This window comes from Thalassophryne amazonica, chromosome 2, assembly GCF_902500255.1.
Source record: "Thalassophryne amazonica chromosome 2, fThaAma1.1, whole genome shotgun sequence".
NCBI classification, from domain to species: domain Eukaryota; kingdom Metazoa; phylum Chordata; class Actinopteri; order Batrachoidiformes; family Batrachoididae; genus Thalassophryne; species Thalassophryne amazonica.
The window spans coordinates 82,337,695-82,409,783 of record NC_047104.1 but is presented as its reverse complement, the minus strand read 5'-3'; the positions used below and the strand labels follow the sequence as shown (position 1 = coordinate 82,409,783).

General features: G+C 41.9%; 1 protein-coding gene and 1 long non-coding RNA gene across 2 annotated transcripts; one reads left to right on the top strand and one right to left on the bottom strand.

Moving 5' to 3' along the window:
• Window positions 1–42,480: 42,480 nt before the first annotated feature.
• On the bottom strand, window positions 42,481–48,461 carry LOC117526506. Its single transcript, XR_004565313.1, has 3 exons — window positions 48,449–48,461; window positions 47,369–47,376; window positions 42,481–42,639 (listed from the first exon to the last, which is right to left on the bottom strand). It is a non-coding gene; the product is annotated as an uncharacterized LOC117526506 (long non-coding RNA).
• A 2,270-nt stretch (window positions 48,462–50,731) lies between these two features.
• On the top strand, window positions 50,732–71,830 carry LOC117503819 (globoside alpha-1,3-N-acetylgalactosaminyltransferase 1-like). Its single transcript, XM_034163078.1, has 5 exons — window positions 50,732–50,787; window positions 53,869–54,003; window positions 55,827–55,935; window positions 69,057–69,170; window positions 71,678–71,830. Exons 1-5 carry the CDS (start codon window positions 50,732–50,734, stop codon window positions 71,828–71,830), a joined length of 567 nt encoding a protein of 188 aa, XP_034018969.1.
• The last annotated feature ends 259 nt before the right edge of the window (window positions 71,831–72,089 follow it).

Below are 72,089 nucleotides of genomic sequence, written 5' to 3'. Positions count from 1 at the left end.
GAGCACGAAACACACTAAAGATCACAACGCAACCGGCTGCCCTACCAACAGTCCGCAGCGGCGGCGCTGAGCACGCCGCTCCGGGGTCTGCTGTAGTTCAGTCATGATTGCTAGGATACAGTGTTGTTAACCACCTCACCTAATAGTGCAAGGATCTCCCTGCTTCACTGGCATTGAGACAATCTATTGCTAATTAAATAGACTCCCTTTGTAGCCAGACTTCCCCTTCCACTGTGGAGGCCGCCAACACACGCTGTATCTTACAGTGATGTATCCACGTTGATCTCTCCGCTATCTTTACTGCAGTTGGTGTTGTTAACAGCACTTGGTATAGACCTTCCCAACGAGGACTGGGACTCTGATGAACACCCAGTCTCCTGGCTAGACTACTGGAAGGCCGTCCTGTGGAAGATCAAAATTATTCGGCAGTAAATGTGTTTAAGTTATCTCTTTCTGTGTTAATGTCTTTTTCATAAAATTTGCTAATGTTTGTTCCTCATCTGCTGTGTTTAGTATCCATGTCAAAATTGGTAGACGATATGGTCGTCCATAAAGTATCTCAAATGGTGTTAACCCTGATGGTGTTGGTGTTATTCTCATATGACAATTTTACTAGGTCCAACATTCAATCCAGGTTTGTTTTGTCTCTTCTATACATTTCCTTAATCTTATTTTTATTGCGCCCTTTTATGTGCCCTTTGTCCTTTCCACTAATCCGGCACTGTGTGGTTGATAAGCACAATGATTTTTTAGATTGACCTGTAGCGCTTCTCCTACGTATTGCACTATTGTATTAACAAAATGCGCTCCATTATCTGAATAGACTGTTGTCTGGTATTCCAAATCATTGGAATGATGTCTTTGCACAATGCCTTAGCCACTGTAAGTGCACCTGCAATGTTTTTGTAGGGAACAATTCTACCCATTTTGAGAAGGCATCAATTATGACTAAACAAAATTCCTTCCCTTCATGTTTACTCAGCTGTATAATAATCCATATGAATCACTTGAAAAGGATATTGTGGTGTTGGAAATTTGCCTTCTTTGGGGTCTCAAATTGCCTTGTGAGTTGTGTTTTGCACATGTCCATGCATGCTCTACAATGCTGTTTTTGCATATGCATCGAACCCATAAAGACAAAAAATAGATTGCAATTGCGATATCATACCCCCTGATGAGACAATGCGTCACGCCATGGCTCATAATGGCTGCCCATTTAAAACATATTTTTGGCCATATGGGTTTCTTTTGTGGTCATATTCCGGAGGGGTGTCATATAGGAGAAAAATTAGAAAGAGCTGTGCCGCCTTTGCGGTGTTGTCAGCAACGTCATTTTCCTTTGAAACACTGTCAGAGCCTTTGGTGTGAGCCGCCATTTGCATATAGCATTTGTTGAGGCAACTTCACAGCTTGCAGTAGGCAGGTTAGGAGAGTGGCATGAGTCACTGGCTTTCCAGATGATGTCACCATTCCACGCTCCTCCCACAGTTTTGCAAACACATGCACTGTGCTGAAAGCGTACTGGCTGTCTGTATAAATTGATACAGCCCGATCCTTTAAACAGATAGCAAAGCTGCAGTGAAAGCAACTAATTCAGCTGCGTGTGCTGAAAATGACGATGGCAATGAAGCAGAATCCAATACTCTGAATTTGTGACACGCATATCCAGATGTGTTTGTCCATAAGCTTTGTCGTGGAAGAACCATCCACATAACAATTGTACTGTTTGGGATGGGTGTGTCCTGGCGGTCTGGGCGTGCTTGCGTACAGACCGTAGCTACATCAAGACAATTGTGCGGCTCACCATCCTCAGGTAGGGTATCAATGTGGATGGATTCAATGTCGTACAGCGCTCTACCCGTAAGGTGTGGTTGTGATAATAGCAAGGACATGCACGAAAGATGTCTTGCTGGGGACAAAAGGCTCATTTTTGTCTGCAAACAGAAGTGCAGAAACTGCTGTGGAACTTCCAGTGTCAACTGATGGAATAGAACAACATTACTGCTACTTTGAACAGCCATAAAGGCTGCAACAACAGCCTGTACACATGGTGGTAGAGCACTTGCCACTGCATCCAATTTAGATGATAGTAGGCAACTGGCCTTAATTTTGAGGCCATACACTTGAACCAAAACACTAGTCATGGACTCATATTACAATCAGCTGTTTTGAATGAATGGTTTACTATAATCTGGTAGTGCCAAAACGGTGGATGACACTAATGTTTGTTTTACTTTACAAAAGCTTCCTCAGCTTCTTTGTTCCATCCAACACGGTTGACATTGAAATATCATCCTTGTACATCAAATCAGAAAGTGGACTAGTCAATTCTGCATAGCAGGGAATCCATGCTCTGCAGTAATTAGTCAGTCCAAGAAATGACATCATCTGCTTTTTGGTTTGTGGTTTTGGAGCGTGCAAAATTGCTTCCTTCCTGTCAGACAGGATCGTGCGCCCTGTGGCTGATAATTCATGTCCTAAATATTTTACTTTATCCCTACACAACTGAACTTTGTTTTTACTCACTTTGTGGCCATTATCAAAATAAGAAACATAATAATGCTACTGTGTCAGTTATGCAAGTTTCTCGTGTGTCAGAGGCAATCAGTAATGTCATCAACATACACTAATAGTTGGCTATCTGCCGGTGGAACGAAATTGGCTAAACATGCTGACATGACTTGAGAATAAATAGTTGGACTCTCTGCGTACCCTGCGGTAATCTGGTAAATGTATATCGTTGTCCTTATCGTTTGTAAAAGCAACCAGAATTGACTATCTGGGGTGTACTGGTACAGGAAAAAAAAAAAAAAAATGCATTACTGATATCTATTACAGAAAAACAACTAGAATTAATCTCAATGAGGCTTAACAGTGTGTGCGGATCTGGTACACATGGTGCTCTTTTTAATCACAGCAGCATTTACTGCCTGCAGATCTTGAATCTATCTCCATCCCACTGAGGGGCGGAGGCCTTTTTTTACAGGAAATATGGGTGTGTTACATGGTGAATCTGGACATGGCCACTATTACTCCCTGCTGTAATAAATTCTCTATTAACCGCCTGATTCCTTCAATTGCATCAGGTTTCAATGGATACTGTCTTACACATGGTCTGTATTCTGTTTTTGGTCTTATAACTACAGGTTGTGCATTTTTTTATCAGTCCTACGTCTGAAGGACCTGTTGTCCACAATCCTGATGGTACAGAAGAGAGAAGATCATCCTCTTCAGGACTCAACTGAAACACTCAGATTGTGAAGTGGACACATTAATGTGTGTTCAGCGGTCAGCACCAATGAGACATTAACTGGCACTTTATACAATTTAGTTGATGGACTGAACTCCGTGCGTGGTCAACTCTGCTCCAATCAGTGGCTGACAAAGCTGTTATGACTGTCAGTCCCAATTCTTGCCATTCTTGTCAAATATGGTTTACAAAGTGACACTGTAATGGCATACCTGTGAATCTCAATTTTAAAACATCTTCAGTGGCACTGTTACCGTTATGACAGCTGTTGAGGTTGCCATCATGAATCAAATCGGTCATTGTCAGCTTCACAGGTGAAAACATTTTTCAATTTGTTTTCATACACTGGGGTTTCCCTGGCAATATGCCACTATGGACTCTAAATACACTCTCAATCTGCATCTAAACTCTATCCATGGCTCTCCTTCTTTCTGATTGTCCTGGTAATTTTCAGTATAATTTATCTTTGGTCCTAACACACCTTTTGCACGTGTAATCATAGCTTCCACTCTTGTTTTCAAGACTGGATCATCATGTGGCAATGGTACGCCATCCTGGTCTGCAGGATTCCAGCTCTCCGCGTATCTGACTCCATTTTAGGGCCACATGCTTTCATCCACACCTGTTGGACTTCAGGTCCACTAAGGTGGTAAGAACTTCTAATGTTTCTATATCCTGGCATAAATCCCTCGATATCGACATGTGGCGATGGTATCATGTCGACTGCTGCTTTGATATTATCAGCATTCCATGTTCGATATACGAGCATGGTTGATCGCTGTCCTGCTGTTCCTGCACGAGGATTTGGAACTTCTATCATAGGATAGGCACCTCCCTGGTCACTGTGTTCCACCATGGGAGGGGCCGGGGCACTTTCGCTTGACTGCGTGTTTGTGGTTTTTCTGGTTTTTCACTTTTACCTTAGGTTTTACTGCTAAATCATACTGTGGTGGCGGTACAACGTCATCCTCTGGTAGAGGAGGAATAAGGTGTTGTTGTCACCGACGATCCAGCCAGCGGTGATTGTTGAGGCTGTTCTGGTTCTCTGTGCTGAATTATCACATCTCTTCTCCTTACCTACAGCTTTCTTTTCCTTGCTATCTCTAATCGTCGCTTCTCTGCTCCCTTCTGTATGTTCTCCGCTCTTCCTCCCAAAATGCCACTAAATCTGCCCTACTTTCTGCATCTTTTTCTCATCACCTTTAGTGTTGCTGTTCTAACTCCTTTAGCTTCTGTATGCTGATCAGGTTCAGTCGTCCGTGTCTCAAAGTCATGTTTATTAATCCAGGTCTCCAATTTTTTTGTTGTTTTTGGATTTTTTTTTTTTGCTTCCATAAATTTCCAGTCGTCAGTGATAAATTTTCCTTATTTATAGAACGTCTTACCCCCCATTTTATTATCCCTGTTATAATTTGGACTTCAGACGGGGGCACCACCTAGGGTGTTTCTAAATCTGACGTTTTCCACACTTTCTTTGGACGTGACAATTAATTTGCCGTCGTGTGGTTGATTCCTTTCACCTCCCCGTAGGAAGCAGAATCACTTGCCCTCTGCTTCCACACACACGGTTGTCACTAACGTTGCCAAAGTATTACACTTTCACACAGTTATTTACACTTACACAAAACACTATTTACACATAGAAACACTTTTAATAATCGTACGCGTATTCTTATGCCAGGGGAGCTCGCCCTCCCGTGAAATTTAACTAATGTCCTGCATTAGGGGACTCCGCCGTCCCTGCCAAATTTAACTACTTTTTTACAGTGCACGTATTTCTACTCGGGATTTCCTTTACGCATTAAAACAGAGGAGTCCGTATCCTCCTTCCGGAATTTAACTACTTGCGTCCCTCGCAACCGTAGAGGAGTCCGCCCTCCTTACAGAGTTTAACTGTGTTTCATTAACAGACGATTCTGTATCATCGCTTACGGAGTTTAACTGTTTTATGTGATCACTTTTATCCCCTACCGGTACGCGTATATAAACAGAGGAGTCCGCCCTCCTTACAGAGTTTAACTGTGTTTCATTAACAGACGATTCTGTATCATCGCTTGCGGAATTTAACTGTTTATGTGATTGATCACCACTCACTCAGTACTGTTTACAAAGAAATTCTACTCACTGACTCGACTTCCTGTCTGTCTTCTTTCGGGAAAATCTCGTCAACCAGACGATGCCAACGGTGGCCGACAATGGCAGACACGATCAATCGATCGGGACCTTGGCCAAGGATTTACGTCTGGACTTGACGACCTCCGCTGGACACCTCCGGTATTGTTGAGCTCCCGGACGAGCCCCCAGTCATGTTTGGGGTATTTTCTCCTCCAAACATTTTTAAAACCTTTAACAAGACAAACGAGTCAAGAACACCAGTGAGACAGAAAGTCAATATTTTTACGCGCGGAGTGCGGCCAGGCTGTACACCAAGGCTACACTAAAGTCTGGCCTGCTTTTTCCGCTCTTTTTATTAAGAGACGCCCTCATCACATAACCAAAAAATTTGTCCTAAGGGTGGGGGTGATGACGCAAGACAAAGTTATATTATAATAATAAGTACATCCAGCCTTCATTCCCAGCTCAGCTTGACCCCAGAGTGCTAAACAAATTGAATTCTCAGGCTTGGTTAAGACAGGTGCAAAACAGCACAACACCGTTCTCATGAGAAAGAAGACAAAGCTAAAACAAGGTTGAATAACACATACCTTCTCAGGGTAAGTGCAAACAGCACAACACCATTTTCATAAGAAAGAAGACGAAGGTACAAATGTTTAACAGTGATAACAATATATATATATATATATAAATCCTTAACACTGTGTTTGTTACAAAACTTCAGAATTAGTGCATATTCAACATTAAAAAAAATGTTCTATCTTAACTTTGCACAAATGACAGAATGACATTAATGGAATTATTCTATCAGTATTCATTTTCTTATACACCAAACCATAACTCAGCACGTCTTAATTTTCCAAGACCTCGGCCTGATGGCAGCACTGTGATTGAGTAGGGAGTTGAGCTTTCTGGCTCCTCTCAGTTGCGTCTGTGCTGGAAGCCATGTAGTAAACTGGAGCTTCCAGCAGGGGGGCAGGATGCTGAAAGACAAAAGTGCTGATTCATTGTTTGGGTCTGTTGTCACTTTTGATACTTCCAAAAGTGATCGTGGTATTAAAAACTCAAAATCAGCTTGTTAGTAGTTGTAAGTGTACTGGAGACAATACTGGAATTTATCGGTTATCTGTAACTTCCGATACATTTTTGGGTGGTTTATCGTTTTATGTTTATTGAAGATAACTTTTCAGTTATCTGATTATCTGTTATCGAAGTTAATTTTTTGGTTATCTGTGCCCACCACTGTCGAAGACAAGAAAACTTAATTAAACAATGTTTTTTTACTATATACCGATCAGGAAATTTTTTACCAGGAGTTAATGATATTATACCCATGGTAGAGTCCGATCATCCGCACCCATCGGCTGCCGGTGGTGGAAATGAGCAAAAAACTCAGAGTCAGGGGGCGTGCCGGGCAGGGGAGCTTGTTTTGTCTTCGAAACAAGCACTGTTCCCAGTGGTATCTGGTGATCAGGTAATTTACCGCGACACCCCGAGCAGCCATTTGGCGACCACCGTGATCAGGGTCTGTGGGGGTCACTCGGACACCATATTTTCTCGAGGTAATTTCCCCACATAAAAATATTCAGCTTGAGTAATTTATACCGCTTCACACATCCTGCGAAAACAGATTATGAAAACAGCTCATGGTGCGGTCCCACACGTACACACACAGACACACATCCTAATACTCTAAAAACATACACTCACCCCCCTCCCTGCTGTGACACTCAGTGTGACACACACACGTACACACACCCTAATACTCTAAAAACATACACTCACCCTCCTCCCTGCTGTGACACTCAGTGTGACACACACACGTACACACACACACACCCTAATACTCTAAAAACATACACTCACCTCCCTCCCTGCTGTGACACTCAGTGTGACAGACACACACGTACACAAACACACCCAGGGTCATGTTTCAGTGAGAGACTTCTGTCAGAGTCTTGTTTCAGTGAGAGGCCATTTTCTTTAAATACTTCAAAAAAGATTTTTATTTTTACACCGATACGTAATCAATCAATCAATCAATCAACTTTTTTCTTATATAGCGCCAAATCACAACAAAACAGTTGCCCCAAGGCGTAATAACTGCTATTTCATTATTCTGTTAGTGGTACACTCTGTGTCCTCCTTAAAAGGTCTTCAGGGCTCATGGATGTGATGCAAAGAATTGTGCTCCTTAGTCTCAGTGACAGACTTGTTAACAGGAAAAGAGTCAACAACATTAGCTAAAGGCCTGTGACACCTTGAGGTCTTGTCAGGGCTCTCGGCTGGTTGTTGTGCAAAAAAAAGAATTAACCCTCCTTATTGTATTAAAAAAAATCTGGCCATAATTACATTAAAGATACGGCTATTTTTTTTTAATTGTTTGTAATTAAAGAATTAAAAATATAAGAGGATATTAAAATATTAGACACTAGTGACTCTGTTTTAGATATTCAGGTTTAATATCATAATTTGACATTTTCTTTAATCAGTACATTAAAGAAATCCGCCCAAATTACATTAAAGATATGCCTATTTTTTAATTGTTCTTTAATTCAAGAATTAAAAATATAAAAGGATATTAATAATATTTAGACAGGTGGGAGGGGCAGGGGAGGTGGGGCTTGGAGGTGGGGCTTGGGCAGGTTGACCTTTGGTGACCCCAAGATCATAAATCATGGGGCCCTAACCCTTTGATGTGACAACATATGTCCTTGATTTCTCTCTCAGGTAAGGACGGTAAGTATAGCGTACAGCTTAAATCTTAGTCCATATAGTTCCATCCACAGTTTGTAAGCTGTGTGTATTTCATGTCCGAGGCAGGGGGATGGGGTGCGATGGAGGCCACGGCTCTAGGGTAATAAAGCTGTCTCTCTCATATGATTTGTGCTGGGCCTTTATTGCTCTGAACCGCTTCCCAGACGTTAGTAGTTGAACAAGGAGTTCCTGGGGGGGTGTTGTGTCCATTACAAGTGTCTGTAGCCTTCTTCCTCAGTCTGCTAGCATAGAGGGTGTCAGGGTGAGGAAGCTCCATCCCAATAATGCGCTAGGCTGCCTTCACCACCCTATGCAGGGGCCCTCCACTCAGCAGCTGTACAGCCTCACGAACCACACCGTAATGCAGTTCGTGAGGATGCTCTCGATACTCCAATAAAAGTTGAGCATCAGTAACTGGAGTAAACTGGGCCTTCCTCCGCTTCCTGAGGAAAGAAAAGCTCTGGTGAGACTTTTTGACCAGGTTTGAGGTGTTGGCAGTCCAGGACAGCTGGTTAGAAACACTGACACCAAGGAGACTGATGTGCCACATCTTGCCTGTATGCTGTCTCACCATTGTTTCAAATGAATCCACCACTGTAGTATCGGGCAAATTTGACAATGGAATTGGAGAAATAGATGGGAGTGCAGTCCTGAGTGAACAGTGTAAAGCGGATGGGGCTCAACACGCAACCTTGTGGGGTTCCTGTGTTCAAAGTAAGGATGGAGGAGGTGTGATGTCCTATTCTCACATGTTGCTGTCTGTCAGTGAGAAAGTCCAAAATCCATGAGCAAAGTGAGGAGCCCAGACCCAGAATGTCCAATTTTTCCACCAGTTTCTGGGGGATAACCGTGATAAATGCAGAGGTAAAGTCCACAGTACAGTAAACTTACCTAAACCGTCATCGTATAAACCGGATATTCACTGTCACCGACAAGAAAAGTCCCAATGTTTTTGTATTGTTTCCATGTTATAAATATGGAATATAAGAGATTAGTATTCATCAAACATCTTTACAAGCTGAATGTCTGTCAGGTTTGTTCTTCCTGGGAGTTTATATTTTGGGTCAAGAGTTTTCACAAATCCTTGGAAAGTTTGATCTACTATGGACATAAGCTGGAGATCCTTCGCAGTCATTTCTCCCAAGCATCTTGTGAGTGTTCCTGCTCTTGGGGGAACCATCTTCAGAAAGATATAAGATCAGCGTGTGATGAATCACTGAGCGCATACTTTGAACAGTGACATCTTCAAATATTACACAGTCAGTGGCTGACCTCTGAGTTTTCTAAACTCTGAGTTTTCTGCCACCCACTATGTAGGGTCCCTTTATTGAGAGAGCAGCATCAACTTACAACATGATGCCATTTTGGGGCCAAATGTGCTGAGTTTTCTGCCACCCACTATGTAGGGTCCCTTTATTGAGAGAGCAGCATCAACTTACAACATGATGCCATTTTGGGGCCAAATGTGCTGAACGATTGAATTAAAATTTTATGTTTTCAACTTTTTTTTTTATCAGTTAACCATATACAGCAACACATCCAGGTACTACCAAATCAATATAAAAATAGTTAAGCCTATCAAATTTACACTTTATGATGATGTCTTTTAATTTAAAGCCTGTCATGCAATGATGCACGTGACAGCTTTAAAGTTCTCCGTCACTAGATTATGCTTCTTCTGGACTAATTTGCCCCTCAAAAAGCTTAACACTGGCAGGCCCAGAGATTTTTGTTTGTTTCTTTCAACATCATCACTTTCAATTCACTTTCAAAAGGTAAGCCTGTAGAATTTCCTGTTTTCTAACTACATGCTGTAAATGTGCAGATTTTTCTGATCCATTCGTAATCAATCAATCAATCAATCAACTTTTTTCTTGTATAGGCGCCAAATCACAACAAACAGTTGTGTAATCAGCGTGAAAACTGCAAAACTATTAAAATATGAGAGGAAAGTGTGAAAGCAGAAAAGTGTGAAATCACAGCTTTGTGCAGTGTCTGATTTAACAGGTGCACACCCAGACTGAGTCTGAACACGGTGTGAAAAAAAATAAGAAATGGCCATTGTTTAATCATGGAAAGGACTCCGGTCCCATATGGAAAGGGTATTTCAATCAATCAATCAATCAACATTTATTTATAAAGCGCTTTACAGCACCGACTGGTGTCCAAAGTGCTTAACATTAAAAACACAAATTTACAAAATAAAACATAAAATAAAATTTTAAAACACATAAAAAAAGAACATAAAAATAACAGAACATGTCACCTCCCCACTAAGTGTTAAAAGCCAGTTTAAATAAATAAGTCTTTAACTTAGATTTAAAAAGTGCTAGGTCAGGAATAGTACGTAACTCAAGAGGTAGCTCATTCCACAGTCTGGGGCCAGCTACCGCGAAAGCATGATCACCCCAGCGTTTATATCTTGACCTTGGAACATCTAAGTAAAGCTGGCCAGACGCCCTTAACATCCTACTGTAGGTGCGCAAAGTTAAAATTTCAGACAAGTAGGGAGGTGCAAGGCCATAAATAGCTTTAAAAACAAACATTAAAATTTTAAAATCAATTCTAAAACGAACTGGAAGCCAGTGGAGTGAGCATAGGATGGGCGCAATATGCTCACGTCTAGAAGTGTTTGTCAAAAGACGAGCAGCAGCATTCTGCACCAACTGGAGACGCACAAGAGACGACTGATTAATGCCCGCATAAAGTGCATTACAATAATCAAGTCTGGAGCTGATGAAAGCATGAATTGCCGTCTCAAGATCACGTCTACTGAGAAAGTGCTTTATTTTAGCCAAGAGGCGAAGTTGGAAAAAACTAGCTTTGACAACAGAATTTATCTGTTGATCGAACCTCAAACAGCTGTCAAATATCACTCCCAAATTCTTGACAGCTGGTTTTACATAGTTAGCCAAAGCACCAAAATTTGGTGTTACCACATTTGGTATGCCAGTGCGCTCAAACACCATGATCTCAGTTTTACCATCATTCAGGTAAAGGAAGTTTCGGGACAGCCACTGCTTTACATCACGAATACAATTAAATAATGAAGACAAAGCATCACTCCCATTAGTCCTCACAGGCAGATAGATTTGCAGATCATCTGCATAACAATGAAAGGACAAATTGTGCTGGGTTATAATTGACCCCAATGGCAGAATGTACAAAGAAAATAGAATCGGCCCAAGGACAGATCCCTGCGGCACTCCACAGCACAGAGGAGCAGTTGATGAGGAAAGGTCCCCAATCATGACAGAAAAGCTCCTTTCAGCCAAATATGATCTAAACCACTCAAGTGCAGTACCATGAATGCCAATAAAATGTTCCAACCGGGAAACAAGTACTGTGTGATCCACAGTATCAAAGGCTGCTGTGAGGTCCAATAGAACCAGCACAGCAGGATTCCCTGCATCCACCGACAGAGTAATATCATTATGAACTTTTATTTAATGGAAATACTTTGCGATCGGACAGGACATTTTCTCTGATGTGAGCTAACAATACATTATACAAAATATGTTCTATACAGTGTTTCTTACATGGAAAACAATACAAAAACATTGGGACTTTCTTTGTCCGGTGACTGCGAATATCCCGTTTTATATGATGATGATTTAGGTGAGTTTTACTGTACATGGGACTGAACAATAAATTTGTTGTTGGCATGTGTACACCAGAAACGCCATCACATCCAAAGAATATATGGAAGTAAAGCATGTAAAACAAAAGCTTTCTGTGCTTTTAGAGACAGTAATGCAGTTCTGCATGTCTTTCTATGATGAGTGTATTTTGTCTTTGGGAGACATCTGTCATCAGAGAAACAAAGTCTGTGTGGAAGTCTGTTTTATCCAAGTCAGCTACAGTTGCCCGTTAAGATGGTTTGTCAGCATTTTCAGTGTTTATCTTCTTTCTCTCATTTCAGCAATAGCTGTCTTTCATCTTAGCCTTTCTAAGTGAGGAAAAGTTGCCTTCATACAATGACTTGGGCAGAGCACTCCCAGTTTATTATTTTGGGGCAAAACCTAGCCTTGCCAGATGAAAATTACTTCATGGCATATTCACTGACCTTGGTCACATATAGACAGACAAACACATTTACACCCATAGTCTATTTAAATTTTCTAATCCACCTCATCTTTGCATGTGGGAGGAAGCCAGAGCACCCAGAAGGAACCCACACAAACATAGGAAGAACATGCAAACTCCACAGAGAAAGGCCCCAAGCCCACATCCCACAACCTTCTCGCTGTGAGGCAGCAGAGCTAACCACTAAGCCACAGTGCTGCCTGTAAATAAAATCACCACAGATTATAACACTCGACTTTGGACTTGACATCTTGACTTTTCTGAAAGAAATTTGGTTTGTTGATGGTTCGTTCATGATCCAAGATAACAAGTGTTAAATAGTGTGGGGAATCCAAACTTTTGCATGTTGGGATAGAGGCACTTTTGCAAGTGATTTACGAAGAGTAAATGTACAGTTGATACCACACGGCAATGTGATGTAGACAGCATTATGGACAGTTGTATGCAAAAGTTTGGACACCCCTGATAATTCTCATGATTTAGCTTTATAAATCATTGGTTGGCTGGATCAGAAATTTCAGTTAAATATATTATCATCTTCCTAAAATAATGGCCTAAGTCATGTTTTGGGAAATATGACTACGGCCATTATTTTAGGAAGGTGCCGATATAGCAGATGAACCACCTGATATTTGAGAAGTGAAATGAAAGTTTCTAGAATTTACAGAAAGTGTGCAATAATTATTTAAACAAAATTGGACAGGTGCAAAATTTGGGCATCCTTTTCATTTTATTGATTTGAATACATTTAGCACTAATTATTGGAATACAAAATTGGTTTGGTAGCTCATTGACCCTTGACCTCCTTACACAGGTAAATCAGTCATGACAAAGGGTATTTAAGGTGGCCATGTGCAAACGTTTCCCCTCTTGCAACTTTCTAAAGAGTGGCAACAGGGAGCCTCTCAACAACTCACAAATGACCTGGAAACAAAGATTGTTCAACATCATGGTTAGGGGAAGGATACAAAAGCTATCTCAGAGATTTCAGCTGTCAGTTTCCACTGTGAGGAACATAGTGAGGAAATGGAAGACCACAGGCACAGTATTAGTTAAGGCCCGAAGTGGGAAGGCAAGAAAAATCTCAGATAAGCTGAAGTGAAGGATGGTGAGAACAGTTATAGTCAACTCACAGACCTGCTCCAAAACCTACACATGATCTTGCTGCAGATGGTGTCTCTGTGCATCGTTCAACAATACAGTGAACTTTGCACAAAGAGATGCTGTATGATGCTATCATGCAAAGGAAGCCTTTTCTGCGTACATGCCATAAACAGAGTCAGTTGAGGTATGCTAAAGCACATTAGGACAAGCCAACTTCATTTTGGAATAATGTGCTGTGGACTGATGAAACTAAAATTGAGTTATTTGGACATAACATGGGGCGATATTCTGGCTGAAAAAGAACACAGCTTCCAAGAAAACACTTGCTATCTACAGTAAATTTGGAAGTAGTTCCATCATGCTGTGGGGCTGTGTGGCCAGTGCAGGTACTGGAAATTTGTTAAAGTTGAGGATCACATGGATTCCGTCAATATCAGCAGATTCTTGAGAACAATGTTAAGAATCAGTGACAAAGTTGAAGTTGCGCCGGGGCTGAATCTTCAACAAGACAACAACCCAAAACACTCAAAATCTACTAAGGCATTCATGCAGACAACAAGTCAACCCCAATTCCATAAAGTTGGGACGTTGTGTAAAATGTAAATTAAAACAGAATACAATGATATACAAATCCTCTTCAACCTATATTCAATTGAATACACCATAAAGACATGATATTTAATGTTCAAACTGATAAACTTTGTTTTTGTGCAAATATTGCTCATTTTCAAATGGATGCCTGCAACATGTTTCAAAAAAGCTGGGATAGTGGTATGTTACCACTGTGTGGCATCACCTTCCTTCTAACAACACTCAATAGTGTTTGGAACTGAGGACACAAATTGTTGAAGCTTTGCAGGTGGATTCTTTCCATTCTTGCTTGATGTACGACTTCACTTGTTCAACAGTCTGGGGTCTCACTTGTATTTTGCGCTTCAAAATGCCCCACACATTTTCAATGGGCCACAGGTCTGGACTGCAGGCAGGCCAGTCTAGTACCCGCAGTCTTTTATTACGAAGCCACGCTGTTGTAACAAGTGCAGAATGTGGCTTGGCATTGTCTTGCTGAAATAAGCAGGGACGTCCCTGAAAAAGACATTGCTTGAATGGCAGCATGTGTTGCTCCAAAACCTGGATGTACCTTTCAGCATTGATGGTGCCATCACAGATGTGTAAGTTTCTCATGCAATGGGCACTAACACACCCCCATACAATCACAGATGCTGGCTTTTGAACTTTGTGCTGGTAACACCCTGGATGGTCTTTTTCCTCTTTTGTCAAGAGGACACGACGTCCATGATTTCCAAAACAATTTGAAATGTGGACTCATCAGACCACAGCACACTTTTCCACTTTGTGTCTGTCCATTCCAAATGAGCTCGGGCCCACAGAAGGTGGCGGTGATTCTGGATGTTGTTGATGTATGGCTTTCACTTTGCATGGTAGAGTTTTAACTTGCACTTGTAGATGTAGCGACAAACTGTGTTAACTGACAATGGTTTTCTGAAGTGTTCCTAAGCCTATGCGGTAAGATGCTTAATACAATGATCTGGTTTTTAATGCAGTGCAACCTGAGGGATTGAAGGTCACGGGCATTCAATGTTGGTTTTCAGCCTGTCGCTTACGTGTAGAAAGTTCTCCAGATTCTCTGAATCTTCTGATTATATTATGGACTGTAAATGATGGAATCCCTAAATTCCTTGCAATTGATTGTTGAGAAATATTGTTCTTAAACCGTTGGACCATTTTTTCATGCAGTTGTTCATTAAGTTGTGATCCTCACCCCATCTTTGCTTGTGAATGGCTGAGCCTTTTGGGGATGCTCCTTTCATACAGAATCATGACACTCATCTGTTTCCAATTAGGTGTTCTTTGAGCACTCATCAACTTTCTCAGTCTTTTGTTGCCCCATCCCAAATTTTTTGAAAGATGTTGTAGCCATCCATTTCAAAATGAGCAAATATTTTCACAAAACATAAAGTCTATCAGTTTGAACATTAAATACTTGTCTTTGTGGTGTATTATTGAATATAGGTTGAAGGCGATTGCAAAATCATTGTATTTGTTTTATTTACATTTTACACAACGTCCCAACTTAATTGGAATTGCGGTTGTACAATGTTCTGGAATGGGCCATCTCAGTCCCCAGACCTGAATATTATTGAAAATCTGTGGTGTGATTTTAAGCGGGCTGTCCATGCTCGGAAACCACAAACCTAACTGAACTGGAGATGTTTGTCAAGAGAATGATCCAAATACCTTCAACCAGAATCCAGAATCCCATTGGAAGCTATAGGAAGCATTTAGGCTGTTATTTCTGTAAAAGGAGGATCTACTAAATATTGATGTATTTTTTCTATTGGTGTGTCAAATTTATGCACCTGCCTACTTTTGGTTTAAAGAATTATTGCACACTTTCTGGAAATCCTATAAACTTCATTCACTTCTCAAATATCACTGTGTTTGCTATATGATATATTTAACTGAACTTGCTGATCCAAACAACCAATGAGTTATGAAGGAAAATCATGGAAATCATCAGGGGTGCCCAAACTTTACATACAACTGTAAATGAGAATTTGTGCCTGGGTGCATTCTGGTAGATTATTTATATCTCTTTCAACCAGAAAAAACAGACACTGTAAATAAATACGAGGTCTATTAGAAAGTATCCGACCTATTATTTTTTTCAAAAACCATATGGATTTGAATCACGTGTGATTGCGTCAGACAAGCTTGAACCCTCGTGCGCATGCATGAGTTTTTCCACGCCTGTCGGTTTGCGTCATTCACCTGTGAGCAGGCTTTGATGAGGAGTGGTCCACCCCCTCGGCGGATTTTCATTGTCAGGAATGGCGGAATGATTGGGCTTTTTTCCCATCAGAATTTGTTTCAGAAACTGTTAGAGACTGGCACCTGAAACCATTCGAAAAATTTATCTGGCGTTGGTGAAAATTTTACGGCTTCACAGAGAATAAGGACTGTTACGACAGCTTTAAGGATGGCTTTAAGGGATGCTCGGCGCGCTACGCTCGTGCCGCCATCGAGAGCACAAACCACCGGATCATTCTAACGGATGGCTTCTGTGAAGCCGGACTGTCGTGTGCACTTTCTCTGGTTATCACAAGAAGCTGGAAGCAACGATTTTCTGGCAGATTTCACTTTTACAAGAGATTTTGTCATGAAAGCCGAGTGGAGGCTTCGCGCATCACGACCGATTTGCTGATGGAGCAAAACAAAGGAAAACCTCCATTTTGGTCTCACAGGATGGCGCTGAGATGGCGTTCAGACAGCTGTCGGTGGTTTTCCATTGAGTGATTATCCGAGAAATTGTGGATGGTTCTGGACATGCAAGAACATGTCCCGTGAGGGCTTCATCACGGCATTGCTGTGCGCCATGCGGCACCGCCGCGACGCGCGAAACCTCCGCTCCTCTTTCCAGGACAAAAACTCCTGTAACAGTGGAATGTGCCGTTCATTTCCAAACTGGACGCTGTGTTTTATCCGGGACGTCATCTGACTAGCACAGGAATTGTGAAAAGACCGTGGACATCAGCACTTTTCGCACATTGGAGACAGACGTGCAGAGGAATTCCGCATGTCGCTTGGCTGATGTAAACATACGATCAAATCCATATAGTTTTTGAAAAAAATAAAAAGGTACGATACTTTTGTAACAGACCTCGTATTTAGTAAAAATAAAAAAAGACTGAACCATTTACAAATTAAAGCGTTCACTCAGATCAACTGTGCCAAAAGGCTAAGCTAATGTTACCCAATCAATAAACCTTCACAGCAGTGCAGTAAATGTCACGTTTTACTTAATATTATTCTCACCTCAATAAAGCTGCAGAACTAAACTCCATTGGTCAAACTGGGACTTCGCATATATTCAAATAGTGGGAGATTTCGGACTGAGTGGGTCTGCTCCATCACCCCGGCTGCCTGCCTCGCTCTGCCCAGGGTTGTGCCCCAAATCCCGGCTTCTCTTTGTGGGTCAACAAGCTGTTGTGGTCGATCGATATCCCACCAAGTTGTCAGTCCTCCCTCAGTCGGCGTCACTCCAAAAAGTACCTGAAAAAAGCTTCTCCCAGCAGGGTGATGGGGAAATCATTCTACTGCTGTTTTTTTAAAGCTTTTTTGTGGTTCAGGTGATGCAAATTCAAGATGGCGATCGCTCAGCTTTTTTCAGGTTGTAGAAACAGCCAGAGTATGACATAGCAATTTCCGCCCCCCTTGACGCTTCCGAAGCGAAGCAACTGACGTGACGACGCCTTGGAAACACATTGGCCTGGTGTTACGATGTGATGGAAAGCTTTGACGCATGTGCCTGACGTTTTCAGTGTGAAAGGCCCCTAACTGCTGTGAATTTTTGCTTAGTACTTTACTCTTGTGTTAATCTAAGGAGTGGTTTACTCATAGGAGGGTTTTTTTTTTTCTTACTGTTCCTACAAGTCTAATACTTATGCTATGTTTTCAGTGTAACTGCTGTGAATTTTAATTCACTTATTTATGTCTGTGTGAATCCTGTGTGAGTGTTAGGAGTGGTTAGCTTATTCATTATTGCTTAGCTCGTGCTTGCTTGGCTATACTCTTGAATTTCCTAGTGCACAAAGTATACTACTTTACACCCTCCGTAAGTCCTGCGTGATGTTGGAAGAAAGGGTGGCTCTCTTAGAGAGCCGTGTCCGAAAGTTAGAACAGCTTCTTAGCTCAATGGAGTTAGATGTTACGGGCACTCCCGATGAGGTTAGTGTAGGGTCAGCTAACGTGCCCATTAGCATCAGCCAAGAAACTCCGGCTGTGGAGAAGGACTTTTGGACTGTGGCTAGGAGGAGGAAGCCCCATAGGGCTTGGTGCCCGCTTGGTACCCCAATCACACTTGCCACTGCGAACTGTGAATCGGTTCTCCCCCTTGGATTTGCCTGATGTGAATTCTCTGAGACCACAAGTTACTTCCACTTCTGTCTCCAGGCCAAAAAACGCTGGACTTTAGTGAGAGGGGATTCTATCACTCGCAAAGTAAGGTTACAGATGCCAGCTAACGTTAAATGTATTCCTGGGACCAGAGCTCCCGACACGCATCTCATCTTAGAGTTGGTTGATGCTGCAGAAGGGAAGACAGACAAAGCAACATGACATGAGATAGAGTCACATAGTTACTCACGTCGGCACCAATGATGTCAGGATGAAGCACTCAGAGGTCACAAAATGGACATAGTGTCCTTTCTGGCAAGGACACTTGTGACCTTGCCAGCAAGATGTCAGCATCAGTTAATAGTCTCTGGTCCCCTCACCTCCCGGGGTAATGATGAGGCATTTAGTAGGCTGACATCGTTAAATCGGTGGCTGGCGCAATTTTGTAGACAGCAAGGCTTTAGCTTTATTGATAACTGGCCTTCGTTCTGGGGCCGCCATGGCTTGCTGATGCCGGATGGTCTCCACCCTATTGGGGAAGGTGCAGCCATCTTGTCTGCGAACATAGAGGTCTGCAGCGAGTGTAACATTAGGAATTTAAAGCAGACCATGGAACAGGTGATTGGAGACCCTGCAATTCTTACGACAAATGTGGGTTTGGAATCCATTAGCATCGCAGGGAAATTAGTGCAGAAAATCCACTATGGTGATAGTGCAGTTTATCTGCTGGGGAGGGAAATTCAACATGTTGAGACTGTGGCCTGCTTCCCTATATGTGTCCATCAAAATCATAGAGGGATATGCTTTGCAAACTTAATACCCATTACTACATTGGATGATGTTGAAATTGAGGATGGCCCAATGGCTGTTTCAGCAATATCAAAGATTTCATGTCAACTTCAACTGTCTGCTACCTACAACGTGTGTGGAATGTCTCAAACCTAAACCTACTTCTCGGCATCTTATATATGCTACACTGGAACCACCCCTAAACCCAAACAGTTCAACTGTCAACCCCAATGAGGTCCTTAGTCTTGGTCTCATTAACATAAGATCACTATCCTCAAAATCACTGTTTATTAATGATCTAATTATTGATCACCACTGAGATATGATTGGGTTATGTGTAACCTGGCTTAATTCTACAGCTGTCCTCCCTTTAAATGAGGCCTGCCCACAGCATATAAATTTTGTCACGTCCCTCATGATGCGAAGCAAGGCAGGGGTGTTGCTATTATTATTTTTTATTATTTTATTATTTATAAATCTAGGTTTAGCTTATTAGCTGTTTGGGGTCGCAAATATAACTTTGGGCATCTGATTCTCTGCTCTGCTCAGGATATTACGCATTGCTAAGGTCAGAAGAATAAAAATCAGCTGTATTACTTTGTCACTGTATATAGGCCTCCTGGCCCATATTCTGAATTCTTAGATGAATTTGGTTTGTTCATCTCTAACTTGTCAACGAGTGCAGATAACATTCTGATCATTGGTGACTTTAATGTTCATATAAATAAGCCTTGTGATCCCCTCTGCAAATAATTTATGGAAAATGTGGATGCATTAGGATTTCAGTAATGCATTTGGGACTCGACGCACATTAGTGGAAATACCCTGGATTTGGTTCTCGCATGTGGTATTGCTGTCTTGAATACTGACATCATGCTTCTTACATCAGTGGTCTCTGATCACTCACTTATTAAGTTTACATTTTCGCTGCCGTGTTTAGTGGACAACAAACTTATATATCACTACGATGACGCATCAACTCCTCAACTAAGACTGAACTCGAAGCTAGACTGCCTGATGTCTTAGCTTCACATTTGGAAAATACCCAATCAGTAGACAGTCTTGTGGATAGTTTAAACTCAGTGCTCAAAACTGCACTTGACATGATTGCGCCACCTGTGCTAAAACCGTGCTCCCCCAAAACACAGTCACCTTGGTTCAATGATTACCTGTGTGACCTCAAGCATAAGACTAGAGGTCTAAAATGGAACTGGCATCGTTCAAAATTAGAAGTATTCCACCTTGCGTGGTGTGATGCTGTCTTAGGCTCTAAGCATGCATTACTGGCTACAAAGCAGATCTATTACTCTGATTTGATCAACAAAAACAAGCATAACTCAGAGTTCTTGTTTGAGATGGTGGCAACGCTTATTCATGGACAACCACCTGTAAGTCGCTCTCCTTTTACAGCACAAGATTTCCTGGATTACTTTGAGAAGCAAATAGAAGATATTACGTAAAACATATCCCAGCATGCCTTAACCCAGCCACTACACCGTGCTATTGAGGTGGGCGCAATTACTGAGGTATTACCAAGAATTACAGAATTTGAGAGTATCTCTTTAGGCTTGCTGATGAAACTTGTAACGTCAGCAAAAAGCAGAACCTGTTTATCTGATCCTATACCAACAAAACTGTTTAAGGACCGGTGGCCCACTCTTTGGCCGGCTGTGCTGTTAGCGACCCTGACTTAAAACAAATTTTACACGAAGATGTGAAGAACACCCGCAGAAATATACAGTCAGCAGCCAACCTGTTTTGCAAGTACGTCACTGAAAAGGGACATGCGCCCAACTTTGAAACTGATGACAGACGGATGCTTGACGGAGTTCTCGGTCGATTTATGAGGAAGCGAGACAGGCGAATGGTGAACTTTATAAGAAAACAAGCCTGATGACTGTTCGTCACGAACTTAACAGGCATCTCCAGTCGATCTATGGGATGTCAGTTCGTGCAGTATGACAGTGATAATAAAGAGTTGAAACTTGAGATTGATTTTTCAGTTTTAGTATGTTTGACAAACTCCTTGTTTACCATATAATAAAGGTGTACCTTAGTGTACCCGTGACTTTTGATTTTGGTGTACCTGTGATTATGCGGACCATCATGTCCGCATAATCACGGGTACACCAAAATCAAAAGTCTATAATTGATATTATGATCTGGCTCATTATTTGGAAGGTTTATAAATTGTGTTCTAGTTTTACCAGTTGTTGTCTGGCTGACCTTACCTCTGCCTTTGTTTCTTTGCAGGTTATTCTTTATGCAGTCCAGAGACGTCTTTTCATTTTTAAGGTAAATTCAGGTTTATAGGTGAAATTTTTGTCACAAACCATCAGTAACACAGCTCCAGAAAGTCTGAAATTACTATTGAGTTAAAGTAATTTTATTTGTAACCTGAAAATTGATTCAGTGATCAAAATATTTGGTGATTTATTTCATAATCCCTTATTAATTAATCGCTGAAGGTTCACTCTTTGCCTCACAGCAAAAAGGTCCTGGGATCGCTTCCCACCTGATCTTTTCTGCGTGAAATTTGCATCTTCTCCCAGTATGAATGTATGAATCAGAGGCAATTTCTCTCAGACTGCAAGGGAAGCTCAGCTTCCCCTCAAATGTCAAAAAATTAAATGGTCCAATATGTACAGTTTAACATTTCATTAACTACAAATGCGTTAGAACACGTTCATCTTGAAGACGAGTTTGTTCACTATCAGCTACTTATCACAAATCAACTGACTATTTTGTTAACTCCTCAGAAATCTTTTTCTCATGCGGTCTGTGGTCAACGCATTTTCCTGTAGAAGGCAAGCCGCCGTTCCACAGATTTACTAGATAGGAGCGAGCTGTACAAAAGGCCTGCCCATATAAATAAACTGACAAATTTTATGATGTGTGCCATCAATGAGCTTCCTCTCTTTGAAAGACCAGCAGCCGCCACTGGTATGAATGTGTTTGTCCGTCCATATGCGGCCCTGCGATAGGCTGCTAATTAATATTGATGATAACATGATCAAGTTCCTGTGGTATGCAGGTGTTGCCCCTTTAGAGGTATTTAATTAAATTCAGTATTTAATTAAATATTATTTTAACTTACATCCATTGCAATTTCTGGTGTCCTGTGTGATGCAATTTCAATACGCTTAATATACTATGACAAGAAATTATACTGACTTATTAAACCCAGCCCAGCTTCATTTTGGGATGTGAGTCGAGTGTGACTCACAAAAACTGTCTTTTCAAAATGTTTTATTATATTAACATTCATAGTATTTTGCAAAATTATTTCAGTCTTGATTAAAGGTTCTTAACTTTTTTAATGAACAGTATACTGTATTTCAAGAAACTAATTTATAATAATCAGATTTTTTTTTAAACATTCCATAAAATGATTTAAAATCTGATTAGATTCAAGAAGCAAGTTCTCAGACACTAAATAATGGTCACACAAATATTGTGTTTGCCTTTCAAGACATTTTTACCAACCAGAAGAAAGGATCGCAGCCGACCAACGCAGATCAGACAACACGTGGAAGATTGGTGAACTCACAATTCAGCCTGGGTGAGAATCCACTTTATGTTTGACAAAAGAATTATTGTTACACATATGTTTTGGGGTTTATATTAAATCATGTGATTCCCATGTATTTCACAAATTTCCATATGCTTTGTGTAAATGTTTTTTTATAAAGTAAATACACTCAATAAGAGCTAAACCAAAAAATGTGCTATATCAGCAGACAAAGGTCAAGTCTTTAAAAAAAAAAAAGCTCTCTGGCTTTGCCCGTTTTTGCTAATCAACATATACCAGTTTGTGAAGATTAATTCCTTTGTCAGACACCCTACTTCACAATGGTTGAGCCATTCTGCAGAATGGATGCCATTTACTTCCTGCAACTCTTGAAAATTAAGCTTAATTTTTCAACCTTTTTTAAATCTTCATATAATAACAAACACATTTAACTATTGATAATGTGTATGTCCATCTCAGTGTTTTATTTTATTTTATTTTTTCAGCAGATTTCTCAGCAGGTCAACAATTTCCTTTGGTTTTCTCTCAAAAACGGAAACAAGGAGTGACTGTTTAAACAACTGATATGAGTGAATAAAATCACTTTAATGGCACACAAGCTGCATTTTTCTAAAAATGCAGAAACATTTTTCATTTTAAATAGACTGATGTGAAATATATATATATATATATATATATATATTATATATATTAATCATGCATTTTTTTTGAAAGAACAATATACGAGGGCTGTCAATAAAGTAACGGTCCTTTTTATTTTTTTTCAAAAACTATATGGATTTCATTCATATGTTTTTACGTCAGACATGCTTGAACCCTCGTGCGCATGCGTGAGTTTTTCCACGCCTGTCGGTGACGTCATTTGCCTGTGAGCACTCCTTGTGGGAGGAGTCGTCCAGCCCCTCGTCGGAATTCCTTTGTCTGAGAAGTTGCTGAGAGACTGGCGCTTTGTTTGATCAAAATTTTTTCTAAACCTGTGAGACACATCGAAGTGGACATGGTTCGAAAAATTAAGCTGGTTTTCAGTGAAACTTTTAACGGCTGATGAGAGATTTTGAGGTGATTCTGTCGCTTTAAGGACTTCCCACGGTGCGAGACGTCGCTCAGCGCTCTCAGCCGCCATCGTCAGCCTGTCAAGCTGAAAACCTCCACATTTCAGGTTCTATTGATCCAGGACATCGTGAGAGAACAGAGAAGTTTCAGAAGAAGTCGGTTTCAGCATTTTATCCGGATATTCCACTGTTAAAGGAGATTTTTTTTAATGAAAGACGTGCGGACGGGTCCGCGCGTCGGGACGCAGCCGCCGCGATGCTCCGCCACAGGAAAAACACCTCTGTTGAAAGCCTTAAGGACAAGTTGGAACATGTCCTGCCTGTTAAACAATTTCTCATATACTCACTCCACTGAAAGCCATCAAAAGCCGCCTGGATTTTACAAATGGTATCAACACGGAGGTGTTTTTCCTGTGCCGCCGCACCGCGTCGGCTGCGTCCCGACGCGCGGATCCGTCCGCACGTCTTTCATTAAAAAATCTCCTTTAACAGTGGAATATCCGGATAAAATGCTGAAACCGACTTCTTCTGAAACTTCTCTGTTCTCTCACGACGTCCTGGATCAATAGAGCCTGAAATGTGGAGGTTTTCAGCTTGAAACAGGCTGACGACGGCGGCTGAGAGTGCTGAGCAACGTCTCGCACCGTGGGAAGTCCTTAAAGCGACAGAATCACCTCAAAATCTCTCATCAGCCGTTAAAATTTTCACTGAAAACCAGCTTAATTTTTCGAACCGTGTCCACTTCGATGTGTCTCACAGGTTTAGAAAAAATTTTGATCAAACAACGCACCAGTCTCTCAGCAACTTCTCAGACAAAGGAATTCCGACGAGGGGCTGGACGACTCCTCCCACAAGGAGTGCTCACAGGCGAATGACGTCACCGACAGGCGTGGAAAAACTCACGCATGCGCACGAGGGTTCAAGCATGTCTGACGTAAAAACATATGAATGAAATCCATATAGTTTTTGAAAAAAAATAAAAAGGGCCGTTACTTTATTGACAGCCCTCGTAAATGATGGACAGAAAATACTTATTAAAAATGTGATTTTTTTTTTTTTTTTACAAAAGTGTTTCAGGAACATGAGTGAACATCTGGTAACAAGAATGAAATTGAAAGTGATTCTCTAGTTGTACACTCATGTACATGTGTGCGGGTCCTGGAAAGCACTTTGGTGCCGATTCTGTTTGTCTTCTGTCACCTCAACGGCGGGACATAGAAATGTATGGGGTAAGAAAGCTGTCAGGAAAGACGTGCGCATAAAAATAATTATGTGCCCATGTTGGTCTGTAGTTGCATATCAAAGAAAACTTTCTAAACTCTTGTAAATGTCAAATCATGCAAAAATATGTAGCCTGTTAACAGAATGTTTTTGCAGAAAGCAGATCTAAACTAACTGATCTTTCTGATGCATGTTGAAAAGTAATAATTGAATTATGAAGCCTGTGTTGAAATCATGTGTTTTTAAAAAGTGATGTGATACAATGAAAAGTCAACCACTGCACTGATGAAATAACCTGTTTCAGAAGAATCCTATATAGTCCAGCAGTTAAGGGATAGAATCATGCACTTTTTTTTTTACAAAAGCACCAAACTTTGTCCAGGGACTCTTTAGGTTATATTAAGTCATGTCAAAGCAGGAGACATTTGATTTTAGCCCTGTATCCTGCTTTTTTTAAAAGGGTGTTTGCATGGTTATAATACAGTGTATATTTTGCTATTCATATGACAATACGATCATATGGTTATTATGTAGGGGGCAAGTGATAAAGATTGGACAGCTTATGTGATCATGTATCATCCGTCGTGCGGCGTCATATGTCATCGTACATCCTTATACATTAGCAGGGTGGTATGTTTCAAAATGGAAAGAGGTACAGGACTCATTTCAGGCCTGTAGGGATCTTTAACAGGCCTCTACCTCTGAGACGTAAAATTAGGTCACTGTGATCTTCCTAGCATGAAAGCTGTAGAGAGTAGTTCATTAAAAATATTCATGAAACATTTGTGTATATCTAGGAAGTTTGCCAACCAGGTATTTACAATGTTTTCAGTTAAAAAATACAACATAAAATAATAATGATAACAACAACAATAATAATAATGGTTATGGCCATAAAAACAAAATTGATTTCTTGTAATTAATAAAAAAGCATTTCTTTCCGTTCAAACACTGTTGTTATTTTAGAGTGTAAATATGTTAGAGTGCATGAGTAGCATCTTTCCTTTGCCCTATGCTCGCAAACAGCTATATTGCATAGGTATATTGATATTCACAATGAGTTAGACAATATTTAGTCACTTTCCCTAGATTAACGCTTTTTTTTTTTTTTTTTTTTTTTTTTAAGAGTGTAAGCACACTGAAGTACATTCGAAGCATCCCTACTTAGCCTTAATACATTTTTCATAACCTTCAAGTTTATATTATGAAGTTATAAAGACATTTGAATAAGAGTTTGTCATGAATTATATGCTGTAGAAGGCTGAAAATGGTTATTCTCTTAAACCCAAGTTTTTAAGAGTGTAGACGTTTATGGATTCAATGTCTCCCAATCTTATATACTTCAGGACACTATAAAGTCAAAATCAAAATCAAATCAATTTTATTTATATAGCGCCAAATCACAACAAACAGCTGCCCCAAGGCGCTTTATGTTGTAAGGCAAGGCCATACAATAATTACGGAAAAACCCCAATGGTCAAAACGACCCCCTGTGAGCAAGCACTTGGCGACAGTGGGAAGGAAAAACTCCCTTTTAACAGGAAGAAACCTCCAGCAGAACCAGGCTCAGGGAGGGGCAGTCTTCTGCTGGGACTGGTTGGGGCTGAGGGAGAGAACAATCACTAATGATTAAATGCAGAGTGGTGCATACAGAGCAAAAAGAGAAAGAAACACTCAGTGCATCATGGGAACCCCCCAGCAGTCTAAGTCTATAGCAGCATAACTAAGGGATGGTTCAGGGTCACCTGATCCAGCCCTAACTATAAGCTTTAGCAAAAAGGAAAGTTTTAAGCCTAATCTTAAAAGTAGAGAGGGTGTCTGTCTCCCTGATCTGAATTGGGAGCTGGTTCCACAGGAGAGGAGCCTGAAAGCTGAAGGCTCTGCCTCCCATTCTACTCTTACAAACCCTAGGAACTACAAGTAAGCCTGCAGTCTGAGAGCGAAGCGCTCTATTGGGGTGATATGGTACTATGAGGTCCCTAAGATAAGATGGGACCTGATTATTATAAGTAAGAAGAATTTTAAATTCTATTCTACAATTAACAGGAAGCCAATGAAGAGAGGCCAATATGGGTGAGATATGCTCTCTCCTAGTCCCTGTCAGTACTCTAGCTGTAGCATTTTGAATTAACTGAAGGTTTTTCAGGGAACTTTTAGGACAACCTGATAATAATGAATTACAATAGTCCAGCCTAGAGGAGATAAATGCATGAATTAGTTTTTCAGCATCACTCTGAGACAAGACCTTTCTAATTTTAGAGATATTGCGCAAATGCAAAAAAGCAGTCCTACATATTTGCTTAATATGCGCATTGAAGGACATATCCTGATCAAAAATGACTCCAAGATTTCTCACAGTTTTACTAGAGGTCAGGGTAATGCCATCCAGAGTAAGGATCTGGTTAGACACCATGTTTCTAAGATTTGTGGGGCCAAGTACAATAACTTCAGTTTTATCTGAATTTAAAAGCAGGAAATTAGAGGTCATCCATGTCTTTATGTCTGTAAGACAATCCTGCAGTTTAGCTAATTGGTGTGTGTCCTCTGGCTTCATGGATAGATAAAGCTGGGTCTCATCTGCGTAACAATGAAAATTTAAGCATTGTTGTCTAATAATACTGCCTAAGGGAAACATGTATAAAGTGAATAAAATTGGTCCTAGCACAGAACCTTGTGGAACTCCATAATTAACCTTAGTCTGTGAAGAAGATTCCCCATTTACATGAACAAATTGTAATCTATTAGATAAATATGATTCAAACGACTGCAGCGCAGTGCCTTTAATACCTATGGCATGCTCTAATCTCTGTAATAAAATGTTATGGTCAACAGTATCAAAAGCAGCACTGAGGTCTAACAGAACAAGCACAGAGATGAGTCCACTGTCTGAGGCCAAAAGATGATCATTTGTAACCTTCACTAATGCTGTTTCTCTACTATGATGGATTCTAAAACCTGACTGAAATTCTTCAAATAGACCATTCCTCTTCAGATGATCAGTTAGCTGTTTTACAACTACCCTTTCAAGAATTTTTGAGAGAAAAGGAAGGTTGGAGATTGGCCTATAATTAGCTAAGATAGCTGGGTCAAGTGATGGCTTTTTAAGTAATGGTTTAATTACTGCCACCTTAAAAGCCTGTGGTACATAGCCAACTAATAAAGATAGATTGATCATATTTAAGATCGAAGCATTAATTAATGGTAGGGCTTCCTTGAGCAGCCTGGTAGGAATGGGGTCTAATAGACATGTTGATGGTTTGGAGGAAGTAACTAATGAAAATAACTCAGAACAATCGGAGAGAAAGAGTCTAACCAAATACCGGCATCACTGAAAGCAGCCAAAGATAACGATATGTCTTTGGGATGGTTATGAGTAATGTTTTCTCTAATAGTTAGAATTTTATTAGCAAAGAAAGTCATGAAGTCATTACTAGTTAAAGTTAAAGGAATACTCGGCTCAATAGAGCTCTGACTCTGTCAGCCTGGCTACAGTGCTGAAAAGAAACCTGGGGTTGTTCTTATTTTCTTCAATTAGTGATGAGTAGTAAGATGTCCTAGCTTTACGGAGGGCTTTTTTTTTTTATAGAGCAACAGACTCTTTTTCCAGGCTAAGTGAAGATCTTCTAAAATAGTGAGATGCCATTTCCTCTCCAACTTACGGGTTATCTGCTTTAAGCTGCGAGTTTGTGAGTTATACCACGGAGTCAGGCACTTCTGATTTAAGGCTCTCTTTTTCAGAGGAGCTACAGCATCCAAAGTCGTCTTCAATGAGGATGTAAAACTATTGACAAGATACTCTATCTCACTCACAGAGTTTAGGTAGCTACTCTGCATTGTGTTGGTATATGGCATTAGAGAACATAAAGAAGGAATCATATCCTTAAACCTAGTTACAGCGCTTTCTGAAAGACTTCTAGTGTAATGAAACTTATTCCCCACTGCTGGGTAGTCCATCAGAGTAAATGTAAATGTTATTAAGAAATGATCAGACAGAAGGGAGTTTTCAGGGAATACTGTTAAGTCTTCAATTTCCATACCATAAGTCAGAACAAGATCTAAGATATGATTAAAGTGGTGGGTGGACTCATTTACATTTTGAGCAAAGCCAATTGAGTCTAATAATAGATTAAATGCAGTGTTGAGGCTGTCATTCTCAGCATCTGTGTGAATGTTAAAATCGCCCACTATAATTATCTTATCTGAGCTAAGCACTAAGTCAGACAAAAGGTCTGAAAATTCACAGAGAAACTCACAGTAACGACCAGGTGGACGATAGATAATAAAACTGGTTTTTGGGACTTCCAATTTGGATGGACAAGACTAAGAGTCAAGCTTTCAAATGAATTAAAGCTCTGTCTGGGTTTTGTATTAATTAATAAACTGGAATGGAAGATTGCTGCTAATCCTCCGCCTCGGCCCGTGCTACGAGCGTTCTGGCAGTTAGTGAGACTCGGGGGTGTTGACTCATTTAAACTAACATATTCATCCTGCTGTAACCAGGTTTCTGTAAGGCAGAATAAATCAATATGTTGATCAATTATTATATCATTTACTAACAGGGACTTAGAAGAGAGAGACCTAATGTTTAATAGACCACATTTAACTGTTTTAGTCTGTGGTGCAGTTGAAGGTGCTGTATTATTTTTTCTTTTTGAATTTTTATGCTTAAATAGATTTTTGCTGGTTATTGGTGGTCTGGGAGCAGGCACCGTCTCTACGGGGATGGGGTAATGAGGGGATGGCAGGGGGAGAGAAGCTGCAGAGAGGTGTGTAAGACTACAACTCTGGTCACGGTTTGGAGGATTTAAGAAAATTGGCCAGATTTCTAGAAATGAGAGCTGCTCCGTCCAAAGTGGGATGGATGCCGTCTCTCCTAACAAGACCAGGTTTTCCCCAGAAGCTTTGCCAATTATCTATGAAGCCCACCTCATTTTTTGGACACCACTCAGACAGCCAGCAATTCAGGGAGAACATGCGGCTAAACATGTCACTCCCGGTCCAATTGGGGAGGGGCCCAGAGAAAACTACAGAGTCCGACATTGTTTTTGCAAAGTTACACACCGATTCAATGTTAATTTTAGTGACCTCCAATTGGCGTAACCGGGTGTCATTACTGCCGACGTGAATTACAATCTTACCAAATTTACGCTTAGCCTTAGCCAGCAGTTTCAAATTTCCTTCAGTGTCGCCTGCTCTGGCCCCCGGAAGACAACTGACTATGGTTGCTGGTGTCGCTAACTTCACATTTCTCAAAACAGAGTCGCCAATAACCAGAGTTTGATCCTCGGCGGGTGTGTCGCCGAGTGGGGAAAAACGGTTAGAAATGTGAACGGGTTGGTGGAGAAATGTGAACGGGTTGGCGGAGAAATGTGAACGGGTTGGTACCTCTGATAAAGTTTTGGCGCTTTTGTATAAAAGTGCATGATTCCCCTAAAATTTGTCCCTTAGCCGCCGGACTAATATGATTTATGAAACATGCAAACATAAAGCATATACCACAAAAGAGATTTACAATATATAGTACAGAATAATTTGTGTCTTTATAGTTAAAATATTCAGCACGGATTACTTTTAGAGAGAACAGTGACGCTATCATACATCGTGATATGTACCGAATTGCGATAGTTGTATCGTATCATAGAGCTAGTGTATCACAACACTCCTAATTTCAACTGTAAAAATAGAAACTCAGACAAGTATGATTATCTTGATGGATATTTGTACAAATAAATCAATAAACTAGAGGATTCTACTCATTCCTGTTGCTGTTAGTCCAGTTCTTATTAAGCCCTGGTCCCACCAAATCAAGAACAGTGACTAATGAGCCACGCAGCATATTTTTGGTACGAGAGGAGGTATTCAGCAATCGTGGGAGAATTCGCCATATTGACATTTCAAATCCCGCAAAACCTCGGAGAGGTCACTGCGCTGCGAGATCTCAGTAACATTGAGAACTGCATTAAGACACTCTGATCACACTGCACTTTAACCGTCCACTGCACACAGACAACACCATTAACATCGCAACATAAAACTATTTTTATATTGTGCCTAAAACTGTCGTGAATATATTCTCTGGGATTATAGACATTGTTATTGTGTTTATTTTATGTAAACGTGCGAGAATCACAGGCTGTCCGTTATTTTCAATAGGAGCTGCTGTGAGCTACAATCGCTTCCTGTTCATGTCGTTCTGGGGGAAGTGAAGTTTGCTCTTTAACGTCTTGATTATTGTTCTTTACAACACTGTTTGTCCTCTTTGTTTGAAACTAATATATATAATACGTCTGAAATTCGGTTTGCTTTTATTAAATTCCATGCAGATTAAATGTAACAGACACGGATTATTCGTTATAATTGATTTTTGCAAGTTTTCAGGGTATCATGCAGCAGTCTCTTATTAACGTGACGAAAAGCATAAAAAATACATTTTTGTAGTATAATATTAATTTACAATTGTCATCATCTGGATTCTCTATATGTTGTTGACTGCAGCGACTCTGACACGCAAGGGATTATGGGATACGTCAATAGGGCGAATAGTGGCTCTGAGAGGCTCTTCGAGGCAGTAATATTCGGATAATAAGGCTCATCTCTGAGTGTGGTGTTAATTTCAAGAAGTTCAAAATTTTGCAACAACGGTGTGGGGCAGTTTCTGTATGAGATACAAGAAAAACAAACAAGGATTTTAGAGGCATGTGTGTGATGAGGACGAGGCTGCTAAAAGACCATTATCTGAGCACCTGGCGGCCACCAGGATCAGAGAGGCTATTTTGGGGAGGCTCAGCCCTCTTGTGCACACTTCCACCTGCTTTGTGTACCGGACACTGTATATAAAATAATTTTTTGTAGCAGATTAATCGTTTTCTGTCAGAGCTTGCTTGTTGAAATCACCTCTAATCACTTCTGGAATCACAGAAGACCATTTCATCAAGACCATTTTTGTCTCTCTCTCTCCTGCTCCATGAAATGGAGAACGTATTTTGGAACAGCTTAAAAAGGTAATTATTTTTTATTGTAATACCTTCAATTTCAAATTATTTTCATTTATATGAGGTATGTGTGGATCGGGAGGTCTGGGCGGCTTTGCTAGAGCTGCTGGACCCAGGACCCGACTCCAGATAAAGCGTAAGAAAATGGATGGATGGATGGATAGCGCCAAATCACAACAGAGTTGCCTCAAGGTGCTTCACACAAGTAAGGTCAAACTTAACTAACCCTCAGAGCAGCAGTGGTAAGGAAAAACTCCCTCTGAGGAAGAAACCTCAAGCAGACCAGACTCAAAGGGGCAACCCTCTGCTTGGGCCATGCTACAGACACAAATTACAGAACAATTCACAAAATGAGTATACAAGAAATGCTGTTGGTGCACAGGGCAGGAGGGTCTTCAGCACAAATACCACACCCATCTCTGGATGGAGCTGCACCTTAGAGAGAAAAAAGAGAATCAGGCATCAGAAAGACAAGAAATACAGTATAATTTGCCAGCATTAAACAACAAGAAAAACAGGATATTAAGGTGATTGCCGGCCACTCGCCCTAAGCTTCACTAAAAGATCCAGAATTTAGGTAAAGTCGGCAGGGGCACGCTGAGAATTAGGTCAGCTAGGTAGGGAGGTGCCAGTCCATGAACAGTTTTATAGAGTAGGAGCAGAACCTTAAAATCTGATCTCACTGGGACAGGAAGCCAGTGAAGGGATGCCAAAATGGGTGTAATGTGGTCAAACTTTCTGCTTCGTGTCAAAAGTCTAACTGCAGGATTTTGAATCAATTGGAGCTCCCTAATGCTGGACTGCGGTAAACCAGAAAATAGAACATTGCAGTAGTCCAATCTAGAAGAGATAAATGCATGGATCAGGGTCTCAGCATTCGATGTAGACAGGATGGGATACATCTTCGCTATATTTCGCAGGTGGAAGAAAGCAGTCCTCATAATAATTCTAACGTGGCAGTCAAAGGACAATGTAGGATCAAAAATTACCCCAAGGTTCCTCACTTTGCCAGTGTGATGTATGACACATGAGCCTCGGCTAAGCGTTAACTGGTTAAATAGATGCTGATGTCTCACTGGACCAAGAACCATCATTTCAGTCTTATCAGAGTTTAAAAGTAGGATGTTTCTGGACATCCAACTTCTCACTGATGCAAGGCAATCTTCTAAGGGTTTATTTGAATGAGATTACCAGCAATTATCAACATGTATAACTGAGTATCATCAGCATAGCAGTGAAAGGTAATCCCAAAACGCCGCAATATGTGCCCAAGGGGTGCTATATAAAGAGAGAAAAGCAGGGGGCCTAAGAGAGACGCCTGTGGAACCCCAAATTTCATGTCACTATCATTAGAGGTAGTGTTACTGTACAAAACACAGTGAGAACAACTGGTCAAGTATGATGTCAACCATGCAAGGGCACTCCCAGTAATCCCAAAGTTATTTTCCAGCCTATCAAGTAGAATATAATGATCTACGGTATCAAATGCAGCACTGAGATCTAACAGCACCAGAACGATAGTGGTGTCCGAACCCATTGCAAGCAGAAGATCTTTCACCACTTTCGTGAGAGCCGTCTCTGTGGAATGATATTTCCTAAAAGCAGACTGCAGTGGCTCAAAGAAATTATTCTCAGTAAGATAGTCCACAAGCTGCTGTGACACCACTTTTTACAGAATTTTAGAGCCAAATGGTAGATTTGATATTGGCCGATAGTTTTTCAATACACTAAGGTCAAGATTAGATTTCTTAAGTAATGGTTTAATCACTGCAGATTTGAAATATTTAGGAACAGATCCAGAAGTTAAAGAAAGATTAATAATTTCCAGCACAGTTGGCCCAAGAGTGGGCCACAGGTCCTTAAAACAGTTTTGTTGGTATAGAATCAAATAAACAGGTTGTTGACGTTACGAGTGTCATCAGCATGCCAAAAGAGATACTCTCAAATTCTGTAATTCTTGGTAATACCTCAGTAACTGCGCCCACCTCAATAGCAGGGTGTTGTGGCTGGGTTATGTTTAACCTAATATCTTCTATTTTCTTCTTAAAGTAATCCAGGAAATCTTGTGCTGTAAAAGGGGAGCGACTTACAAGTGGTTGTCCATGAATAAGTGTTTCCACCGTCTCGAACAAGAACTTTGAGAACTTTCAGTTCTTGAGTTATGCTTGTTTTTGTTGATCAAATCACAGTAATAGGTCCGCTTTGTAGCCAGTATGCTTATAGTCTAAGATATCATCACGCCACGCAAGGTGGAATACTTCTAATTTAGAACTACACCATTTCCGTTCTAGATCTCTAGAACAGTATAGAATGGAACTGCGTGACCTCGAGCCTTAAACTTGAGGTCACGCAGGTAATCACTGAACCAAGGTAACTGTGTTTTGGGGGAGTGCGGTTTTAACACAGGTGGCACAATCATGTCGAGTGCAGTTTTGAGCACCGAGTTTAAACTATCCACAAGACTGTCGACTGATTGGGTATGTGCCAGTTGCTAAGCTAAGACATCAGGCAGTCTAGCTTCAAGTTCAGTCTTAGTTGAGGAGTTGATGAATCGCCATAGTGATATATAAGGTTGTTATTCCACTAAACACGGCAGCGAAAGTATAAACAGTGAGTCATCAGAGATTACTGATGTATGAGGCATGATGTCAATATTTATGACAGCAATACCATGTGCGAGAACCAAATAGAATAGAATTTATTATTATCATTGTACATGACACCAGAAAAAAAAAATATCCAAGGTATTTCCACTAATGTGCATCAAGTCCTGAATGCATTGCCTAATGCATCCACAATTTCCATAAATCATTTGCAGAGGGGATCAGAAGGCTTATTTATATGAACATTAAAGTCACCAATGATCAGAATGTTATCTGCAATAGTTGACAAGTTTGAGATGAACATACCAAATCCATCTAAGAATTCAGAATATGGGCCAGGAGGCCTATATACAGTGACAAAGGGCCTTTCACACTGAATCTGTCAGATGCGGCAAAAATCGGTCTAAAAAGCATTATTTTCAATGAGACGCATTGCGTTTCAGATGCGTCAGATGCGTCGCGTCAAAAGCCAAGCTAAATCGACGCATCTGACGGGAGCGTGCATTGCCGCTTGTCAGCAGGCTGACGGAGTAAAAGTTCAATCCAATCCAACTTCCGACCTGCTGAGCTGTGACGTACCTTTGCGTTGTCCAATAGGAACGACGCGTCGGGCCAAAACACGGAAGACGGGTGGCAGAAACCGCATTGGCTGCTGTGGCACAAGAAATGTGGCCGCCATCTTGGAAGGGGCATCCTACCTATGGCAGAAACCACTGATCCATGCAAAACAAACGTGTCACAGGACTGTTCATTTATGGAGCTGTTTTCTTTCATATTATATATATATATATATATATATATATATATAGTCATTTCAACTTGTAATTTTGCCAAAATATGTAATTGCCTTTAATGTTGCTATCAGGACAGTCATTTCTAAAATATGAATTTGAGCACAATAAGTGGAGAGCTTCTACTTGTGCAAATGTCTTTGGACTTTGATTTTGTGAACATTTTTAATGATCCGTCCATTTATTGTTAAAATATAAAATGAAACAGCTTTTTTAAAAATAATAAAAGAGTTGCTGTTCAAAGAGCCTTTTATTTAGAAGCAGGTGATGTTCTGCTGGATTCTCTGGACCAGATGAAGGTCTCTTCTGCAGTTTTTAACTCTGGTGGTGTTGCTGAAAAGCAGAGATGTTTTCTTTCGACTGGACTTCGTGGTGTTCAGCACATCAATGGAAGTTTGGTTGTCTGCTCAGCAAATGTTCCTGATTGGGACAAATAAAAATATTTCTTTAAATATAAAGAAACACTAAACAGTTTATACATAAAAAAAAAAGGGGAAAAACGGAAAAAAAAACCAAAAACGGAAAAAACGCCCGAAAAAATAAGTTATTTAAAGCTGAGCTTTTGTGGTGTCTGAAAAAAGCTGTAGCTTTATTTGCTAAAAATAAAAAGACCGAGCCATTTAGAAATTAAAGTGTTCACTCAGATCAACTGTGCTAAAAGGCTAAGCTAACGTTAGCCGATCATTAAACCTTCAAAGCAGTTCAGTAAACGTCACGTTTTATTTTACATTATTCTCACCTCGATAAAGCTGCAGAACTAAACTCCGTTGGTCAAACTGGGACTTTGCATATATCCAAAAAGTGGAAGATTTCGGACTGAGTGGGTTTGCTCCATCATCCCGGCTGCCTGCCTCGGTCTGCCCAGTGATGATGCCTGAAGGCCGGCTTCTCCGTGCGGTTTGGCCCGCTGTGGCGGTTCGATCGTCGGCCCTCGTCCATCCTCCTCCTCGGCCGGCGTCACTCCGAAAAGTAGCTGAAAAAAGCTTCTCCCAGCAGGGTGATGGGAGAATCGTTCTGTTGTTTTTTTAAAGCTTTTTTTTGTGGTTCAAGCGACCCAAATTCAAGATGGCGATCGCTGAACTTTTTCAGATTGTGGAAACAGCCAGAGTGTGACGTGGCAATCTCCGACCCCCACCTTTTTTTTTTGCCGCTTCCGAAGCGACGCGTCTGACGTCATCCGACGGATCCCGATGCGTTGACGCATTGGCCTGACGGATTCAGTGTGAAAGGCCCATAATTCGGCAGATTTTTATTCTTCTGACCTTAGCAATGTGTAATATCCTGAGAAGAGGGGAGAATCAGATGCTGAAATGAGTTATATTTGTGACCCCCAACAGCTAATAAGCTAAACCTAGATTTATAAATAAGAGCAACACCGCCGCCTTTTTTCGCATCACGAGGGATGTGACTAAATGTATATGCTGGTTGGCAGGCCTCTTTTAAGGGGAGGACAGCTGCAGGTTTAAGCCAGGTTTCACATAACCCAATCATATCTCAGTATTTATCAATTATTAGATCATTAAACAACAATGATTTTGAGGATAGTGATCTTATGTTAATGAGACCCAGAAGAAGGACCTCAGTGGGGTTGACAGTTGAAGTTGACATGAAATCTTTGATATTGCTGGAACAACCATTGGGCCATCCTCAATTTCAATATCAAATGTAGTCATGGGTATTAAGTTTGCAAAGCATATCCCTCTATTATTTTTATGGACAGGTCTACGGAAGCAGGCCACAGTCTCTACTTGTTGAATTTCCCTTTGTGGCAGATAAACTGCACTGTCACCATAGTGGATTTTTCTTGGTAAAACAGTTGCATGTTCATTCCTTCTTTATAAGCTGCTGTTAAAGTATGTTTATGATAGATTTAACATTTTGTTAATGGATCAGATGAGGCACGCACTGAAGCAATGACTTGCGCTCAAGAAGGGCATTTATGCAAAACGCCAGCTTGCAAAAGACTGATTTTTGCAGTCAATCACGGATGAACACAAAGTTAAAAGTTGGATCACAGTGTCAAATATGTGTTTAAAGCCATGGAAGAAATAAAGCCAGTGAGAAGGAGCGCAGAGGGGACTGTCCACGAAAAGTTGGATCACAGTGTCAAAATGCCACAGAAGAAACAAAGCCAATCAATCAAGTTTTATTTCTATAGAACTTTACAACAGTTTTCACTGAACCAAAGTGCTTTCCAATAGCGCCAACTAAAAATAAAATAAAAACAACAGTACGAACAACACACATAAAAGTATAATAAGAGCATCCAAATAGAATAAAAATAGACAAAAAAAAGTGTCAAAGCAATTATGTGCAAAAAGCTGCCCTGAACAAGTACGTTTTTAACTTAGCTTTAAACAGAGGCAAACTATTAATGGACCTCAGTTCAGGAGGTAATGCATTCCACAACTTAGGACCTGCTACTGCAAAAGAACGGTCACCCCATTGTTTGAACCTGAACCTGGGAACCTCCAGAAAGTTTTGGTCAGCAGACCGAAGTGCTCTGACAGGGTTGTGTATTTTTAACAGGTCATAAATATGAAGGTGCAATGCCATTTACAGCTTTATAAACGAACATTAACAGTTTAAAATCAACTCTAAAATGGACTGGAAGCCAGTTTAGGGAGTAAAGTACAAGCGTGATGTGGCTGTGCTTCCTGGTGTTGGTCAACAGGCGAGCAGCAGCATTCTGGACCAGTTGGAGTCGGTTTAGGGAGCCTAGAGTGATACCAACATACAACCCCTGGCAAAAATTATGGAATCACTGGCCTCAGAGGATGTTCATTCAGTTGTTTAATTTTGTAGAAAAAAAGCAGATCAAAGACATGACACAAAACTAAAGTCATTTCAAATGGCAACTTTCTGGCTTTAAGAAACACTATAAGAAATCAAGAAAAAAAGATTGTGGCAGTCAGTAATGGTTACTTTTTTAGACCAAGCAGAGAAAAAAATATGGAATCACTCAATTCTGAGGAAAAAATTATGGAATCACCCTGTAAATTTTCATCCCCCAAATTAACACCTGCATCAAATCAGATCTGCTCATTGACATTGACCCTATGCCATGACATTGACCCTATGTGTCTTTTTGCAAGGAATGTTTTTGCAGTTTTTGCTCTATGGCAAGATGCATTATCATCTTGAAAAATGATTTCATCATCCCCAAACATCCTTTCAATTGTCCAAAATATCAACATAAACTTGTGCATTTATTGATGATGTAATGACAGCCATCTCCCCAGTGCCTTTATGACATGCAGCCCCATATCATCAATGACTGTGGAAATTTACATGTTCTCTTCAGGCAGTCATCTTTATAAATCTCACTGGAACAGCACCAAACAAAAGTTCCAGCATCATCACCTTGCCCAATGCAGATTCGAGATTCATCACTGAATATGACTTTCATCCAGTCATCCCCAGTCCACAATTGCTTTTCCTTAGCCCATTGTAACCTTGTTTTTTTCTGTTTAGGTGTTAATGATGCCTTTCGTTTAGCTTTTCTGTATGTAAATCCCATTTCCTTTAGGCGGTTTCTTACAGTTCGGTCACAGATGTTGACTCCAGTTTCCTCCCATTCGTTCCTCATTTGTTTTGTTGTACATTTTTCGATTTTTGAGACATATTGCTTTAAGTTTTCTGTCTTGACGCTTTGATGTCTTCCTTGGTCTACCAGTATGTTTGCCTTTAACAACCTTCCCATGTTGTTTGTATTTGGTCCAGAGTTTAGACACAGCTGACTGTGAACAACCAACATCTTTTGCAACATTGCGTGATGATTTACTCTCTTTTAAGAGTTTGATAATCCTCTCCTTTGTTTCAACTGACATCTCTCGTGTTGGAGCCATGATTCATGTCAGTCCACTTGGTGCAACAGCTCTCCAAGGTGTGTTCACTCCTTTTTAGATGCAGACTAATGAGCAGATCTGATATGATACAGGTGTTAGTTTTGGGGATGAAAATTTACAGGGTGATTCCATAATTTTTTCCTCAGAATTGAGTGATTCCATATTTTTTTTTCCTCTGCTTGGTCTAAAAAAGTAACCCTTACTTACTACTACAATCTTTTTTTTCCTGATTTCTTATAGTGTTTCTTAAAGCCAGAAAGTTGCCATTTGAAATGACTTTAGTTTTGTGTCATGTCTGTGATCTGCTTTTTTTCTACAAAATTAAACAACTGAATGAACATCCTCCGAGGCCGGTGATTCCATAATTTTTGCCAGGGGTTGTAGAGTGCACTGCAATAATCAATCCGGGAGCTGATAAAAGCATGCATAGCCTTTTCAAGGTCCTTTTGGCTTTGCCAAGAGTCTCAGCTGGAAAAAACTGGCTCTTACCACACTGTCAACTTGTTTCTCAAATTTTAAACAGTCGTCAAACAGCACACCAAGGTTCCTTACCACAGCCCTACGATAAGGAGCCAGGGAGCCAAGATCTGGGTCAGAGGGTCAAGCCAGGGAGAAGGAGCGCATAGAGCACGTGCGCAAAATATGGATTTTGCAGACATTAACATATGAACACAAAGTAAAAAGTTGGATCACGGTGTCAAAATGCCACCGAAGAAATAAAGTCAGTGACAGGAAGCGCTGAGGCAACTGTCCAGGAACTCGTGGTTCGGTTGCAGCTGGTCTGGTGCATTTAATGACTCCGGAACACAGGTGAACTGCAGCCTGATGCATGACGCACACCGGCCGGAGTGTACTGGAGTGTCTATTTTTGGACTGCGTTTAAAAAAAAAACGTGACATCTTGAATGGATGCTGTGAATTGAAAACCCACACTTTAAAGGGACCAAGTGTGGGAGGGCTGGAGGTTTGGACCAAACCCATGCCTAAACGTGCACCAACATCATGTTACATGGCGCTACATGGATCATATGTGGCTTGACATGGCGACATGAGCCACTGGAGGCTGGACAGGGCTCAAATGACAGGTCGGTCATCACTCACTAGAGGCTGATACCTGGCACATGTGAGGTACAGAGAGGCACATAGAGGCTTCTTCATAGTGGATAAGTAATAGATTAAAACGTATATCATTCTTGAAATAATCACTGACACACCCATGTGTGGCTCATTATTTATCATTTATTATTCGGTGGGACCGAGGCTTAACTCACTCTTCATTTAAGTAGTAGTACTAAAAGTAACAGGTCGGTGTTTTAGCATAGAATTAGCAAAAATATGAAGTCCAGCCCCGTAGGGTCCATCCTAACAGCATAAGGACATGTTACACATTTTTGTAATTGACTGAAATGATTGTAAAAACTAGAGCACCACACTCGTAGAGCACAAACGTCTGCCAACACTACTTTCCAATTCCACAAAATTTTACCTTGTACAAAACTTTCAGCATTAAAATCCTGTTAGACGTGGCTTTTCAGAAGCTAAATTAGATGTGATCAAATTTCAAAAGTATGTATTGCGTTCATGCACTTGAGTCAAAGGTTTTTTTTTTGTGGTGTTGTCAGGTTTTTTTTTTTTTTTACTTTTTCAGTTTGAATTCTTTTTCAGCTAATTTTCACATCTCTGCTTTGCATCATTTGTCATTGCTTTTTGGCACTTGGTTTTCAAGCTAATAATTGTAAGATAGACAAATAGGCATAAAATTGGAACCTCCATCCAATTTTTGTGGTGGAGGTAAATCCAAAACAGAGAAATGAGAGTGACTGAGGCACTTTGAGATATAATGCAAAATGTACACCAAATGGACTTTTCAATATTACATTCAAATGTCCACAGAATCCAAAATCGGGATCAGAGCTGGATCAAACTTTGTCTGGTGACAGTGAGTGCCACTCTGCACCTCACCTTCAAATATGAGAGTGATTGGGTCATGGTTGATTAAGATACAATCTAAAGTATACATTAAAGGGGGATTTCAATGTTAAATTTAACTGGTCACGAAATCTGTAATCAAGATCAGATCCGGATCAAAGTTTGTCAGTCAATAAAAGACACCATCCTACGTAACACTCTCAAATATGAAAAAAAAATTGATATTTTTGGACAGTAATGATTTTTTTTAAAAATTTGTTCAATGTTAAAGATGGGGATTTTTCCAATATTCCAAGATTTTTCCTGACTTGGAACGTTGACCTTGAAATTTGAGTCACTTCTTGAGTATCAGGATTAGATATGCACCGATCCACAATTTTTCACTTCCGATACGATCTTGATACCTGAATTTGGATATCTGCTGATACAATACTTTTCCGATCTGATACCAGAGCTCTGTTTGCTTTAATATTATTATTGTTGATTTTACATGAGGATTTTCTTAAAAAGGAGACCTGAAAGTTGAACTACAATTTGGCAGAACATGTATCCAGATTTGATGTTTTGGTGAAAGAATTAAGTACTTTTATAGCCTTAATTTTATAGACTTAAAGACAAAAGACAGCACTATCTCTGCCTCTCTCCATCTCTCTATCTGCCTGTCCCTCTCCCACTCCGTCTGTCGCTCGCTCTCTCTTTCTCTCTCCGTCCATCTCTCTCTCTTTTTCTTCCTCTCTCACTGTTTTCGTGCTGCACAAACTTCAAACTTTTTGGAAACACGAGGCCTTTCAATTGTAAAATAAATGTATCATCATTGACGCTCACGCAGGACTTTAAAGGAGACATTTTCCCTTTCAGTGGACAGAATCTCTGTTCGCTGTCCTCCTTGGCTGCAAGCCAAGCTGACATTTTACAGCCTCGGGACAGTGAAGCAGTTAACTTTTCAGCAAACATTTTCAGCAACAATTCAGTTCATTTTTCGGAAAATCCATGTTCGACAAACAGACAATTTGAACTCAAGAGCCGGGAAGAAATTTGCTACAAACCACAGCTAGAACACTGCGTAAGAGAGCTCTCTCAAACAGCTCGGCTTCAGAAAACCTCCCCACATCCCCTTCTCCCACTCAGCAGCAAACAAGTGGAGAGCTAACAACAGCAGTTGAGAGGATTCACAGTGGTTCTTCTCCAGTATTGGAAAATTTTGCGAGCTGGATCAATTATGGTATTAACTATGAAGAAATACAAAAGTTTCGTTCACTAAAATGCCAGGGTATTTCCACTAATTCAGATGTACTTGCATCTCAAATGGACCATCTGGCAAATTGTGGGTGAACGTTCAGATCTTCCTTTACACCTCATCAGACAGCTAAATTTTATATTTTTAATTAATTTATATCAAGTTGTAGAGATTTACTATCAGGTGGAGTTTAAGGAAGATAACTTTAGAATTATTTATTTATTTGTATTTGAAATGGCATAAACAAATTAAAATGTGTGAAATGCCAAATGTTCCAATACTTTTGAGTACAGTTGAGAAACACTCCATGGCATGTGTCTTTTTAAGTGAAATGCATCATCCTAGTGTCACTCAGAGAGCAAAATTAAGAGGTTATTTAAGTCCTTAAGGCAGCAAAATTAAGAAGTTTGTTTAACACTCTAGGGTCCGAGGGCATTTTTTGGACAGTTCACTTGCCTGGCATGAATGTTTTATTATTGCTGTTAACAGCTCTCCATGCATCCCACATTCAAGTTTTATGTCTGTTTTTTCAGGACCTGTGCTTTCATAATATATATGCTTTTGTTGTGTTTTATAAGTGTAATAAAGGTTTACAATCAGAAATAAGAAAGGAAAAAGTAAAGCGGGAAATAATTTTCCATACACATTTATTCAAAACACACAGCAAACTATAATAAACAACTGTTTTGACACTTTATAAAAGGTAATCTGAGGTCTTGTGTGAAAGACTGTACAACAAAAAGGTTCAAACAATAAACACAAATGCACATTTTGAACAATATATACAAAATGGTCTATGCGTTTTGTTTGTCTCAAAGCAATTTCTGTCTGGTATTACACAAAGGTGACATCACAAACTTCTGTGTTTTGGAGTGTTCTGTGCTGCTCCTAAAGCAGCTTTTAATCACACTTTGGCCCATTTTGGCTCCTTACAGTCTGAGACCCTCCCCCTCGCTCCATTGATATAGTAAACAGTGCTTTACACCGAGAAAGCAACAGAGTTATCCAGTAACATTCACATGCAAACTAGTGGAGCAATCCTGATAGTTACACACTCTTTGTTTGAGCATGTGAGATTGTCATCAGAGGCGCACCGTCTGCTTTCACTGATCGCTGTGTATTGGCGCAGGACGCAATGGAAACCAATAGTATGTACTCATTGGAGCACCCAGGGGGCTATTCAAATGGGCCAACTAGTAACACATCACTCCTAAAAACAATCTTTGGTGTGTCGCGTGAGGTAAATCTGCCCTACGATTGGATTTTGGAAAACCATGTGACGGTGAACCAATTCCAATTGGACACTCAAATTGCGCACGTCATCACCAGTGTTGCCACAGTTACTTTGAAAAAGTAATCCAATTACTGATTACTCCTTGAAAAAGTAACTTAGTTACTTTCCCCAGCTGTCGACAACAACCCTCTGCCACCTCAACATGACAGTGATACTTGTTTAGCCAAAACTTGCTTTATAGTCACCCTTTCTTGACTTCAATGAAAATACTTGTTTTATAAAAAGCAAAATAAAGACCTCTTTCTTGATCTCATATTTAACTGTTGACAGCACTGTAACAGTAAAACTTGCAATTTCTAGCCTACAATGTTTATAAATGTAACTATTAAATTCTTTCTAACATTTTTCTAACATTTAAATTCTCTCTAAACATTTTACTTGTCGAAATTATTATTATTATTATTATAAGTAGTATTAGTAATTGTAGTAAAAAAAAGGCTTCAAAACTGGACCTTTAATCTAGGGGTGTTGTGGGGGGGGCACATCCTTGCCACACGCCCCCATTCCATCTGGATTCGCCCCTGCTTTGGTGGTTGAGCAAAGAATGGATAACATTTATTTATGCAGAAAACATGACCAGATTTACAGGTAAGAAAGTTTTATTGCATTTTCACATCATGTGGTCCTCAGAAAGAGAGTTTAGGTGCATTTGAGTGGAAAATAGTGTTAGAGGACCAGCTGTTTTTAACGACCAGATACGGAGCGGCTCAGCTCAGAATTCTAAATGAAGGAGGGGAAAAAAAAGCATAAAAATGTCTTTGTAAAGCTTAGTGCAGATGTGCTGTTGTCACCGTGCTTTAAGAGGTGAGGACGAGCTGCTGCAGAAAACCGCGGATGAAAAGCTCACAGCCCGCTTAAAGTGGGCAGTTCAGTCGAACCCCGACCCCCTGCCCACGGACCAAGTTTAATGCTGCTATCGACCCACAAGGCAAAAATAAGAGTAATGCACAGTGACTTGGAGAAGTAACTTTAATCTGATTACTGATTTGGAAAGATTAAAGCGTTAGATTACTCGTTACTAAAAAAAAGTGGTCAGATTACAGTAACGCGTTACTGGCATCACTGGTCATCACACAGCTTCTATGAGGAGTACAAAGATGGCCGATGGCTGGCTCTAAAGTCTGCGGAGTTAACTTTTCAGCAAAAAAAGTAAAAGGAGAGCGACTTCTATCTTATATCATTAAAAAGTTATTTATAATTTAGTAAAGCTTGGTCTTAGCCATCGTATACAACAGCATCTGCCCCAGAGGGTTAATCAACACCTGCCTGCTCATTTAAAACTCACTGGAGACACACGCATATACGAGGTCTATTAGAAAAGTATCTGACCTTATTATTTTTTTCAAAAACCATATGAATTTGAATCACGTGTGATTACATCAGACATGCTTGAACCCTCGTGGGCATGCGAGAGTTTTTTCACACCTGTCGGTTACGTCATTCGCCTGTGGGCAGTCTTTGAGTGAGGAGTGGCCCACCCTCTCGTCAATTTTTTTTCATTGTTTAGGAATGGCTCAGAGACTGCTGCTTTGTTTGATCACATTTTTTTCAAAAATGTAAGGCACAACTGAGTGGACACCATTCCATAAATTCAGCTGGTTTTCGGTAAAAATTTTAACGGCTGATGAGAGATTTTGGTCTGGTCGTGTCGCCGTAAGGACGGCCCACGGCGCCTGACGGCGATCTGCGCTTCGAGGCGGCAGCGTCTCACCGTTTCAAGTTGAAAACTTCCACATTTCAGGCTCTGTTGACCCAGTAAGTCGTCAGAGAACAGAGAACTTTCAGAAGAAGTCGGCATGAGGAGTTTATTCAGACATTCCATTGTTAACGGACATTTTGCAATGAAAGAACGTGCGGGCAGAGTCGCATGTCGGGCCGGACCCGACCGCGGGGGGTCGCGACAGGAAAAACACCTCCGTTGGAAACCTTAGCAGGCAAGTTGGAACATGCCCAAGCTGTTAAACAATTTCTCAGTTACTCACTTGTTGAAAGCCATCAAAAGCCGCCTGAATTTTACAAATGGTTTTCAACACGGAGGTGTTTTTCCTGTCGCAGCGCACACAGATTTGCCAAGTCGTCATGGAAACAACTCGGCGAATTTGCGCGCACGTCTTTCATTAAAAAATGTCCTTAAACAGTGAAATGCCCGCATAAAGTTCTCATGTCGGCCTCTTCTGAATCTTCTCTGTTCTCTCACGACGTCCTGGGTGAATTAAGCCTTAAATTAGGATGTTTTCAGGTCGAAACAGGCCAACGACGTCCTGCTCTGTGGGAAGTCCTTACACCGACAGAAACACCCCATAATCTCTCAGCCGTTAAACTTTTCACCGAAAACCATCTTAATTTCTCGAATAGTGTCCACTCGGATATTCCTCACAGGTCCAGAAAAAATGTTGATAAAGCAACGCATGCTGTCTCGAGCAGTGTGTGAAACAAAGGAATTCAGCCGAGAGGGCAGGACCACATCTCACTCAAGGCCTGCCCACAGGGAAATGACGTCACCGACACGCGTGAAAAAACTCACGCATGCACACGAGGGTTCAAGCATGATTGGTGTAATCGCACGTCATTCAAATCCATATAGTAAAAAAAATAAAAGGGTCGGTTTATTATCTAACAGACCTCGTATAAGGCAACCCGAAGGAGAAATACTGCTTTTAACAACCTGGACCTCATTTCTGGCATAAAAAGTCATTTACTCACCAAAATAAATTTGGTGTCATTATTAGTCCATGGTTCAAACGACGTGTTCAGTTCAAATCTGAGGTAAATATTTTTCTTCTTCTAGTGATGTTGATTAGAATGTTTTGTGGTACACAGCACCAACTACTGGACAGGAGGAACCTGGGAGTCAGTGTGACTCACTGATTTCAAAATGCAGCTCTTTTCAACCAGACGTGTGGTGCCATGACATGCCAATCATCTGGTTCCAATCAGATTTCAGGGGAGTCCAGGGCAACCTTGGCCTCCGCTCTAGCTCCACCCATGCTAGGAAGTGCTCAACATTTGACATTTCCTGTTTCACTGTGGACTCAAAATTTGGCACTTCCTGTTTCAGTGTGAACTCGCCACTGAGTTCCCGCGAGAATCCATGTACTTCCTCAGTCCAGGGAAAAACAATCAGAACAGAAATTTGTCCAGGTTTTCATCCTCACAGCTCTTCATGGCTCTACACGGCTTATGGCACAGTGGATTTGTTTTTTGTGTGTGTGTGTTAGAACAATTAACTCCGTCAGCAAAACAAACTCCACCATATTTAGCTAAACACCACCCCCACTAGTGTGTACGTGGGCAGGGTTCACAGCATGAAATTGTACAAATCTATGGAACCAAATTGTCAGGGTGAATGGAACGACTATTTCATGTCACGTGACATAAAACACCAATCAAATGACAAGGATCCACTCAGCCATTATATAAATCTTCACACACTGTATGTGTTTGTGTATATACATACATATATACATATATATATATATACACACACACACATACATACATACACACACTGGACAAAGGGACAAAGCCTGCATGTTGTCACCCATTGATCTTTCTATAGAGACCCGGAACAGCTGAAATGAAGCCGTGTCTGGGCTGTGTTGTGGGTGGCACCATGTTCACAGCAGCTGAATGATGAACTCAATGTATAAAGGGGTGGAGTGTGGGTGGCTCTGTGTGTGATGAAATACACCTGAACCTGCCCCACTGAGTCCTTAGCAACCAAGTGTTTATTAAACTGTATATTTTTGGGGAGTGTGTGGTGATGCTCCTAATGCTTTACTTTGTTGTAGACATTAGAAGTTATGAGCCACATATTTTGTCAGTAATCATACATTACTGGGTGAAGCTAACAACAGCTGCTAAAAGTGCTAACAAAGTTAGCATACAACAGCTGTGCCCAACACGGTTCCTGGAGAGGCCCTGTGCTGCAAGTTTTCCACGTCTACCTACTCAAATCACACTTGATTTTTATTTATTTATTTAAATTAAATTAAGTGGCATATTCCAGCTCTTGATTGGCTAGGCACAATTGATGGAGTTAATTGCCTGGGAATGGAAGAGGGAAAGTTAGAAAATATGCAGTAATGTATGCCAGCTGGCATACAACATTAAATCTGTCGAGTTTCTCTCAGGGTGAATACTGCAACAGAGATGTCTTCATTCTTTAGGATGTTTCACTGCACAACAAACATTATTCCAGGTGTTTGCAATAAAATATTCCAAAATAACCGACACAGTCTCCACTACCAGCCACATCAAGTGGAGTCACCTCTGACCTCAGCTGATGTCACTCAAAGCAACCACGCCCCCACATTTACAGAACTTTATGGCTTAAAATGTCAAACTAAGAAGTCAGAAAAAAATTCAACCCCTGTACAGTTGTCATGGAGGAGGAAACTATAGAGACCAAAACCTTTTTTTTTGTACCAGGCTGTAAATGTTCATTTCTGGTCTAATGTTGGACATGTTAACATGGAGTCCTATGAGAAAATGCTCTGTTTTGGAGCCAGCACCAAGCCTTCTGTCCAGGAACTGCACTTCAAGTATTGGTTTCAGGTTGTCACTTGATCCTACTTTCATGTTAGTATGCTGTGATCAGTTCTCAGGAGTATTGAAAGACAACTTCTGTCTTCTCTTCCAGACTGACCTATCCTCAGCCAAGCGCACTTCATGGGTAAGATATACAAAAGTGACTACACGCTGCTGCACTGTGTGACTCATCTTAAAATCATGCATTAAATTTAAAAAAAAAAAAAAAAAAAAAAAAAAAACTACAAATATAAAGCTTTTAAAACAAGAGCAATCAGAGATTTCTGATGTTCACCAATTCAGATCCAGCTCGCCTCCAAAATTCTGTGGAGTCTTCCATACCCTAATATATATCTGTGGTGCACATTTGGTGAAAATCCGTGAAATCTTGATCCGGATCACCTCCACAATTTAATGGACTCTTCCATGGCCTAATATGTATCTGTGGTGAAAATTTCATCAAAATCCATGCAGTAGTTTTGACGTAATCCTGCTGACAGACAGACAAATAAATAAATAAACACCAATGAGTTTATTACGTCCTTGGCAAACGGAATAATCTGCAATCACTATAAAGTAATGATCAATACTTGTATTCACAAACAGATCTCTGCGCCAACAACATCTTAGCAGTGATAATGGAGACAGACTCAAATTGTCCTTGATTAGGGCCCCTTCACACATCGTGCGAATTTGGTTGATTTCCGCATAAAGTGCGCATGAAGCAGGAATTGTGTTCAAAACATGTAAAATCGGAGCTGCCTTGTACACCTGATGCTACAACTATTTGTACACACCAGCGGCTGAAAGACAGTGTGCGCTGTGCGAGCCCATCGATCCCTCTTGCGGCAGGTATCGGCCAAATTCCAGGTGACACACATGAACATCTAACACCGCTCGTTTGGCACTTAGAAAATGTGTAGCCATTCGTACTATTAACACAACATCAGTCAGCAGACGATCACTGTCGAGCTGGCAGTGAAATTTGTCTAAGTGCCCCACAACTGTGAAGTTGCACATGTGGCTTGCCAGAGTGTCGGCTCCCCCCGCAACACATGCATGCGTGTGTTTCGCATGCTCTCCCACACTCCACCCCTCCACCACATCTGTGCGTGTGGTTCGCGCCCCCTGGCAGGCGAGACATCTCTCATCTGATCACAGAGTGACATCTTGGTCTGTACACTGCCAGGACAAGGGGTGTGGCTGACTGTCCACAGCTGTTGAGACATCTTTGGCTCTGGACATCACAGCTTCAGCACATGTCCCGTGTTTTTACGGACACACACGTGTGTGTTTTTGTGGAAATACATAAAAACGGTCCGTTTGGACACGCAGCAGGCGATCTGAATGACACGTGTCGGACCACGAGGGCTGTGAACGGTTCACCGCAGGACCAGGACACCCCAACAGTATGACAAATACACCACTTTCAGTCACATATCAGCAGAAATACGCCATACAGACACCATTTGGTCAGTTTTCACAACACTATTTTCTTTTTGTTTGTCTGCTTGTTGATTTTAGCCATTTCACGCTCCTGTTACAGGGCAGTGATTGTAGTGCAGTAGTAAAGTTTCCATCAGTTAATCAGAGTGTGCAGGTTCAAATCCCGTGAGTGGCATTTTCTTTTTATTTAACCACGGGGTTCTGTATTGCGTCTCCTTTCATGTATTCTTTATATAAACCCAGTGATATTCACTAATTATACAACTGGTTTTATTTTATTTTCCTCCACATCAGTGGTGTGATGTTGTCCACCTCATCCCATGGAACACAGTGTGAGCAGCTGCAGCAGCTCGCACTGTGTTCTTGCTTGAAAGACAACATCACGTGCACAAACCGTCGCATCGACTTTGTCGCATCATCGCATCGTACACGCTTGCCCATTGGTATGATGTTTTGTGGTGCGCTCATACGAGCTCTACCACTGTGAGTCACCCTGAAGAGTACGCATTTGCATTATGTGTGAAGGGGCTCGAAGTTGTGATAGCTTGAAAATGTTTTGTGCACCCAGTGCCACCAACTCAGTAAATCCAAATTAAAAATGATACAACAAAGTGCAATACAAAATACAGTTGGCACAATGCAAACAAAATGTCTTACATTTTAGTAAAAATGCCATAAGCATGTCACATCGGATGTGGAAGCCTGCTCTGATCCCACGTCACTTTATCACAGAACCAGCAAGACAACAACCAGATAATCTCAACAGAACATGTGCCCTCTTCCTACAGTATCTACTGCAGCCAGGTGTACACAGCAAGTTGCATTCTCAGCTCTATTTTAAGTTTTGGAGTAAATTATAGTTTTTTTTTAAATTACATTTTTTAAATAATATATAATTTAAAGTTTTAAATTTAAATTATAGAGAGTATCTCCCCCTCAAGCTGCCACCTTATCGTGCTGCGGGAGTTTGCGTACCCGGATGATCATAGGAGCTATGATGTCGGGGGCTTTGTGCTCCCTGTAGGGTCTCCCAAGGCAAACAGGTCCTAGGTGACGGGTCAGACTAAGGGCAGTTCAGAACCTCAATGACCAGTAAAAGATCAAGGAGCGAGACGTCGCCCGGTATGGCGGAGCCAGGGTCCCACCCTGGAGCCAGGCCTGGGGTTGGGGCTCGCGCACGAGCACCTGGTGGTCGGGCCTTAGCCCATGGGGCGCGGCCGGGCTCAGCCCAAAAGAGTGATGTGGGACCTCCCTCCTGTGGGTTCACCACCTGCAGAGGCGGCCATGGAGGTCAGGTGCAGAGAGGATTGGGTGGCGGTCGAGGGCGGGTGGCCCGGCGGCCCGGTCCATGCTCACAGCCCCTGGCTATTGGGATGTGGAATGTCACCTCACTAGGGGGGAACGAGCCTGAGCTTGTGCGGGAGGTTGAGAGATGCCGACCAGAGATAGTCAGGGGCACCTCCACGCACAGCTTGGGCTCTGGTACCCAACTCCTGGAGAGGGGCTGGATGCTTCATTTTTCTGGCGTCGCCCATGGGGAGAGGCGGAGAGCTGGGGTCGCATTGCTTACTGCTCCCCAGTTCAGTCGCCAAGTGTTGGAGTTCACTCCGGTGAACGAGAGGGTCGCGTCCCTATGCCTTCAGGTCGGGGACAGGTCTCTCACCGTTGTCTCGGCCTATGGGCCGAGCGGCAGTGCAGAGTACCTGACCTTCCTGGAGTCCCTGGGAGGGGTACTAGATGGCGCTCTGACTGGGGACTCCATTGTTCTCCTGGGGGATTTCAACGCCCACATGGGCGGCGACAGTGAGACGTGGAGGGGGGTGATCGGGAAGCACGGCCTCCCCGATCTGAACCCGAGTGGTGTTCAGTTGTTGTACTTCTGTGCTAGTCACAGTTTGTCCATCACAAACACCATGTTCGAGCACAAGGGTGTCCATAAGTGCACGTGGCACCAGGACACCCTGAGCCGGAGGTCGATGATCGACTTTGTAGTCGTATCATCTGACCTTCGGCCACGTGTCTCGGACACTCGAGTGAAGAGAGGGGCAGAGCTGTCGACTGATCACCACCTGGTGGTGAGTTGGATCCGCTGGGAGGGTAGGAAGCCGGTCAGACCTGGCTGAACCCTCTGTCAGCGAGGTCTTCAACTCCCACCTCCGGGAGAGCTTCTCCCAGATCCCGGGGAGGTTGTACACATGGAGTCCGAGTGGGCCATGTTCTCCACCTCCATTGTCGATGCGGCTGCTCGTAGCTGTGGTCACAAGGTCTCTGGTGCCTGTTGCGGCGGCAATCCCTGAACCTGATGGTGGACACTGGAAGTAAGGGATGCCGTCAAGCTGAAGGAGTCCTACGTATCTTGGTTGGTAGGTGGGACCCCAGAGGCAGCTGACAGGTACCGGCAGGCCAAGAGTGCCGCAACCCGTGCAGTCGCAGAGGCAAAAAACTCGGGTCTGGGAGGAGTTCGGGGAGGCTATGGAGGAGGACTATCGGTCGGCCTCGAAGAGATTCTGGCAAACCGTCCGACGCCTCAGGAGGCAGAAGCAGCTCTCCACCAGCATTGTTTATTGTGCGGGTGGGGAGCTGTTGACCCTGACTGGGGATGTTGTCGGGCGGTGGAAGGAGTACTTCGAGGATCTCCTCAATCCCATCGTCACGTCTTCCGAAGAGGAAGCAGAGACTGGGGACTCAGAGGCGGACTCATCCGTTACCCGAACCAAAGTCACCGAGGTGGTTAGAAAGCTCCTCGGGGCAAGGCCCCTGGGGTGGATGAAATCCATCCTGAGTACCTTAAGTCTCTGAATGTTGTGGGGCTGTCTTGGCTGACACGCCTCTGCAACATCGCGTGGCAATCGGGGACAGTGCCTCTGGATTGGCAGACCGGGGTGGTGGTGGTCCCTCTGTTTAAGAAGGGGGACTGGAGGGTGTGTTCCAACTATAGGGGGATCACACTCCTCAGCCTCTCCTGTAAGGTCTATTTCAGAGTACTGGAGAGGAGAATTCGACCGATGGTCGAACCTCGGATTCAGGAGGAGCAGTGTGGTTTTCGTCCTGGTCGCGGCACACTGGACCAGCTCTACATGCTCCATCAGGTGCTTGAGGGTTCATGGGAGTTCACCCAACCAGTCCACATGTGTTTTGTGGATCTGAAGAAGGCATTCGACAGTGTCCTTCGGGCGCCCTGTGGGGAGTGCTCCGGGAGTACGGGGTCCTTTGCTAAGGGCTATCCGGTCCCTGTTCGACTGCAGCAGGAGCTTGGTTCGCATTGCCGGTAGTAAGTCAAACCTGTTTCCAGTGCACGTTGGCCTCCGCCAGGGCTACCCTTTGTCACCGGTTCTATTCATTATTTTTATGGACAGAATTTCTAGGCGCAGCCAGGGTGTAGAGGGGGTCTGGTTTGGGAACCACAGAATCTCGTCTCTGCTGTTTGCGGATGATGTGGTTCTGTTGGCTTCGTCAAATCAGGACCTTCAGCGTGCACTGGGGCGGTTTGCAGCCGAGTGTGAAGCGTCCAGGATGAAAATCAGCACCTCCAAATCCGAGGCCATGGTTCTCGACCGGAAAAAGATGCTTTTCCCTCTTCAGGTCGGTGGAGTGTCCTTGCCTCAAGTGGAGGAGTTTAAGTATCTCGGGGTCTTGTTCACGAGTGAGGGACGGATGGAGCGTGAGATCGATAGACGGATCAGTGCAGCATCTGCAGTGATGCGGTCGCTGTATCGGACCGTCTTGGTGAAGATAGAGCTGAGTAGGGGGGCAAAGCTCTTGATTTACTGATCGAGCTACGTTCCGATCCTCACCTATGGTCATGAGATTTAGCTCATAACCGAAAGAACAAGATCGCGAGTACAAGCGGCCGAGATAAGTTTCCTCCACAGGGTGGCTGGGCGCTCCCTTAGAGATAGGGTGAGGAGCCCCGTCACTCGTGAGGAGCTCGGAGTCGAGCTGCTGCTCCTCCACGTCGAAAGGAGTCAGTTGAGGTGGCTCGGCATCTTTTCCAGATGCCCCCTGGACGCCTCGCTGGAGACGTGTTCCGGGCACGTCCCAATGGGAGGAGGCCCCGGGGAAGACCCAGGACACGCTGGAGGGATTACATCTCTCGGCTGGCTTGGGAACGCCTTGGGGTTCCCCCAGAGGAGCTGGAGGAGGTATGTGTGGATCGGGAGGTCTGGGCGGCTTTGCTTGAGCTGCTGCCCCCGCAACCTGACTCCGGATAAAGCGGAAGAAAATGGATGGATGGATAGATGGATATAGAGAGTATTACACTGTATCAGAACATGCATCATATTGCAGTGTAGTGCAATGCGCCACATGTACTGTGATGTGTATTGTGTCATGAGGTTCTGTTAAATATCCAGTCTCACTCTCTTTGATCTCTCCAGACGTACTGATGTGAACTCCGTGACAAACTGGAATGCTCCACTGGTTTGGGATGGAACCTTTGATCCAGTGGTTATTGATGCAATTTATAAGAAAATGGATCCCAGAGTCGCTGTCCTGGTGTTTGCTGTTGGGAAGTAAGTAAAGCCAAATCCTGTAATGCTTCCTGGGGATTCCAACGTGTTCCCAAGCCAGCTGGGAAATATAATCTTTCCTGAGTGTCCTGTGTCTTTCCTGGTGCCTCCTCGCTGTTGGACATGTCTACAAGACCTCCTCAGAGAGGCGACCAGGGATCATCCTCACCAGATTCCTGAACTGCCTCAACTGGCTCCTTTCCATGCAAAGAAGTAGCGGCTCTACTCTGAGTCCTTACTGGATAATTGAACTTCTCACCCCTTCCAGGAGTGTAAGCCCAGATACCCAACGAAGGAATGTCATTTCTGCCTCTTGTATTGGCGATCTTATTCTTTCAGTCATAACCCAAAGCTCACGAACATAGGTGAGGATAGGAGCATAAATTGACTGGTAAATTAAGAGCCTCGCCTTCCGGCTCAGCTCCTTTATCATGATGAACCAGTACAACGTTTGTAAAATTTCATATGCCACCCCAAGCCATCTATCAATCTCACGCTCCAATTTACCGCCACTCATGAACGAGACCCCAAGATAGTTAAACTCCTCCACTTGGAGCAGTAACTCCGCCCTGACCCAGAGGGAACAAACCACCATTTTCTGACAAAAGACCATGGTCTCAGATTTGGAGATGCTGATTCTCATCCCAGCTGCTCCACAGTCAGCTTCACACCTGCTCAGTGCACATTGGAGCTCACCACCTAATGAAGCCAACAGAACCACAACATCTGCAAAGGCAGAGAAGCAACTTTGAGATCACAAAACTAGCCATCCTCTGACAGTTTGCCAGAGCCGCACTGAGGCTGGCTGAAAAGTCATTTTCCATAGCCTCTCTTCCCATGAAAGAGGTTTTGCCTAAGCCACCACTAAGGCTGCAGTCCTTCTGGCCTGCCGATACCTGTCCGCTGATTCCTGAGACCTCTGTGCCAACCAAACACATAAGGCCTCCTTCTTCAGCCTGATGGATTCCTTTACCACTGGAGTCCACCAGTGAGTTCTTGGGTTGCCACCATGACAAGCACCAACAACTTTTTGGCCACAGCTCAAAGCAGCCACCTTAGCATTGGAGGCCTTGAACATGGACAACTCTGTTTCCATGTCCCTGACCTCCCTCGGGATCTGGAAGAAGTTTCTTCAGAGGAGCAAGTTGAAGGCCATCCAGACAAGCTCTTCCACCAAACATTCCCAGGAAACCCCCACAACATGTTTCAGTCTATGTTATGTCTATGTTGGCTTGATGCCTTACCCCGCCATCAAAGCCTATTCATCACCAGGTGGTGATCCGTTGACAGCTCTGCCCCCTCTTCACTTGAGTGTCCAAGACGCCTGGTTGCAAGTCTGATGACACGATTACAAAATCTATCGTCGAGCTTTGATCAAGGGTGGTCTGGTACCAAATGTACTTAAGAACACTCTTGTGCTTGAACAAAGTGTTTGTTATGGACAATTCATGCCCAGCACAGAAGTCCAACAACAAAAGATCACTCGGGTTTAGATCAGGGAGGCCATTCCTTTCAATCACTCCCCTCCAGGTTTCTCCATTGTTGCCCAAGTGAGCATTGACATCCCCCAGTAGAACTAAGGAGTCTCCAGCAGGAACCTTTTCCAGGATCCCCCTCAGTCTCCAAGAAAGCTGGATACTCTGAACTGCTGTTTGGTGCGTATGCATAAACAACAGACAAAAAAAGATTTTAATAAGATTTCAGTTTGTCCCAGAGAATATTTAGATTTCAAAGTGGCCCTCATTGTTCTGTCTGGGAATGGGTGGTTTATGGTGTTAGTTTTCCATATATTGTCATATCTTCCTAACTGATATTTTCTAAACCAGATACACGAGATTCCTGAAGGGCTTTCTGGAGTCGGGGGAAAAGTATTTTCTGGTTGACTTCAGGGTTACTTACTACATCTTCACTGACAGTGAACAAGACGTTCCTCAAGTGAGTTGTTGTTTCTTAATTAAGTCATAGGACATTTTTTCCCTGAGCAGACTGTGTAGCTTGTCTGAAGAAACTAGTTGATTATCTGCATGATATGAAAAAGTAATGACATTTTGGCTCTTACCTGTAACTGAAGATCAAACTCATCGTCCTTTTGGGGGACAATTGCTCGACCCTTTAACACCCAGAAGGCCAAGGTCTGGTCAAATGACCAATCTACCTCTAAAATCCACAGATAGTCAAATGACTCCAAGATCCCCTGTGGAGAGCTACTTCTGTTATGTAAACAAGGAAGTCTCAGAACACCCCAAGGGAGGGGCTGACTTGGCTAGCCACATTCTTGTGTTTGCATATTTGCTGTCTGAAAGGGCTGCTGATTTGTGTTTAGGTGGATAAATAACTTTACCCTGGGGGAGAGATGAAATTTTGTTTTCTGAATTGTATTGAAATGTACCAAAAAACACACCAAAAGAAAACCAAAATATATACAACAGGTACAGGTTACAGTAACAAATAGTTGTAGCAATCTAGGCAGCTGTAATTTTACACGTTTTGCACACAACTCCTGCTTCATACGCAGCCCTTTCAGCTAAGCAGGCAAGTGACTCCAAGATCCCCTGTGGAGAGCTACTTCTGTTATGTAAACAAGGAAGTCTCAGAACACACAGACAGCAAATATGCAAACACAAGAATGTGGCTAGCCAAGTCAGCTAGACAGGGTCATTTGACTCTCCGTGGGCTTTACAGGTAGAAGAGAAAAGCTTGGGCCTCCGAGTGTTAAGCAGTAATCAGTAAAAATAATAATAACAATAAAAACAATAGCACACACCATTTGTTCTATCTTTTTTGCAAGTCTGCTGTTCTTGTTGCTCTGACAGTAGTTTAATGTCACACTAATGGGAAAGGCTCAAGTGGGGACTCAAGAGTGTGTGCCTTTACAAAGATGCAGCAACAAATGAACTCCCACAAATATTGCCATCATTTCAATAATGTCAAATCCACACATTATTCTTCTTCGTCTTTCGGCTGTTCCCGTTAGGGGTCGCCACAGCAGATCAATCGTTTCCATCTCACCCTGTCCTCTGTATCTTCCTCTGTCACACCAACCACCTGCATGTCCTCTCTCAGCACATCCATGAACCTCCTCTTTGGTCTCCCTCTTCTCCTCCTGCCTGGTGGCTCCATCCTCAGCATCCTTCTCCCTATATACTCTGGGTCCCTCCTCTGCACATGTCCTAACCATCTCAATCTCGCCTCTGACTTTGTCTCCAAACCGTCCCACCTGAGCTGTCCCTCTGATATGTTCATTCCTAATCTTGTCCATTCTTGTCACTCCCAAAGAGAATCTCAACATCTTCAGCTCTGCCACCTCCAGCTCTGCCTCCTGTCTTTTTGTTAGTGCCACTGTCTCTAAACCATACAACATAGCTGGTCTCACTACTGTTTTGTAAACTTTCCCCTTCACTCTTGCTGATATTCTTCGGTCACAAATCACTCCTGCCACCTTTCTCCACCCTGCCTGCACTCTCTTCTTCACCTCTCTACCACACTCTCCATTACTTTGAACAGTTGACCCCAAATATTTAAACTCATCTACTTTCACCACTTCTACTCCTTGTAACTGCACTATTCCACTGGGCTCCCTCTCATTCACACACATGTACTCAGTCTTGCTTCTACTGACTTTCATTCCCCTTCTCTCCAAAGCATATCTCCACTTCTCCAGACTAGACTCAACTTGCTCTCTACTCACTACAGATCACAATGTCATCTGCAAACATCATAGTCCATGGGGACTCCTGTCTGATCTCATCTGTCAACCTGTCCATCACCACTGCAAACAAGAAAGGACTCAGAGCTGATCCTTGGTGTAATCCCACCTCCACCTTGAATGAGTCTGTCATTCCGACTGCACATCTCACCGCTGTCACACTATTCTTGTACATGTCCTGCACTACCCTAACATACTTCTCTGCCACTCCAGACTTCCTCATACAATGCCACAACTCTTCTCTTGGCACCCTATCATAAGCTTTTTCTAAGTCCACAAACACACAATGTAACTCTTTCTGTCCTCTGTACTTTTCCAACAGTATTCTCAGAGCAAACATTGCATCTGTAAGTGCTCTTTCTCGGCATGAAACCATATTGCTGCTCACAGATCTTCACCTGTTTTCTAAGCCTAGCTTCTACTACTCTTTCCCATAACTTCATGCTGTGGCTGATTAGCTTTATGACTCTGTAGTTACTGCAGATCTGCACATCACCCTTGTTCTTGAAAATAGGAACCAGCACACTTCGTCTCCACTCCTCAGGCATCCTCTCACTTTCCAAGATTTTATTAAACAATCTGGTTAGAAACTCTACTGCCATCTCTCCTAGACATTTCCATGCCTCCATTGGAATGTCATCTGGACCAACTGCCTTTCCACTCTTCATCCTCTTCATAGCAGCCCTCACTTCTTCCTTGCTAATCTCTTTTACTTCCTGATTTACTCTCGCCACATCATCCAGCCTTTTCTTTCCCTCATTTTCTTTATTCATCAACTCTTCAAAAATATTCCCTCCACCTTCTCAGCACACACTCCTCACTTGTCAGCACATTACCATGTGCATCTTTTTCCACCCTAACCTGCTGCACATCCTTTCCAGCTCTGTCCCTTTGTCTGGCCAATCGGTACAAGTCCTTTTCTCCTTCCTTACTATTCAACTTCTTGTACAGCTCGCAATATGCCTTTTCCTTTGCTTTTGCCACTTCTCTTCTCGCCTTACGCCGCATCTCCTTGTACTCCTGTCTACTTTCTTCATCTCTCCGACTATCCCAAAACTTTTTCGCCAACCTCTTTCTCCTTATTCTCTCCTTATTCTCCTACTGGTGGTTGGCTCTCACTGCGGTATTATATCACTTCCTGTTCCGGAGCACAGCGGTGTTTTGCTGTATCTGTTAGCTGTTTAATCTGCGCAGTTAGATTGATCTAGTTATCTAGATTACGATTTGTTTCACAGTGTAATCTTCACGTGCCTTAACTAAAGCACTCCTTCTGCTGAATCACCTCTAAATTATTTACACATTATTCACTTTGCGTGTTTTTAGGAATCCGCTAGCTTAGCGTAGCTACTAGCTCTTAGCCGATTTAGCATGGCGGCTTCTCCTGTCTCTCCCGCACTTTTCTGCTCTGGGTGTGAAATGTTTAGTTATTCCTCGGCCTCCTTTAGCAGGAATGGTACTTGTAATAAGTGTAGCTTATTCGTAGCTTTGGAGGCCAGGCTGGGCGAATTGGAGACTCGGCTCGGCACCGTGGAAAATTCTACAGCTAGCCAGGCCCCTGTAGTCGGTGCGGACCAAGGTAGCTTAGCCACCGTTAGTTCCCCCCTGGCAGATCCCGAGCAGCCGGGAAAGCAGGTCGACTGGGTGACTGTGAGGAGGAAGCGTAGCCCTAAACAGAAGCCCCGTGTACACCGCCAACCCGTTCACATTTCTAACCGTTTTTCCCCACTCGGCGACACACCCGCCGAGGATCAAACTCTGGTTATTGGCGACTCTGTTTTGAGAAATGTGAAGTTAGCGACACCAGCAACCATAGTCAATTGTCTTCCGGGGGCCAGAGCAGGCGACATTGAAGGAAATTTGAAACTGCTGGCTAAGGCTAAGCGTAAATTTGGTAAGATTGTAATTCACGTCGGCAGTAATGACACCCGGTTACGCCAATCGGAGGTCACTAAAATTAACATTGAATCGTGTGTAACTTTGCAAAAACAATGTCGGACTCTGTAGTTTTCTCTGAGCCCCTCCCCAATCGGACCGGGAGTGACATGTTTAGCCGCATGTTCTCCTTAAATTGCTGGCTGTCTGAGTGGTGTCCAAAAAATGAGGTGGGCTTCATAGATAATTGGCAAAGCTTCTGGGGAAAACCTGGTCTTGTTAGGAGAGACGGCATCCATCCCACTTTGGACGGAGCAGCTCTCATTTCTAGAAATCTGGCCAATTTTCTTAAATCCTCCAAACTGTGACTATCCAGGGTTGGGACCAGGAAGCAGAGTTGTAGTCTTACATACCTCTCTGCAGCTTCTCTCCCCCTGCCATCCCCTCATTACCCCATCCCTGTAGAGACGGTGTCTGCTCCCAGACCACCAACAACCAGCACAAATCTATTTAAGCATAAAAATTCAAAAAGAAAAAATAATATAGCACCTTCAACTGCACCACAGACTAAAACAGTTAAATGTGGTCTATTAAACATTAGGTCTCTCTCTTCCAAGTCCCTGTTGGTAAATGATATAATAATTGATCAACATATTGATTTATTCTGCCTTACAGAAACCTGGTTACAGCAGGATGAATATGTTAGTTTAAATGAGTCAACACCCCCGAGTCACACTGTCAGAATGCTCGTAGCACGGGCCGAGGCGGAGGATTAGCAGCAATCTTCCATTCCAGCTTATTAATTAATCAAAAACCCAGACAGAGCTTTAATTCATTTGAAAGCTTGACTCTTAGTCTTGTCCATCCAAATTGGAAGTCCCAAAAACCAGTTTTATTTGTTATTATCTATCGTCCACCTGGTCGTTACTGTGAGTTTCTCTGTGAATTTTCAGACCTTTTGTCTGACTTAGTGCTTAGCTCAGATAAGATAATTATAGTGGGTGATTTTAACATCCACACAGATGCTGAGAATGACAGCCTCAACACTGCATTTCATCTATTATTAGACTCTATTGGCTTTGCTCAAAATGTAAATGAATCCACCCACCACTTTAATCACATCTTAGATCTTGTTCTGACTTATGGTATGGAAATAGAAGACTTAACAGTATTCCCTGAAAACTCCCTTCTGTCTGATCATTTCTTAATAACATTTACATTTACTCTGATGGACTACCCAGCAGTGGGGAATAAGTTTCATTACACTAGAAGTCTTTCAGAAAGCGCTGTAACTAGGTTTAAGGATATGATTCCTTCTTTATGTTCTCTAATGCCATATAACAACAGAGTGCAGAGTAGCTACCTAAACTCTGTAAGTGAGATAGAGTATCTCGTCAATAGTTTTACATCCTCATTGAAGACAACTTTGGATGCTGTAGCTCCTCTGAAAAAGGGAGCTTTAAATCAGAAGTGCCTGACTCCGTGGTATAACTCACAAACTCGTAGCTTAAAGCAGATAACCCGTAAGTTGGAGAGGAAATGGTGTCTCACTAATTTAGAACATCTTCACTTAGCCTGGAAAAAGAGTCTGTTGCTCTATAAAAAAGCCCTCCGTAAAGCTAGGACATCTTTCTACTCATCACTAATTGAAGAAAATAAGAACAACCCCAGGTTTCTTTTCAGCACTGTAGCCAGGCTGACAAAGAGTCAGAGCTCTATTGAGCTGAGTATTCCATTAACTTTAACTAGTAATGACTTCATGACTTTCTTTAATTTTAACTATTAGAGAAAAAAAAAATTACTCATAACCATCCCAAAGATGTATCGTTATCTTTGGCTGCTTTCAGTGATGCCGGTATTTGGTTAGACTCTTTCTCTCCGATTGTTCTGTCTGAGTTATTTTCATTAGTTACTTCATCCAAACCATCAACATGTTTATTAGACCCCATTCCTACCAGGCTGCTCAAGGAAGCCCTACCATTATTTAATGCTTCGATCTTAAATATGATCAATCTATCTTTGTTAGTTGGCTATGTACCACAGGCTTTTAAGGTGGCAGTAATTAAACCATTACTTAAAAAGCCATCACTTGACCCAGCTATCTTAGCTAATTATAAGTCAATCTCCAACCTTCCTTTTCTCTCAAAAATTCTTGAAAGGGTAGTTGTAAAACAGCTAACTGATCATCTGCAGAGGAATGGTCTATTTGAAGAGTTTCAGTCAGGTTTTAGAATTCATCATAGTACAGAAACAGCATTAGTGAAGGTTACAAATGATCTTCTTATGGCCTCGGACAGTGGACTCATCTCTGCTTGTTCTGTTAGACCTCAATGCTGCTTTTGATACTGTTGACCATAAAATTTTATTACAGAGATTAGAGCATGCCATAGGTATTAAAGGCACTGCGCTGCGGTGGTTTGAATCATATTTGTCTAATAGATTACAATTTGTTCATGTAAATGGGGAATCTTCTTCACAGACTAAAGTTAATTATGGAGTTCCACAAGGTTCTGTGCTAGGACCAATTTTATTCACTTTATACATGCTTCCCTTAGGCAGTATTATTAGACGGTATTGTTTAAATTTTCATTGTTACGCAGATGATACTCAGCTTCATCTATCCATGAAGCCAGAGGACACACACCAATTAGCTAAACTGCAGGATTGTCTTACAGACATAAAGACATGGATGACCTCTAATTTCCTGCTTTTAAACTCAGATAAAACTGAAGTTATTGTACTTGGCCCCACAAATCTTAGAAACATGGTGTCTAACCAGATCCTTACTCTGGATGGCATTACCCTGACCTCTAGTAATACTGTGAGAAATCTTGGAGTCATTTTTGATCAGGATATGTCATTCAAAGCGCATATTAAACAAATATGTAGGACTGCTTTTGTGCATTTACGCAATATCTCTAAAATTAGAAAGGTCTTGTCTCAGAGTGATGCTGAAAAACTAATTCATGCATTTATTTCCTCTAGGCTGGACTATTGTAATTCATTATTATCAGGTTGTCCTAAAAGTTCCCTAAAAAGCCTTCAGTTAATTCAAAATGCTGCAGCTAGAGTACTAACGGGGACTAGAAGGAGAGAGCATATCTCACCCATATTGGCCTCTCTTCATTGGCTTCCTGTTAACTCTAGAATAGAATTTAATATTCGTCTTCTTACTTATAAGGTTTTGAATAATCAGGTCCCATCTTATCTTAGGGACCTCGTAGTACCATATCACCCCAATAGAGCGCTTCGCTCTCAGACTGCAGGCTTACTTGTAGTTCCTAGGGTTTGTAAGAGTAGAATGGGAGGCAGAGCCTTCAGCTTTCAGGCTCCTCTCCTGTGGAACCAGCTCCCAATTCAGATCAGGGAGACAGACACCCTCTCTACTCTTAAGATTAGGCTTAAAACTTTCCTTTTTGCTAAAGCTTATAGTTAGGGCTGGATCAGGTGACCCTGAACCATCCCTTAGTTATGCTGCTATAGATGTAGACTGCTGGGGGGTTCCCACGATGCACTGTTTCTTTCTCTTTTGCTCTGTATGCACCACTCTGCATTTAATCATTAGTGATCGATTTCTGCTCCCCTCCACAGCATGTCTTTTTCCTGGTTCTCTCCCTCAGCCCCATCCAGTCCCAGCAGAAGACTGCCCCTCCCTGAGCCTGGTTCTGCTGGAGGTTTCTTCCTGTTAAAAGGGAGTTTTTCCTTCCCACTGTAGCCAAGTGCTTGCTCACAGAGGGTCGTTTTGACCGTTGGGGTTTTACATAATTATTGTATGGCCTTGCCTTACAATATAAGGCGCCTTGGGGCAACTGTTTGTTGTGATTTGGCGCTATATAAAAATAAAAAAAACTGATTGATTGATTATGCTTTCCTGGACCTCTTCATTCCACCACCAAGTCTCCTTGTCTTCCTTCCACTGTCCAGATGTCATACCCAGTACTGCCCTAGCTGTCTCCCTCACCACATCTGCAGTACTTTTCCAGTTGTCCAAAATTGCTTCCCCTCCAACTAGTGCTTCTCTCACCTGCTCGCTAAATTTCACACAAGTCTTCCTCCTTCAGCTTCCACCATCTGATCCTTTGTTGAGCTCTCACTCTCCTCTTCTTCTTTACCTCTAAAGTCATCCTACAAACAAACATCCTATGCTGTCTAGTGACACTCTCTCCTGCTACCACCTTAAAGTCTGTGATTTCTTTTAGCTTGCATCTCCTATAAAGAATGTAGTCCACCTGTGCGCACCTTCCTCCACTCTTATGTTACCCTGTGCTCCTCCCTTTTCTTAAAGTAGGTATTCACCACAGCCATTTCTATCTTTTTTGCAAAATCAACTACCATCTGTCCTTCCCCATTCCTATCCTTGATACCATATCTACCCATTACTTCCTCATCACCTCTGTTCCCTTCACCAACATGCCCATTGAAGTCTGCTCCTATCACCAATCTTTCATGCTTGGGCACACTCTCCACCACCTCATCTAATACACTCCAGAAATCTTCTTTCTCCATCTCACAACCTACCTGTGGGGCATATGCACTGATGATATTCATCATCACCCCTTCAATTTCCAACTTTACACATCACCCTGTCAGACACTCGCTTAACATACTCTTCCTTTAAAATGACCCCAACACCATTTCTCTTCCTGTCCTCACCATGGTACAACAACTTGTACCCACCGCCGATGCTCCTGCTCTTACTTCCCTTCCAGTTGGTCTCTTGCACACACAATATGTCTACCTTTCTCCTCTCCATCATATCAGCTAGCTCTCTCCCTTTACCAGTCATACTACCAACATTCAAAGTCCCCACTCTCATTTCCACCCTTCTAGTTTTCTTCTTCTCCCGCTGTTCGTAGCAACGTTTTCCTCCTTTTCTTCGTCGTCTTCGCCCAGCAGTAGCCCAATTTCAACCGGCACCCTGTTGGGCAATAGCACCGGTGGCGGATGTTAACCTGGGCCGCGACCGATCCGGTATGGGAATTCGATTCTGAGTCTGTATAGTTGGGTTGGCTTGTTTTACGCCGGATGCCCTTCCTGACGCAACCCTCCTCATTTATCCGGGCTTTGGACCGGCACTCAGAATGTACTGGCTGCACACCCCATGTGGCTGATTGAAAAAATAAGTTAAATGCAAAAAATAAATAAATAATTAAAACGGCCAATCTTGCACTGTTGCAGCTCCTCTGGTAGCCAGTAGGCTTCCTTGAAGTGAATGTGTCAAAATTTTACATGCCTAACTAACTCAAATAATACAGTCTCAATAAGCAAAATGTTTTTGCATTCAGCCCATAATTTCATTATGGGCTGATTGCAAAGGCTTTGTTGCTGAGCTGAGATTAGCTAGATTGGGCATAAGCCCCACAGAGATATCATGGCAAATGTTCTGATGGGCAGGCTGATTCTTGGCACATATTGCAAGCTTGTATTTTGTTCAGATGTGCAAGAGACAAAAATAAATCCATAATAACAATCCACAGTTTCTGATCATTCAGATTCTACAGTTGTTCACATTATGTACAAGATCTCTTCACAGAGAAATGTATTGCATGTTACTAAGAGAGAAGACATGATTTTCAACAATTTTCCAATGACTTGAGAGGTAATAAAACTTATGCTGCATTTACACATAATGATGACAAGTCACGAATGCCATGAAGTATACATTCTTGGCCACTGATCACAAATGTGATGAGTCGCTGGTGAATTACAGTTGTGTTCAGAATAATAGTAGTGCTATGTGACTAAAAAAAAAATTAATCCAGGTTTTGAGTATGTTTCTTATTGTTACATGGGAAACAAGGTACCAGATTCAGTAGATTCTCACAAATCCAACAAGACCAAGCATTCATGATATGCACACTCTTAAGGCTATGAAATTGGGCTATTAGTAAAAAAAAGTAGAAAAGGGGGTGTTCACAATAATAGTAGTGTGGCATTCAGTCAGTGAGTTCGTCAATTTTGTGGAACGAATAGGTGTGAATCCCTATATAAGGATGAAGCCAGCACCTGTTGAACATGCTTTTCTCTTTGAAAGCCTGAGGAAAATGGGACGTTCAAGACACTGTTCAGAAGAACAGCGTAGTTTGATTAAAAAGTTGATTGGAGAGGGGAAAACTTATACGCAGGTGCAAAAAATTATAGGCTGTTCATCTACAATGATCTCCAATGCTTTAAAATGAAAAAAAAAAAAAAAAGACGCGTGAAAGAAAACGGAAAACAACCATCAAAATGGATAGAAGAATAACCAGAATGGCAAAGGCTCACCCATTGATCAGCTCCAGGATGATCAAAGACAGTCTGGAGTTACCTGTAAGTGCTGTGACAGTTAGAAGACGCCTGTGTGAAGCTAATTTATTTGCAAGAATCCCCCGCAAAGTCCCTCTGTTAAATAAAAGAGGTGCAGAAGAGGTTACAATTTGACAAAGAACACATCAACTGGCCTAAGGAGAAATAGAGGAATATTTTATGGACTGATGAGTAAAATTGTTCTTTTTGAGTCCAAGGGCCGTGGACAGTTTGTGAGACGACCTCCAAACTCTGAATTCAAGCCACAGTTCACAGTGAAGCATGGTGGTGCAAGCATCATGATATGGGCATGTTTCTCCTACTATGGTGTTGGGCCTATATATCGCATACCAGATATCATGGATCAGTTTGGATATGTCAAAATACTTGAAGAGGTCATGTTGCCTTATTCTGAAGAGGACATGCCCTTGAAATGGGTGTTTCAACAAGACAATGACCCCAAGCACTCTAGTAAATGAGCAAAATCTTGGTTCCAAACCAACAAAATTAATGCTTCGCAGATGTGAAGAAATCATGAAAAACTGTGTTTATACAACTAAATACTAGTTTAGTGAGTCACAGGATTGCTAAAAAAGCAGTTTGAACATAATAGTTTTGAGTTTGTAGCGTCAACAACAGATGCTACTATTATTGTGAACACCCCCTTTTCTACTTTTTTTTTTTTACTTAAAGCCCAATTTCATAGCCTTAAGAGTGTGCATATCATGAATGCTTGGTCTTGTTGGATTTGTGAGAATCTACTGGTACCTTGTTTCCCCATGTAACAATAAGAAACATACTCAAAACCTGGATTAATCTTTTTAGTCACATAGCACTATTATTCTGAACACTACTGTATAAGGAACCATTACGCACGGTCAAGAATAATGTTCTGCACTGTTGTGCGCTATTGCGTTCTGTCACGTTGTGAATGAGGCGACTTGTCTCCACACACACACCCACCCATATTCATCCATCAGTTGCTGAACAAGTCAGACCACTCCAGTTTGCTCCTCAAAATCCACAGCAGAACTTTATGACTGCATGCTTAGTTGGGCTCTGTGCCATGAAGTGGCAGAGAGAGGAGACGGAGAGAGCCAGATGTGTGGCTCCACGCAGCTCTCGTCTTGCACATTTTCCCAAATATCAGGGACAGCAGCAGCAGGTGGAACACCTGCAGGAGCGCGCTGATGAGCATTGAAACGAAACCTTTAGCTGACTTGGTGTCACTGTATTCCAGCATACTGCAGCAATGAAACTGAACGCAGTGCAGCAGGGTTTAATTGTGAGCATGTCAATCAATCAATCAATTTTTTTATATAGCGCCAAATCACAACAAACAGTTGCCCCAAGGCGCTTTATATTGTAAGGCAAGGCCATACAATAATCATGTAAAACCCCAACGGTCAAAACGACCCCCTGTGAGCAAGCACTTGGCTACAGTGGGAAGGAAAAACTCCCTTTTAACAGGAAGAAACCTCCAGCAGAACCAGGCTCAGGGAGGGGCAGTCTTCTGCTGGGACTGGTTGGGGCTGAGGGAGAGAACCAGGAAAAGGACATGCTGTGGAGGGGAGCAGAGATCGATCACTAATGATTAAATGCAGAGTGGTGCATACAGAGCAAAAAGAGAAAGAAACAGTGCATCATGGGAACCCCCCAGCAGTCTACGTCTACAGCAGCATAACTAAGGGATGGTTCAGGGTCACCTGATCCAGCCCTAACTATAAGCTTTAGCAAAAAGGAAAGTTTTAAGCCTAATCTTAAAAGTAGAGAGGGTGTCTGTCTCCCTGATCTGAATTGGGAGCTGGTTCCACAGGAGAGGAGCCTGAAAGCTGAAGGCTCTGCCTCCCATTCTACTCTTACAAACCCTAGGAACTACAAGTAAGCCTGCAGTCTCAGAGCGAAGCGCTCTATTGGGGTGATATGGTACTACGAGGTCCCTAAGATAAGATGGGACCTGATTATTCAAAACCTTATAAGTAAGAAGAAGAATTTTAAATTCTATTCTAGAATTAACAGGAAGCCAATGAAGAGAGGCCAATATGGGTGAGATATGCTCTCTCCTTCTAGTCCCCGTCAGTACTCTAGCTGCGGCATTTTGAATTAACTGAAGGCTTTTTAGGGAACTTTTAGGACAACCTGATAATAATGAATTACAATAGTCCAGCCTAGAGGAAATAAATGCATGAATTAGTTTTTCAGCATCACTCTGAGACAAGACCTTTCTGATTTTAGAGATATTGCGTAAATGCAAAAAAGCAGTCCTACATATTTGTTTAATATGCGCTTTGAATGACATATCCTGATCAAAAATGACTCCAAGATTTCTCACAGTATTACTAGAGGTCAGGGTAATGCCATCCAGAGTAAGGATCTGGTTAGACACCATGTTTCTAAGATTTGTGGGGCCAAGTACAATAACTTCAGTTTTATCTGAGTTTAAAAGCAGGAAATTAGAGGTCATCCATGTCTTTATGTCTGTAAGACAATCCTGCAGTTTAGCTAATTGGTGTGTGTCCTCTGGCTTCATGGATAGATAAAGCTGGGTATCATCTGCGTAACAATGAAAATTTAAGCAATACCGTCTAATAATACTGCCTAAGGAAAGCATGTATAAAGTGAATAAAATTGGTCCTAGCACAGAACCTTGTGGAACTCCATAATTAACTTTAGTCTGTGAAGAAGATTCCCCATTTACATGAACAAATTGTAATCTATTAGACAAATATGATTCAAACCACCGCAGCGCAGTGCCTTTAATACCTATGGCACTTCAGAGAAGAATGCGATCATGCTCTATTGAGGATCACCACTAATCAAGACCGATCAACACACAGCTGCAACCTCCACGACATGAGGCAAACTGAGGGTGGTGGGTGACATTTGTGGAAGATTTTTGGACAGCCAAAAACATGCTCCATGAAAATCATGCACCGAGACCATCATTAAGAAACCTATTCAGATGTGTTAAGTCATGTTAAGAATGTCAGGAATGTGCCAAGAAAGACCGAAATATGACAATCGTAAAGCGCCCTGCCTATGTGTAAAACCTAACATTAGGTTTTGATTGATTTTAATACCGCCAAATCACAACAAAGTTGCCTCAAGGAGCTTCACACAAGTAAGAATGTTGAATGTTCTTAAGGGGCATCATTAAAATTAGTTTTGTTTGATTTGTTTTGCGGCTGGTCAGGTGGCATTGTGTGAGGGTCGGAACATCACAGTCGTCCCTGTTCCTTCTGCCGTTCGCTGGCAGGATGTAGTTCTTGGTAGGATGAAATGGGCAGCCATTCTGATTGACAAGCAGGTAAGTGATGTCACTGCCACTAACAAAGGATCAAATACAAAATCTTTTTTTTTTTTATGGAAAATGGACTGCATTTATATAGCGGTTTTTCAAATATATCAGATGCTTAAAGGACTTTACAGTAATGCCTCGCATTCACCCACCGATGTCAGGGTGCGGCCATGCAAGATGCTTGTTACACATCGGAAGCATCTTGGGGATTAAAGGTCTTGCCCAAAGGCCCTTCACGATTTTCCAGCTAGGTGGGGGATAGAAATTAGAATCCTTTGGTCTCAAGCCCACTGCTTAAACATTACACCATCACCTAACCACATGAAAGAAACAGAAACAGGGTACCCTTGCATAGACTGTCACACTGAGGACAGAAATAAAACAGTAACCAGTACAGGCCAGCATCCACTGACATCGTGCACTAAGCTTTGAATAAATGTCTTTCATCAAGTTGTACCACAAATACAACCCCTGGCAATAATTATGGAATCACCGGCCTCGGAGGATGTTCATTCAGTTGTTTAATTTTGTAGAAAAAAGCAGATCACAGACATGACACAAAACTAAAGTCATTTCAAATGGCAACTTTCTGGCTTTAAGAAATCAGGAAAAAAAAAAATTGTGGGAGTCAGTAATGGTTACTTTTTTAGACGAAGCAGAGGGAAAAAATATGGATTCACTCAATTCTGAGGAATAAATTATGGAATCACCCTGTAAATTTTCATCCCCAAAACTAACACCTGCATCAAATCAGATCTGCTCGTTAGTCTGCATCTAAAAATGAGTGATCACACCTTGGAGAGCTGTTGCACCAAGTGGACTGACATGAATCATGGCTCCAACATGAGAGATGTCAAGTGAAACAAAGGAGAGGATTATCAAACTCTTAAAAGAGGGTAAATCATCACGCAATGTTGCAAAAGATGTTGGTTGTTCACAGTCAGCTGTGTCTAAACTCTGGACCAAATACAAACAACGGGGGAAGGTTGTTAAAAGGCAAACATACTGGTAGACCAAGGAAGACATCAAAGCGTCAAGACAGAAAACTTAAAGCAATATGTCTCAAATATCCAAAATGCACAACAATGAGGAACGAATGGGAGGAAACTGGAGTCAACGTCTGTGACCAAACTGTAAGAAACCGCCTAAAGGAAATGGGATTTACATACAGAAAAGCTAAATGAAAGCCATCATTAACACCTAAACAGAAAAAAACAAGGTTACAATGGGCTAAGGAAAAGCAATTGTGGACTGTGGATGACTGGATGAAAGTCATATTCAGTGATGAATCTCGAATCTGCATTGGGCAAGGTGATGATGCTGGAACTTTTGTTTGGTGCTGTTCCAATGAGATTTATAAAGATGACTGCCTGAAGAGAACATGTAAATTTCCACAGTCGATGATATGGGGCTGCATGTCAGGTAAAGGCACTGGGGGCTGTCATTACATCATCAATAAATGCACAAGTTTACGCTGATATTTTGGACACTTTTCTTACCCCATCAATTGAAAGGATGTTTGGGGATGATGAAATCATTTTTCAAGATGATAATGCATCTTGCCATAGAGCAAAAACTGAAAACATTCCTTGCAAAAAGACATATAGGGTCAATGTCATGGCCTGCAAATAGTCCGGATCTTAATCCAATTGAAAATCTTTGGTGGAAGTTGAAGAAAATGGTCCATGACAATGCTTCAATGTGCAAAGCTGATCTGGCAACAGCAATCAGAGAAAGTTGGATCCAGATTGATGAAGAGTACTGTTTGTCACTCATTAAGTCCATGCCTCAGAGACTGCAAGCTGTTAGAAAAGCCAGAGGTGGTGCAACAAAATACTAGTGATGTGTTGGAGCGTTCTTTTGTTTTTCATGATTCCATAATTTTTTCCCTCTGCTTGGTCTAAAAAAGTAACCATTACTGACTGCCACAATCTTTTTTTCCTGATTTCTTATAGTGGTTCTTAAAGCCAGAAAGTTGCCATTTGAAATGACTTTAGTTTTGTGTCATGTCTGCGATCTGCTTTTTTTCACAAAATTAAACAACTGAATGAACACCCTCCGAGGCCGGTGATTCCATAATTTTTGCCAGGGGTTGTACTGTTTTCATGGAGCTTACTGTGTTAATACCATGTTTTCAACTTGATTTTCTGCAGTTTGTTTTAAATCAAAGTAAATTTGTAGTTTCACTGATCATTATAAATTAGTTGTCGAGATTTGTCATCAGCTATTCAATAGCTGTCTTGTCAAATCATGATTTTCATTTGCCATCTGAACCCTAATAAGAAGTGACAGCATAGCAGTGGAGTTTCGTTTTTTTTTTTCTTTTAGATTGTCTTTTGAAGAGGAGCTCTGAATTTTTAGTGCATATTTAGCGAACTCATGTTGGAAATATGTCATAGTTAGTGAATATATCATCAGAATTGTCAACATTTAAGTGAAACTTCAAGTTAGAATGTGTGAAATATCACATCTTGTCAATACCATCAGTCTTAACAACTCAACTGCATTGTTTTCAGATTCGAGATGAAGCGGACTACCTGTTTATGATGGACATTGATAGTGTCTTCTATGCTCGTTTTGGGGCCGAATCTCTAAGCCGACTGTCTGCTGTACTTCACCGAGCGTACTACCAGGTTTTGCTCTCTTTCTTACAGTTATTGTTTTCATGAAAGTGTTTCATCTCATGTAAATGTATCAATGTGAAATATAAGGTACACTGGTAAACAACATACAGTCAGAGTCTCTGTCAGAGTAAAAGTAGCCAGCCATTTTTCTGTAGGCTGCAGGATTAAACACTGTAAACTATTTCCTTCAACAAAAACTGCATGAAGTTGGAGACTGGTGTGGTGTTAATGTGTCATCAGTCAAAAATGGGAGATAAAAGGAAGAAATATGAGGCAGATTTGCCTGAACAGCCAAAGATGGTGA

Excerpts from the sequence above, each read along its gene's own strand:
- LOC117503819 (XM_034163078.1), top strand. The coding sequence starts at position 50,732 with ATGTGGGACCTCCCTCCTGTGGGTTCACCACCTGCAGAGGCGGCCATG. Across the intron at positions 54,004-55,826 it reads CTGGTGTTTGCTGTTGGGAA|ATACACGAGATTCCTGAAGG; the intron begins GTAAGTAAAGCC and ends TTTCTAAACCAG. Across the intron at positions 69,171-71,677 it reads CCATTCTGATTGACAAGCAG|ATTCGAGATGAAGCGGACTA; the intron begins GTAAGTGATGTC and ends CATTGTTTTCAG.